A 65,137-nucleotide genomic window follows, 5' to 3' on the forward strand; every position below is an offset into this window, starting at 1 on the left:
TCAAGAAAGGAATATCTCACAAATCCTTTAAACACAGATACAATGGTCCTGGCTGTGAGTGAACAATGCATAGGCTTTACTGTACAAAACCAACATTTCTAATATGGGCCCAAATCTATCAAAAGTGGTTAGAGTTCCACAGCCAGGTTGTTCAAGATTGATGTTGAAATTGGACGTCTATCCGTGTCCTGACGACCTCGGGTAATGCCTTCCAAACCAGCCACTAGGGGCAACAGTGAGCGATATTGCTATCAAGTGGGCATGAGTTTTGCTAGGGCATTGTGGATGTGGATGTGGATGTGGGTGGTGGTGAATCAGAAGGTTGTGTGTTCAATCCCAGTCGTAAAACACTGGTTTTCATTGGAGAAATATGGAATGATACAGAGCAGGAGCAACTTCAAAATTTGACGTTTGGAGAACGTGGATGAATGTCTAATTATGCAGTAAGACTGTGAAAGCTTGTTGAAATAACCTTCTTCCCATGCTGCTCGAAAGTAAGTTGGAATAAATACGCCGGCGTAAAGTTGATTTTGTTTCATACCGGTCATACTGTTAACATTATTTTATTGATTTACACAAACCCAAGCTTGCATTCATTCTCTCAGTGCTGGAAGGATGTTGCTTTTGTCTTCCCCAGGAAACACGGTTACAGACGCCAACAACTGTTCCACTTAAAGCCGAAAATCTATGAAACCTGTATATTCTATTAAATAGGCTTATGGAAGTCAAACCCAGCCCCAACAACTGGAAATAAAGCCTGTAGCTGTTTCACTTGGTTTTCTGGCCAAATGTCTCCATGTTTCCATCAATGTGTATAAGCTGTTCCATATGGAGCGATGTAAAAGGAGGGAGTAAAAGAAGGCCAAAGCCCAGGGGGAGGTGTATGTTTTGTAGTAGTTCTTGTTACTACAAAACATTTCCTGCTCCCCAACAGAAGATCTTACATAGAGGCCAATGAATGTAATATTTATGGAGGAATTTGATGGGGTCTCTTTAATGAACAGATTGCAGGAGATTTCCCAGTTCGGTAACCTGCTGAATATATTTCCTGTGGTCGGTTGCACCAACCCATCTGAACTCCAACCAGACAATAGTATATCACCTTGGATAATGCAAGCTTGTTCTTGTGTTACTGTGAATATAAAGGTTGAACTGAAGAGGCATGTTCAGACGTTTCACCCAAAATAACTTTGCTGTCAGAGTCCCTCTTTTAGGAATTCACTATCTTTGTGGTTCACTGAATACATCATGTGGAATAGTTAAAAAGGAATCTTTCACCTTCAAAGTTCTTTGGGGAGTAAAGGAAACTGTATCAAATGTAAAACAGTCCTAAACCAACCAAGTGTTTGACCATGCTGACCATAATATTAATTATGTATTACTTCTAAAAAGAAAATAAGTAAATCAGTGAGACCTTATTACCCAACAAACAACTCTGACCTCCTACGCTGACTAATAATACACAATTACATTTTCTACTTTTCTTCAACCCCAACGACAAAATAAAATATTATCACTGAGATTAGTAGCTGCACTCCCTGACATGTTGTAATACTATTGCAGGTATTTTTTAAACAAAAAGGATCTGTGATGTCACTCACACATTGTACCCATTAAAGAGGACCTCTAGCGGCTGTGGCATAGTTGTAGGTTTCTGTCAAAGCAACAACTTCAACCTCCCGAGCTGCCACATACTGCTACTGCTGAAGGGCTCTGTACCTACACAATAGACTGTTGTCCTAGCTTTGAATGAGGGATGCCAAGCTAAACGGATCTGCACCTCTCACCCTGACATAAACACAGGCATATAAAATACTTATTTTCCACCATAATTTGCAAATAAATTCAGTAAAAATCCTACAATGTGATTTTCTGGATTTTTTTTCTCATTTTGTTTGTCATAGTTGAAGTGTACCTATGATGAAAATTACAGGCCTCTCTCATCTTTTTAAGTGGGAGAACTTGCACGATTGGTGGCTGACTAAATACTTTTTTGCCCCACTGTACACATTCCATAGCACAGTGAATTATTCATCAAGTATTACTCAACCAGGAGAACTATCCTTCAGAGGGTGAGGAGGTTATTGTAACTGGTTGGAGTGGCTTGTGTTAATAAGAGCACAGGCTGTTGAACCTTTCTATTCTCTCTTTAAGAGAACCTTTCAGAACTACCTACCAAACACAGAACAACGTGTTTAAATTGGAGCAAAGGTGAGATTAAATTACTTGAAAATACATATTTGACTGTTTCTGGCCCCCAGATGTTATATTTGGGAAACAAGTTCATTAGCCCCAAACAAGATAATCAAAAGTAAGTTGTAAGTAAAACATACAATATTGGCCTTTGTGTTCATACTTTAGGCATTTGAGTAGAATATTCTGCATTAGAAAAGTTCACTTATAGTCCACCTACTGATCTAAGGAACAATTGCAAGACCTGTGGCCTGTGTATCAAGACCAGTATACCAGTAAATAACTGCTGAACAGTTATGACAGGATCCACAATGTGAGGGAGGGAAATGCACATTATTATGAAATACACTATGTATCATGGCTGTTCACTCTAAATAATATATAACGGATAATACTCATGTATCTTGATTCCCACATTGCTGTAATGGTGGGAGAATTAATGTCCATCACATAAACCGACGATGACAGAAATAATCCCCTAGATGACGCTATGGGGTAAATTTGGGGCTCACATTTTCTCATTATTTCAACCACAAATAGCCTATTCTAAAATTGTGTCAGATTTATGAGCTTCATTCTGCAGTCCATCAAATAATATCACCTATAATAATACCCTACTTGTCAGGAATTCTATAGCAAACATTTACCAATGGCCAGAAGAGGCATTTACACAACTATACAGTTAAGAAGAAAGAACATTAATGACCAAATATTATGTTTGAAAACTATTGTTTAATCTCTTGTAACATTCTGTGAGACAGACTGCACCCTGTATCCAATAATGATAAAGTCCGTCCCACCTATTCATAACCAACCATTAGAACGTTCACTTTCCTGTTCATTCACCTCCAACCATCAACAGGGGTCATACCTATCACTTACAGCGAGGGCAACACAATCATTTCCACAATCATTTTCAGGACTCTAAATACATCTCGGATTAACTTCCATTGCGAGATCACATTTTTTGTATTTTATCATGGACATTTTATTATAACATTTGAATATTTCAAACTACTTTATTATTTTTAAAATTCGCTGCAGAGAGTTTCAAATACATCATTTTTTGATTAGCAATTTATCAATTGTGCACCTGGTAATTTAGGAGATGGTGTCTAGGTTGCAGATATTGCTCTTGTTGTGGTGTGCGGTCGCTCTCACTTGGGCACAAGATGCATTCAGCGACGTAATGGATAATGGAATAAAAGAGGAACTAGAACAGACCGACGGACCACTGCTAGATGATGAGATGGACAACCAGGAGAACGTTTTAACTCAGGTATTTACGACCTTCCTCGGTATTTGTAACAGGATTGATTAGGTAGCCTAATTTTACGCACAGCCAATACCTATCTAAAGCCAAGTGCGACAGTTAATGAGAATAACTAAGAGGAAGAATAATGTAATTTCCCCAAGCATTTTAATTTCGTTTAGTTTAGGATATTAATAATTGACACTTCATGGTCTATGAATCTTGGCCTTGGAAAAGTTTACCTTATTACGTTGAGCACTGATCATGCGTACGTACGCATGCACACCGAGCGTTGTCATTCTAGTATATAGTTACTTTAGTTTTAAAATGTTCTCCTAAATGTGAAATATGTTCGTAAGACAAACATATTTTTCATACCCATATAAAGAGTTAAAAAGCAGTATTTTTTTCTACATTTTCTACATTAGTCGATTTCAATGTGCATAAAATATTATATTATATAATATTAATATAATGTCAGTGAGATGAGATGGTAGTTTTTCCTATGTAGTGATAAATGTATACATGCTCATTAATATTCTATGTTGATCCATCCTATAAGTAACTGCACCAGAGGCTGGTGGGAGGAGCTATATGAGGACAGGCTCATTGTAGTGGCTGGATTGGAACTGGAACAAAGAGAATTGATCAAACGAACATGTTTGACTCCGTTCCATTTATTCCATTCCATTCCAAGGAAAAGGGGATACCTAGTCTGACTAGGTAACTTAATGCCTTGAATTGAAATGTGTCTTCAGCTTTAACCTCTGAATCAGAGAGGTGCAGGGGCTTCCTTAATCAACATCCACAGCGCCCAGGAAACAGTGGGTTAACTGCCTTGCTCAGAGGCAGAACAACAGATTTTGACCTTGTCAGCTCGGGGATTCGATCCAGCAACATTTCAGTTACTGACCCAACGCTCTAACCACTAGGCTGTCCTCCTACATCTCCTTCCACCAGCCTCCACTGAATTGACCCAATGCATGTGTCAATGCCTTGTGTCTGTGTGAATTGTGAAACGGTGTGCTCCTAAATTGGTGGACTACCCATGCTCTACCCATCTCTTCTCAATTATAGCTGCTGGGAGATTATGACAAAGTGAAAACTCTGTCGGAAGGCTCAGACTGTCGCTGTAAATGTGTTGTCAGACCGCTGAGCAGAAGTGCCTGCCGGCGGATAGAGGAGGGCGTCGCTAAGGCCGAAGACTTTTACACAGTGGAGACCCAATCGGGGCCCAGTTGTAAAAAGTGTGCCTGTATAGCCCCGCCCTCTGCTCTGAATCCCTGCGAGGGAGATTACAGGTTCAAGAAGCTGCAGGAGGCGGGGAAAGATGACATCAAGGTAAAAACATAAGCGCCAACCTCTTAGGACAAAAACCACTACACTGGTCCATCATAAAATAACCCATAGGCTTTGTAAAACAAGGAGTTAGCCAGGTCCCTTTGCAATGGAATATTTCCTCAAACTTTATTTGATCTGAATGAAAATGTCCACATCTGTGATTGAAAACATGTGGTTGAAAACAGCGTGAGACAGGACTAAGACATGTACATGTGCATTATCTAAAATGTACTGCAATGATTCTGATCTCTTTCTCTTACAGCTCTCAACAGTAATGGAGTTACTGGAGGGAGCGTTTTACGGGATGGATCTATTAAAGTTACACTCAGTTACAACCAAACTCCTCAACCGGGTTGACAATATAGAAAAGGTTTGTTATCTGACACTCATAAGCATTTCAGAATGGGCAGTCATAGCTTACATAGCTTACAGCAGGGTTCCCTAACTGCTGGCCCGAGGGTGATTATATTTTTGGGGGGGAGGCATAAAAGACTGTAAAAACACCAACAAATCAGCTCCAAGTGATTTTCATTTTGGAAATCTGTTCCAAATTATTCACACACATGACAGCGAGATATATTTGATCGTATACAAATGTAAGCAAGGTTTGAAATTATTATGTTTTAGTCAAATATTATAGCTGTTGGTGCTCCTTGTGGTCAATTTGCAGTCTACAAGTTATTTGTAATGATGTTCCAGCCCCCTGACCATCCGCTCAAGAAAATAATCTGCCCCCGGTTGCATCTAGTCGATGAGCCCTGCCTGAGTCTATGGTCATGGTACTGGCTTCTCACCATTTTGCTTTGTCTCTGTGGGTGTCCAGACCTTTTCTTGTAACCACACAGAGAAGGATAAAGTGAGTATGAGGAGCCCCTCTAGTGAGGAAAAGGAGAGAGAGAAGGAGAGAAGAGCCCAGCAGTGGATGGAAAAGAGAAAACGTCTGACTGAGCTGGAGCCGTCCCTGCAGAAGGATACAGCTGCAGCTTATGCTAACACAGAGGTAAGACGCACACACGTACACACACAAAGTCTATGCTAACCAAGGCAGTCAGTCTCTTTGGACTTGTAGTGGAAACATTGGCAAGACATTAAGGTAGCCAGTAGCCTGGCGCTGTCTTTAATACAGTGTGGCAGGATCAAAACCAGTCTGCTTTGTGGACTACAACAGTTTCCAGATGTCTCAGAAAACAATGAATTTTCTTCAGACTTCAGAGTATTTGACAATAAATTACTTTCTTACTTTGAACCTCGACTGCATACATTTTCAGAAAACCATATGTTCAAAACCATAGCATTTGTTTCTGTAGCCTAGTATTACAATTTAAAATCAGAAACAGAAAACTTTACTGCCATGCGACAAATGGCTGCTAAGAACTTATTGTAACTAAAAATCAACAGGTATAGTATGTAGTACAGTTGTCTCACTAAAACCTTTTTGATAACACAATGGTAACATTTGGTCCTTTGTGATTGGATCCTCCTATAGAAGAAGTATGAGGAACGCTACATTGGGGCCAAGGGCCAGGAGATCACCAGGCCCATGCTGAAGAGGAGCCAGCAGCAAAACAGGGAGGAGCCCCAGAGGCCCCTGAAAGGCAAGGTGGGACTCAACGGCATGGTCATCAGAGGAGTGACTTTCTACAAGGCCAACACGGTGGACGATGGAGCCGCTGAGGAGCTCAGTAAGTCCATTAAAATACTGGACATATACTAGAACAACTAACATAGCAGTGGTCTATCCAGTTCAGAACATACAGCACATCTTCCCAGGGATTTTAGTGTTGTCGACAGCTTCTTTTTGAGGGTCTCTATATTGGGTCTGTGCCTATAGACATGTTTTGTTCTGGGGTTTAATATGAGATTGGAGAGGCTTCTTGAGTATATTGGTGTACTGTAGATGATGCTTGTGATGCTCATTCACCAGCAGCAGACGAAGCCCTGAGCGGTGATGGTTCCATGGACCTGCTCATCGATGACCAGCTCCTGAGACCCACCCAGCCCAGACCTGTAGCAGGCACCCTGACACCAACATCGCAAGACAGGAAGTGGAACCCAGACAACCAGGCCACTCGTGCCTCCAAAACAGCCCCTAGTCCCCAAGGGAATCCCACCGCATCTGCCCCTAGAGCTACCGAGACACCATCAACCACTGTCTTCATCCCGACCACAACCATTCCAACCACAACTACGACCGCAGCAACCACCACTACTGCAAAGGTTGCGACAAGCGCAAACACCACTCAACCAGTGGCCACTAGGAAACCTGAAACCTTGTCTGTTTTGACCACGTCTCTAACCGCTGCAGTGCGACAGGTCAACAGCACCACAGCCCCACCCAGCAAGGTGACTGGTGCACCCAAACCCAAGCATCACATCAGCTGGACAGAGAGCCCCTCAGAGGTCCCCTCGGCGATCCCTAAAGTCCCTGGTAAAAAATATCTTTGGTTGATCAGATTTTTTATTTTCCAAAGTAAAATTCAAATTTGATGCTGAAAAAGACATGATTTGTATTATACACTACATTGATCTTTTTGGGAGGGAAATAGTGTTATTTGTTTGATCATTAAATACCTGAGGGGAGTACAGATTAACTTTATCTCTGTATGTTTATTTACAGGCATGTGCAAAGACACTCTGGCCTCCATCTCGGACCCAGTGACCCATAACACCTACGGCCGGAAGGAAGGGGCCTGGATGAAGGACCCAAAAGGCAACGGAAATGTCATATATGTCACCAACTACTACTACGGTAACCACCTACTGGAATTCCACGACATGGACAACTTCAAACAAGGTATTTTCACAATAGAATAGTCTCAAAGCCAAGTAACTGCTTTGGTTCTAGGTGCCATGATTACGAGACAGACATGGCAATAGATTCATGTAATGGTGTCATTGGATTTGTGCAATGTGTGCTGCTCAGTATTGAATACTTTATTATTTCTCTGGTCTGTTTCCTGTCAGGACACTTCATCAATTCCTACAAGCTACCGTACAACTGGATCGGCACAGGCCACGTGGTGTACAACGGAGCTTTCTACTACAATCGCGCCTTCTCCCGTGACATCATCAAGTTCGACCTGCATCTGCTCTACGTGGCGGCCTGGACGACGCTGCACGACGCAGTGTTAGAGGAGGAGGACGCCTCCTGGAGGTGGCGAGGACACACGGATATTGACTTTGCGGTGGATGAGAGCGGCCTGTGGTTAGTGTACCCTGCTCTGGATGAGGAGGGGTTCCATCAGGAAGTAATCATCCTAAGCCGTGTGAACCCGACCGACCTCAGCCTCCAGAGTACGTTCAGAACGGGCCTGAGGAGACACTTCTACGGAAACTCCTTTGTCATTTGTGGTGTCCTGTATGCGGTGGACAACTACGAACGCACCCACGCCAATATATCCTACGCCTTCGATACGCATACACACACCCAGATGATCCCCAGAATACCTTTCACAAACAACTACACATACACGACGCAAATCGACTACAACCCCAAGGACAAAAAGCTGTACGCATGGGACAACGGTCACCAGGTGACCTACAATGTTATATTTGCATATTAAAAAGCAGACGAGTAGTGATCCATATAATAAAGGGACGAGCACTTTTTTTGTATTAAAGATCCTAAATATATACACTACCATTCAAAAGTTTAAGAACACCTACTCATTCAAGGGTTTTTCTTCATTTGTACTATTTTCTACATTGTAGAATAATAGTGAAGACGTCAAAACTATGAAATAACACATATGAAATCATGTAGTAACCAAAAAAGTGTTAAACAAATCAAAATATGTTATATTTGAGATTCTTCAATTAGCCACCATTTGCCTGGATGACAGCTGTGCACACTCTATTTTAACCAGCTTCACCTGGAATGCTTTTCCAACAGTCTTGAAGGAGATCCCACATATGCTGAGCACTTGTTGGCTACTTTTCCTAGACTTTGCAGTCCAACTCATCGCAAACCATCTCAATTTGGTTGAGGTCGGGGGATTGTGGAGGCCAGGTCATCTGATGCAGCACTCCATCACTCTCCTTCTTGGTCAAATAGCCCTTACACAGCCTGGAGGTGTGTTGGGTCATTGTCCTGTTAAAAAAACAAATGATAGTCCCACTAACTCCAAACCAGATGGGATGGCATATCGCTGCAGAATGCTGTGTTAGCCATGCTGGTTAAGTGTGCCTTGAATTCTAAATAAATCCCAGACAGTGTCACCAGCAAAGCATCCCCACACCATAACACCTCCTCCTCCATGCTTCACGGTGGGAAATACACATGTGGAGATCATCCGTTCATCCACACCGCGTCTCACAAAGACACAGCGGTTGGAACAAAAATCTTGAATTTGGACTCCAGGCCAAATTCCAGCGATCTAATGTCCATTGCTTGTGTTTCTTGGCCCAAGCAAGTCTCTTTTATTGGTGTCCTTTAGTAGTGGTTTCTTTGCAGCAATTCAAACATGAAGGCCTGATTTACACAGTCTACTCTGAACAGTTGATGTAAAGATGTGTCTGTGCATTTATTTGGGCTGCAATTTCAGAGGCTGGTAACTCTAATGAACTTATCCTCTGCAGGCAGAGGTAACTGGTTATTCCTTTCCTGTGGTGGTCCTCGTGAGAGCCAGTTTTATCATATTGCTTGATGGTTTTTGTGACTGATTGGCTCAAACGCATTAAGAAGGAAAGAAATTCCACAAATTAACTTTTAACAAAGCACAACGGTTAATTGAAATGCATTCCAGTTGACTACCTCATGAAGCTGCTTGAGAGAATGCCAAGAGTGTGCAAAGCTGTCAAAGGCAACAGGTGGCTATTTGAAGAATCTCAAATATAAAATATATTTTGATTTGTTTGGTTACTACATGTCTTATTTTATAGTTTTGTCTTCACTATTATTCTACGATGTTGAAAAAATAAAAAAATTAAGCAACACCCTTGAATGAGTAGGTGTTCTCAAACTTTTGAACGGTGGTGTACATTTGATATCTTAGTGGATTGTAGATCAGTCTACAGGGCCATTGTATTTTGCACTTTATAATCTCTGTTGCTCTGTTTGTGTTTTATTTCTCTAAATGTCTCCCATTTTGTCCCAACACATGTTATTGTATTTTTATATTTAATGGTCACTGTTAACTGCCCAAATGGCAGCAGGCAAGATCATTCAGCGAAGTAAGACACGGTTATTTCTTACTGCTTGTTAGAAGTTTAAAAAGTGTATGTTGTGTATACTGTAATTTAAAATGAAGCTTTTAATAAAATAAATGCCTTCAAACATTAATGCTGACACACACTAGTCATCAGTATTAGAACATGTTACTGTCCATGGTTTTATTTCTGAAAAACTCTGAAAACCATGACAAACCATTTAAGCAACTCAAACAAATTCATTTTTACACCCAAAATGTACACTTTCCTGAAAATGGCCACATACCTTACATCATGTTTGTGTGATACTGCTACTGCACAAAAATAAATCATTCAACTGAACCACACTTGCACTTGACCCCCTACCCCTTTCTAGCTCTGACTTTCCTGATAACTACTTTGAGGAAAGCATACTTACTATGTCTCTGATATGTGGTTGTCCCACCTAGCTATCTTAAGATGAATGCACAAACTGTACGTTGATCTGGATAAGAACATCTACTAAATGACAAAAATGTAAATGTATTGCTTACATTGTTTGGGATTTTAGTAAGTAATTTTGTTCACTCAACATGGCTTCATAAAAAGTAAGAATCATAACTCCACCAGATATGCCTATTAACAACTTTAATATATGTGAAAAGGATCTTGTTAACGTGGCTTGGTTCCATCAATAGGGTCCAGAATCAATTACTGTTTTGTATAAAGGTATTAGGTTACATTTGGTAAAATTATGGCTCAATTAAAAGAGCACAATAGCTGTAGGGTCAAGACAGTGAAGGAATTTTTTGAAGGGGTTACACAGGGTTTAACATTAAGTCCCATATTTATTCTAACAAATGACCTAGATGCCTGCATTGGCAGCCTGTCAATTTAACATAAACCAGATGCTCTAAACCAAGCAATATGGAGGCAAACAGTTGCTGGACAACTTTATAAGTCTTGATAGATTTGTAACAGCGGAGGTACAAGGACTTGTGAAATGTGGAAGACAGAGGATGTGCGAAATTGATGCAGAACATTTCCAGAGAGGATACAGAGCTACATTTATTGTCACAGTTTATCAATATATCAAAATGTTGGCTAAATGATAGGCTTTCAGATTGGCAGGAATTCTGGTTGAAGTGAAGTTCAGGCAGAGTCTGATAGAACACCAACCGATGCTGCAGCCTGGAAGTCAGTGGTGTTGGCACGTAGGAACTCTGGGATGCTGGAGGTTTTGATGTGGAGGATCTTGGTGTCCATGACCTCACAGTCAATCTGCATCATCACCTCAAATTTGTCATCCTTGATGACAGAGTCTGTAATGAAATACAATAAGTTAAAAAATATGGTTAAAATCTAAATGATATTCAGTCATCTTGGGTCAAGACATCCAATGAGGATCTCGAGGGTATCCCCTTCTAGTGTCTCTCTGTGAGGATCCAATCCCAAAGTCCGTCCTCTTAGCGCTCTAGAGCCCAAATGCAAGTCATTATTTGGTTCACTGCCTTCTCCCAGAGACCCTGTCTGGTGTCAGGTGGCTGAGGAGCCTGCAGGATGGCTGGAGGCTGAACACCAGCTCCTGGAAGAACACTGGCTGAAGCCATCAGCCTGGCTAGAAAGGCCAGGTCCATGTGGCTTAGCCAGCGGGAGGAATGTATTGGCACATGTAGGGATCAGGCTCTGGATCTAAAGGTGATTAATGCATATGGAAATTAAATTGAAAGGGTTATGCAACCGATCACATTTTGTGAACACATGGACGTTCAAAGTATGTGTGTTTCTACTGTATGTTTGATGAAAACTAATATGATAAGCCCATAGTACCTGAATACACTACTGTAGATATACTATTCAAAAATATTACCCACTAAAGTTTTTTTTTTTGAGAGCTGAATCCGCCCGTATATCTGTGGAAGGAATCTGAGTTTTAGCTGCCAGGTGTACACCTCCATTGTCTCGAGATTACAGTTTTAAGGCTTGGAACTTGAAGGTGTTGAGTTGTTTGGCAGACACACAGCTTATTTCATAGCTAATTCCAAATGGAACACTTGTGTATTCATACAGACCATACCTTATTCCAAATGGCACAGCACTAACCTGAGCATAGCTAATTCAAAATGGTGGAAGTATTTGCGTCAGACCAACCATAAATTAAACTATGTGAACATGAGAAAATATGTTGGTCTGTCAAGACAACACAGTGAAATGGCTTATTTCAAATCATGAGAACGAAAATACTCAATTACCCTTCATTATCCTCCACATACCATGCAGCCTTCAACTGAGGCCAATTGGTTATGACAGTTACCCAAAAGGCCACTTGGCATTCTTGCACCGTATGTTGTAGCCCAGAAGAGTGATTCTGAGGACAAAACTATACTAAATCTTCCATTCAAGTAGTGAGGAATATCAAACTGATTTCTACAGATGGAAGCTATTTATGGCAAGAATATGTCTTTCTAAACAACCACACTCTGTGGCTGGGGAAAATTACAACCTACCGTTACAATCACCTGGTAATTATATGCAGCCACCACTGTGCCTCTCCAAGGATATTATCTAATGATATGTAATAAGCATAGCATATCCTTTCAACAAAGCCATAAGCACATCAAACAAATTCCGCTCTGGCATCCACTTCTGCACTGCAAAAAAAACTGAAAACAAAAGAAACCGAGACTGTGGTAACAAAAGAAACCGAGACTGTGTGAGCAAGAGAAACAGAGATAAAGAAATAAACCAAAAGCATTCCCATGACAGGACTGCATTGTATTCCACCAACGCCTCTATCCCACTCTCTCTCTCTCTTCTCCTCATAATCACTCTAAAGCTGTAATCTAGATTGTCACCCATCTATGAGATTGCATAATAGCAGATCCAAAACATGTTGGCTAATGTTGTGGGATCTAATGGCCTAGACCTTAAACAAAGAAGTTAATGATGAATCTTTCCCTACAAAAACATGCCAAACTTCAGATTTATATGTCTGGATTCAGAGAAAGCAAAACTGCTATCAACAAGCAGTCAGCATAAAGTTTGGTTTTGTAGGATGATGCATGTTTGCATAACAAACTTGATCCATAAGACTCAGGAAACAGGTCTTGGAATGTTTCAGGACCATTAACAGTGTGAGGCGGGTAAGAGCAGCCTCTGCAATGTTCTGTACTGGCGGGCCTCTGGGACCCACTAAAGTATGTTTACAGGGGCCTGGCTCAAGGCCATAATGGCGAGGCTCCTGCACTGAAGGCAGCCGATCCCCAGAGGTGTCCAGGGAGGGTGGTTTTCCTTTGGCCGGAGGCGCTTGTCTGTAAGGGCTGAGCTCTGAAAGACAGTATTGGTGTGGAATGACCGAACCATGATAATAACTCCAAAGCATGGTGGTCTCACAGCATTTAGTGCTGAGCATAGGCCTTTATGAGAAACGGTACCTCAAACACTATGCGAATCAAGTGCAGTGGTTGCTTTGTAATCTGGAATTTTCACACTTCATCTACCCTTTTTTTAAAACGGTTAAATGCTAATCAGTACATAGTATGGAAATACTTACTAGCTTAAAATACATACACTTGAAGTCGGAGGTTTACATGAACTAGTTTTAATTACTCCAACCTAAGTGTTTCAACCACTCCACACATTTCTTGTTAACAAACTATAGTTTTGGCAAGTCGGTTAGGACATCTACTTTGTGCATGACACAAGTAATTGTTCCAATAATTGTTAAGACAGATAATTTCACTGTATCACAATTGCAGTGGGTCCGAAGTTTACATACACTAAGTTGACTGTGCCTTTAGAAACAGCTTGGAGAATTCCAGAAAATGATGTCGTCATGGCTTTAGAAGCTTCTGATAGGCTAATTGACATCATTTGAGTCAATTGGAGGTTTATCTGTGGATGTATTTCAAGGCCTACCTTCACACTCAGTGCCTCTTTGCTTGAAATCATGAGAAAATCAAAAAGAAATCAGCCAAGACCTCGGGAAAAAAAATTGTAGACCTCCACAAGCCTGGTTCACCCTTGGGAGCAATTTCCAAACGCCTGAAGGTAACAGGTTCATCTGTACAAACAATAGTATGCAAGTATAAACCCCATGTGACCACACAGCCCTCATACCGCTCAGGAAGGAGACACGTTCTGTCTCCTAGAGATGAACGTACTTTGGTGCAAAAAGTGCAAATCAATCCCAGAACAGCAAAGGACCTTGTGAAGATGCTGGAGGAAACAGGTACAAAAGTATCTATATCCACAGTAAAACGAGTCCTACATCAACACAACCTGAAGGCCATTCAGCAAGGAAGAAGCCACTGCTCCAAAACCTCCATAAAAAAGCCAGACTACAGTTTTCAACTACACATGGGGACAAAGATTGTACTTTTTGGAGAAATGTCTTCTGGTCTGACGAAACAAAAATAGAACTGTTTGGCCATAATGACCATCGTTATGTTTGGAGGAAAAAGGGGGAGGCTTGCAAGCCGAAGAACACCATTCCAACCGTGAAGCACGGGGGTGGCAGCATCATGTCGTGGGGGTGCATTGCTGCAGGAGGGACTGGTGCACTTCAAAATAGATGGCATCATGAGGTAGGAAAATTGTGGATATATTGAAGCAACATCTCGAGACATCAGTCACGAAGTTAAAGCTTGGTCGCAAATGGGTCTTCCAAATGGACAATGACCCCAAGCATACTTCCAAAGTTGTGGAAAAATGGCTTAAGGACAACAAAGTCAAGGTATTGTGTGGCCATCACAAAGCCATGACCTCAATCCTATAGATTGGGCAGAACTGAAAAAGCATGTGCGAGCAAGGAGGCCTACAAACCTGACTCAGTTACACCAGCTCTGTCAGGAGGAATGGGCCAAAACTCACCCAACTTATTCTGGGAAGCTTGTGGAAGGCTACCCGAAACATTTGACCCGAGTTAAACAATTTAAAGGCAATGCTACCAAATACTAATTGAGTGTATGTAAACTTCTGACCCACTGGGAATGTGATGAAAGAAATTAGAGCTGAAATAAATAATTCTCTACTATTATTCTGACATTTCACTTTATTAAAATAAAGTGGTGATCCTAATTGACCTAAAACAGGGAGTTAACTTGGATTAAATGTCAGGAATTGTGAAAATCTGAGTTGAAATGTACTTGGCTAAGGTGTATGTAAACTCCCGACTTCCACTGTACCTGCAACTGTATTCAAGGTTTAAAAGGGCTTCTAAAATGTGTAATTTCCACTTCCAAATTTCTGATTTGATTTGCCCTAACAACAAATGTATCAACCCTACAACAATTTTCATGAATTAGAATCCACAGAATAATTCACATTTCTTGCTGCTGCAGACTAATTATCCTGCCATGAGAAACTGGTAAAATGAAGATCCTACATATGTAGTATAAGCCAACTCGTATTTTCAAACTATTTATCTGGCTCTCCCAGACAAGCTCTTCTCGAAAGCTTAACCCTCCCCTGCTACTGGAGAGACAGTAAATCACCTAAGATTAGAAAAGCAAATGTACCTACCGTACAGTACTGTTGTCTCTGAACTTCAGAAAGTGTACATTCTATCCTTGGAAAATCTGTATTCTACTTATTTTCTTCAGGGTAGAAGGGACACCAACAGACCAATACGATTGCCCTTAGCAAAATAGCCTAATTCATTGCACATGACAGAAGTAAAAAAAATAGCTTAGTTTACACCTGAAAGCTATTTCTGTCACGAATACAATAGAAAGTAAATATAGAGGAAAGCTTTCAAGACGAAAAGAAAGTGAGCATTCATCCATCACAATAACAGTCATTTGTTCAAGCTGGTTCAAGCTGTAACTAAACTGATGACTATAGTGTATAGTGAGCGTAGGTTGTCTGTTTATACACAGAAGGAAGGTGGAGATGTAAATTGGCTGTGGCTTCTGATTACGTGAAAGCTCTTCTCCAAAACGTACATCAATAAACTTCCTTAGAGTTTAAAGTCAAATGGTTATTTTTGGCTTGCTATTGCTCAGTTCCCATCAGTTACTAGTCCTTACCATTCACATTAATAGCTGGTAACAGCAAGGACATCTTTGGCCTTCTCCCTTTGCTGTGGTTGGTCGCAGGGAGCAGAAGGTGATCCTACAAGGAAAGAAAGAGTTGGCGTCAGATAACTAATGACTAACTGCATTAACTAAGTTGAACTGGTCCTTAACTCATTATAGTCTAAGCCGGAGGAGGGGGGGTGGGGGTTCTAGTAAGCTATATGGAATTGTTTTAAGAAGGTCATATCAATGGTCATTTTGCAATTCGAGTTAGAATTTTAACACCCCTTGAAGTATAAAAAAATATATAAAAATGTTATTTGGCCTAACACTGCTTTTAGCCCATACAAACATATTGAATAACAAATTCACTACATGGAAAAACAGAAGAAAAAAAAATCGAAAAGTTTGTTCTGAAGTGTCAGTTCTATATCTGAGAGATAAAAGATCAGGATTTTATTTATTTAATGTATTTTGTGGTACTAAACAGTTTCTATATACAATGTATTCAGAAAGTATTCAGACCCCCTTGACTTTCTCCACATTTTGTTTCGTTACTGCCTTATGCTAAAAAAATAAATAATTACATCCCTCATTAAGCTACACACAATACCCCATGACAAAGCAAAAACAGGTTTAGAAATGTTTCCAAATTTATTTATTTTTAAAATACAAAACTGAAATATCACAAATACAGTGCCTTGCGAAAGTATTCGGCCCCCTTGAACTTTGCGACCTTTTGCCACATTTCAGGCTTCAAACAAAGATATAAAACTGTATTTTTTTGTGAAGAATCAACAACAAGTGGGACACAATCATGAAGTGGAACGACATGTATTGGATATTTCAAACTTTTTTAACAAATCAAAAACTGAAAAATTGGGCGTGCAAAATTATTCAGCCCCCTTAAGTTAATACTTTGTAGCGCCACCTTTTGCTGCGATTACAGCTGTAAGTCGCTTGGGGTATGTCTCTATCAGTTTTGCACATCGAGAGACTGAAATTTTTTCCCATTCCTCCTTGCAAAACAGCTCGAGCTCAGTGAGGTTGGATGGAGAGCATTTGTGAACAGCAGTTTTCAGTTCTTTCCACAGATTCTCGATTGGATTCAAGTCTGGACTTTGACTTGGCCATTCTAACACCTGGATATGTTTATTTTTGAACCATTCCATTGTAGATTTTGCTTTATGTTTTGGATCATTGTCTTGTTGGAAGACAAATCTCCGTCCCAGTCTCAGGTCTTTTGCAGACTCCATCAGGTTTTCTTCCAGAATGGTCCTGTATTTGGCTCCATCCATCTTCCCATCAATTTTAACCATCTTCCCTGTCCCTGCTGAAGAAAAGCAGGCCCAAACCATGATGCTGTCACCACCATGTTTGACAGTGGGGATGGTGTGTTCAGGGTGATGAGCTGTGTTGCTTTTACGCCAAACATAACATTTTGCATTGTTGCCAAAAAGTTCAATTTTGGTTTCATCTGACCAGAGCACCTTCTTTCACATATTTGGTGTCTCTCCCAGGTGGCTTGTGGCAAACCTTAAACGACACTTTTTATGGATATCTTTAAGAAATGGCTTTCTTGCCACTCTTCCATAAAGGCCAGATTTGTGCAATATACGACTGATTGTTGTCCTATGGACAGAGTCTCCCACCTCAGCTGTAGATCTCTGCAGTTCATCCAGAGTGATCATGGGCCTCTTGGCTGCATCTCTGATCAGTCTTCTCCTTGTATGAGCTGAAAGTTTAGAGGGACGGCCAGGTCTTGGTAGATTTGCAGTGGTCTGATTCTCCTTCCATTTCAATATTATCGCTTGCACAGTGCTCCTTGGGATGTTTAAAGCTTGGGAAATCTTTTGGTATCCAAATCCGGCTTTAAACTTCTTCACAACAGTATCTCGGACCTGCCTGGTGTGTTCCTTGTTCTTCATGATGCTCTCTGCACTTTTAACGGACCTCTGAGACTATCACAGTGCAGGTGCATTTATACGGAGACTTGATTACACACAGGTGGATTGTATTTATCATCATTAGTCATGTAGGTCAACATTGGATCATTCAGAGATCCTCACTAAACTTCTGGAGAGAGTTTGCTGCACTGAAAGTAAAGGGGCTGAATAATTTTGCACGCCCAATTTTTCAGTTTTTGATTTGTTGAAAAAGTTTGAAATATCCAATAAATGTCGTTCCACTTCATGATTGTGTCCCACTTATTGTTGATTCTTCACAAAAAAATACAGTTTTATATCTTTATGTTTGAAGCCTGAAATGTGGCAAAAGGTCGCAAAGTTCAAGGGGGCCGAATACTTTCGCAAGGCACTGTACATAAGTATTCAGACCCTTTACTCAGTACTTTGTTGAAGCGATTACAGCCTCAAGTATTCTTGGGTATGACGCTACAAGCTTGGCACACTTGTATTTGGGAAGTTTCTCCCATTCTTCTCTGCAGATCCTCTCAAGCTCTGTCAGGTTGAATGGGGAGCGTCGCTGAAACAGCTATTTTGAGGTATTTCCAGAGATGTTCAATCGGGTTCAAGTCTGGGCTCTGGCTGGGCAATTTAAAGACATTCAGACTTGTCCCAAAGCTACTCCTGCGTTGTCTTGGCTGTGTGCTTAGGGTCGTTGTCCTGTTGGAAGGTGAATCGTCGCCCCCCAGTCTAAGGTCCTGAGAGCTCTGGAGCAGGTCTTCATCAAGGATCTCCCTGTTCTTTGCTCCGTTCATCTTTCCCTAACTAGTCTCCCAGTCCCTGCTGCTGAAAAATATCCCCATATTATGATGCTGCCACCACCATGCTTCACCCTCTGGAGGGTTCCAGGTTTCCTTCAGACGTGAAGCTTGGCATCCAGGCCAAAGAGTTCAGTCTTGGTTTCATCAGAATAGAGAATCTTGTTTCTCATGGTCTAATAGTCTTTTAGGTGCCTTTTGGCAAACTCCAAGCAGGGCTGTCATGTGCCTTTTACTGAGGAGTGGCTTCCGTCTGGCCAACCTACCATAAAGGCCTGATTGGTGGAATGATGCAGAGATGGGAGAACCTTCCAGAAGGACAACCATCTCCACAGAGGAAGCCTGGAGCTCTGTCAGCTTGGCCATCGAGTTCTTGGTCACCTCCCTGGCCGGTTGGCCAGCTCTAGGAAGAGTCTTAGTGGTTCCAAACTTCTTCCATTTAAGAATGATGGAGGCCACTGTGTTCTTGGAGACCTTCGATGTTGCATACATTTTTTGGTACCCTTCCCCAGATCTATGCCTTGACACAATCCCATCTCTGAGCTCTACAGACAATTCCTTTGACCTCATGGCTTGGTTTTTGCTCTGACATGTACTGTCAACTGTGGGACCTTATATAGACAGGCGTGTGCCTTTCCAAATCATGTCCAATCAATTGAATTTACCACAGGTGAACTCCAATAAAGTTGTAGAAACATCAAGGATAATCAATGGAAACAGGTTGCACCTGAGCTCAATTTGGAGTCTCATTGCAAAGGTTCTGAATACTTATGTAAACAAGGTGTGTCTTAATTTTTAATACATTTCAAAAAAAATTCTAAACCGGTTTTCACTTTGACTATTGTTTGCAGGTTGATGAGTAAATACATTAAATAGTACCCGCAAAACGTCAGTCTCAACGTCAACAGTGAAGACGCGACTCTGGGATGCTGGCCATCTCTGTCCAGTGCCTGTTCTTTTGCCCATCCTAATATTTTCTTTTTATTGGCCAGTCTGAGATATGGCTTTTTCTTTGCAACTCTGCCTAGAATGCCAGCATCCAGGAGTCAACTCTTCACTGTTGACGTTGAGACTGGTGTTTTGTGGCTACTATTTAATGAAGCTGCCAGTTGAGGACTTATGAGGCGTCTGTTTCTCAAACTAGACACTAATGTACTTGTCCTCTTGCTCAGATGTGCACCGGGGCCTCCCACTACTCTTTCTATTCTGGTAGAGCCAGTTTGCGCTGTTCTGTAAAGGGAGTAGTACACAGCATTGTATGAGATCTTCAGTTCCTTGGCAATTTCTCGTATGGAATAGCCTCATTTCTCAGAACAAGAATAGACTGACGAGTTTCAGAAGAAAGCCATTTGTTTCTGGCCATTTTAAGCCAGTAATCGAACACACAAATGCTGACGCTCCAGATACTCAACTAGTCTAAAGAAGGACAGTTTTATTGATTCTTTAATCAGAACAACAGTTTTGAGCTGTGCTAACATAATTGCAAAAGGATTTTCTAATGATCAATTAGCCTTTTAAAATGATAAACTTGGATTAGCTAGCACAACGTGCCATTGGAACAAAGGAGTGATGGTTGCTGATAATGGGCCTCTGTACACCTATGTAGATATTCAATTAAAAATCTGGCGTTTCCAGCTACTATAGTCATTTACAACATTAACAATGTCTACACTGTATTTCTGATCAACTTGAAATTTTAAAGGACAAAAACATTGCTTTTCTTTTAAAAACAAGGACATTTATAAGTGACCCCAAACTTCTGAACGGTAGCTTAGGTGTTCCTTTTGTCCAGGTCGGAAAGGGCAGTGGGGAGTGTGATTCATCATCTGTGGATCTGTTGGGGCGTTACGTGAATTGGAGTGGGTCTAGGATTTCCAGGACGATGATGTGAGCCATGACCAGCCTTTCAAAGCACTACATGGCTACCGACGTGAGTGATACAGGGCGGTAGCGATTTAGGTAGGTTACCTTAGCTTTCTTGGGCACAGGGACTATGGCGGTCTGCTTGAAACATGTAGGTATTACAGACTCGGTCAGGGAGAGGTTGAAAATGTCCATGAAGACACTTGCCAGTTGGTCCGGACATGCTCTAAGTACACGTCCTGGTAATCCGGCTGGTCCAGAGGCCTTGTGAATGTTGATCTGTTTAAAGTTCTTGCTCACATCGGCTACGGAGAGTGTGATCACTCAGTCGCCCGGAACAGCTGGTGCTGTCATGCATGCTTCAGTGTTGCTTGCCTTGAAGCGAGCATAAAGGCATTTAGCCCCGTCTGGTCGGTTCACGTCATTGGGCAGCTTGTGGTTGGGTTTCCCTTTGTAGTCTGTAACAGTTTGCAAGCCCTGCCACATCTGACGAGCGTCAGAGCCGGTGTAGTAGGATTTAATCTTAGTCATGTATTGGCACTTTGCCGTCACTGGTTCATCTGAGGGCATAGAGGGATTTCTTATAAGCGTCCGGCTTAGTGTCCCGCTCCTTGAAAGCGGCAGCTCTAGCTTTTAACTCTGTGTGGATGTTGCCTGTAATCCATAGCTTCTGGTTGGGATATGTAAGTACGGTCACAGTGGGGACGACGTTGTCGATGCCCTTATTGATGAAGCCAGTAACTGAGGTGGTATACTCCTCAATGCGCCAGCAAATTAGTCTTGTAGCGTAGCAGACACGTCATCGGACCACTTCGGCTGTAAAAACTTCAGACGAGTTCTAAGACCCGTTTAGGTGTTGTAGGGGAAAACGGAGAACAGCATCGTGTTCATGAGAGTCTCATGAACAGGGAAAACAGTTGACGCTACAGACGATTTTGTGAGAAGACCAATTTTCGGGATGTCTCATGGTCTGACAAACACTGCTCTAGCTCTGTCACATTTCACCACAGATGCGGAAGTGCAACATAGGCGGATGCGGTGGATTGAGCCAGTCGTCTAGGCCCCTTCGAAGGAGCCCTAGCCTTTATACACAGTAACTAAAAGTCTTGATAAATATTGGTGGTCTGGGAGAGGAGATCCGTGCATGGTTGAGAGACTGCTGTCACCAGCTTGACCAGACCAGACGGTTCCTCTCCCAGTTGGAATAGAGCAGCAGTAAAAGTACTTTCCATGTTTGTTTTCACCTGCCTGGGTGGTGGGTTTTTCAGTTTTGTGACTATTCTATTGGTTCCAAAGCGCCAGGCAAGCTCAATCAAGCCCAGCTAAAGTATTTGAAAATACTTCCAGGAGTATTTGAACCCAGGTCTGGTTAAAACGGAGCTGTCCCTGGGAAAAGAGAAGAAGTCATGGAAAAACTAGGAACTTAATCCCAAAGCTCACTGATGTAGCACAGATATACTATAAAGTAGGCCTATACTGTAGGCTTTGAAGGGGCTATGAGGTCCCTTCCTAAACACACCATTGAATTTAGGGCTCTCAAGGACTAGTTTTCATACCAAAAGACTCAAAAAGTCAGACGTTTACAGTGTAGAGTGACGGCACAGAGGTAAATATTTTGTTTTGAAGCCAGCTGCCACTATTGGGAGTACATGTGACTGTGCCTCAGATCGACATAGCTGGCTAAGGTAAACATTAGCGTGTGCTAAAGGTAGCGAGCAACATGATTAGTCTGCTTCCGAGTGAAATACGGAACGGTTTGGATCAGCGCAATACAGTGTGTAAATATCAGTGTAAGTAAGTGGAGATAAACATTGAGACTTCTGGCTTAAGACAGTCCTTGATAACCCCTAACATACATTTTGTTGTAGCCCCAGACAAGCACACCTGTTTCAACTAATGATCAAGCCCTCAAGGAGTTGAATCACGTGCGTTTGTCTGGGGCTACAACAAAAATGTGTGCTGTTGTGGGGTACTTAAGGAATGGAGTTGGGAAACACTGCTTTAAGACATGGAAGCCAGGGACAACTAGTCTTGAAATAGACAGAGAGACTGGTTCTGATCCAGCCCTTCAAATAACACCAGTTCTAAACATCTGATAAAACTATGGAGCTTTGATACAGTGTTAAACACATAGAAATAGATTGAATAGAACGGGCGTCCCCATTCAAATCAATGATGGCATAATGGGCGGACTGGTGGCTATTGCGAGTATAGCCATAGGAGCAAAGCAGGAAGTAAAAGCTTCAAGGGATAGTGCTAGCTGTCTATGTCAGTGGCGGTCAGTGCCATTTCAGATGGAGGAACATTTTTTTTTTTTAATTACAGCATATTGGATGACATTCATATTCCATTCACCCAGTTAAATGTAACAGCGATAGGTTTAGGCTACTACATGATACTCAAATTGTCCCTATACCCATCATGAGGTTGCTACAACCTAGCCTATGAATGAAAATTTACAACGTAGGTGCACACCGGTCGAGAGACAAAATTGATGTGACAGACAGTGACACGGACAGATAGTGACATTCAATACAGACTTGCACACGCTTGCCTGCATCTAGCTGTTAGTGGGTATAATTAGTCCAACAGTTACAAACGAGAGTTTCTCATGATGCTCCTAGGTTTTGTATTGAAGTCAATGTGCTCAGTGGAGGATGGAAGCTAGCTGTCCTACGGCTACACCATGGTGCTACCCTACAGAGTGCTGTTGATCAATTATTTAGTGATGTGATTATATTTAGTGTAGTTTTATCTAAAAGGGATACCTTTTTAAATGTTTTAAATTGAACATTTTAATGAAATTCCCTTTGGAATTCTCTTTGGCAAAGATCGTAAAAGCGGGTAGCCCTGAACTCAGAGATGGACCGTTTCCATGAGCTTCGGGGGGGGGAAAAAAATGATTGGGAAACATTTCTACCATTTTGTCCGAAAATGTCTTTGCCCTTTGCACAGTACCCCAGCGAGCCAATTATCATCATCAAAAGTGATTCAGTAAAATACTGTATGAATATATTCCCGATCATCATGTTCACCTACAAAACTTTGGGCTCAGCTTTTCTTTCTCACAGCAGCCATGGTCCAATGCATTAAGTTAGCATTCTGCTCTTTCCATCACTTGCGCCGTGGCGTGCTCTTTGAGACAGGCCACTGAGACCAGACGCTGCTCTGTTCATCCCATCAGGCCAGACAGAGAGCTTAGGTTTAGGAGAGCCGGCTGCAGCTGCACACCCTCGTCTAAAGTACATTCTCCTCTACTGAATGATAAAAAAAGGAAATTAATGAATGACATTTTATTTCCGTGTCAAATACCCAGTTGGCAACCCATCCCTTATGGTATTAATTGACACATTAACAAATATTACAATAATTTACTGTGATAATTCAGTGATAATTCTTCCTACGGTGTTCTCTGCAGTGTGCATCGCATGAAGAGTGAAAAAATGTATTTACATTTTTTTTTTAAATCGATCTACTGGTACAGGGACTCCAATCCAATGGCTGGCTGAATGACCCATTTGAGGGCTAGAAGTACAGACCGTACAGAAGCAGGCAGCCATTTCCAATGACATCACAACTCTTGTTTGAGGTTAAACCAGGTGCAATTCATGCAATTACTGTACGTGTGTGACACTCAGCAAAAGATCGTCAGAGTGTGGGATTGACACATTGACAACAGCTCTCAATGTACGGCATATGTACAGTACCTTCTGGAAAGGAGCATACTTGGTTTGCCAGCAAAGGGTTTCTATTGAGGCCATGATACAAAACAATGGCGATTGTACAAGAGCTTCATATCCGGACTGAATGATGCAGGCAGGTCTGAAGGCAGGTGGTGGGTGGGTTGATGCCTCCATCGGGGCTCAGTTAATGGGCCTTTAGGAAACAGATATCTGATCCTGGATAAAGCGCCCTCAGAGAGCAGAGCTGATGGGCACACAAAAGAGCTGAAGAGGGGCCCCTTGGAGTTGATGCTCTGAATTAATTGAGTTGAGAGATTGCAATCAGAGCTCACTTTCCTTCTCTCTGTCTGTTTCTCTTTCTCTCTCAGGTTCTCACAAAACAGACATTGGCAGGCCATCAAAGAGAATGGTCCTTGCTGACTTTCCTGACCAGTCATCAGGTTAGAAGAACGTTGAAAATCAGACCAAGACTTCAGAGGGGCTGTCTGAATAGATGGCTAAATGAATAGGGCGGTGTAAGGGGTGTAATGGTTGAGAATGAGAATAAGACAGAACTAAGAAGGGATTCAGCCGATGAGCATCATAAGACTGCTTTCACAAAGCCTCAGAACTGTATAAAACGCTCCATCAAATGTATAAAGGAATGTCTGGAGACATATCAGAGGAGACGGAATAACAGATATAAGAATCTCATAGTTTACAGTTGATGGGTCTTTTATGAAAATGGAGGTATGCATTCTCGTCATCGAAAATACTTTCCTGGCAGAGGTTGCCGATAAACAGTTGTGAATATGATTTAAATTTTCACTTTAATGTAAATGTATTGGAGATGTTTAACTACATCATTCCACTTCACCAGAGAAAAGATTAAGATGTGTGGGACGGAAGGACAATGTGCTCAATCAATACATCAAAAAGATTCAGCGGTTAGGCTACATCAAATAAAAATTGCAGTGAAATTCCAATCTGGTAGCTTAACAAGAAACGGACACCATTGGTTACCGTAAATGGTCATTTCAACCAAAACACCACACAGAATGAAAGGAATATAAGAACAGCATCAAGGATCATCTTTATTGTTCTAGATGGACACCGATTGAATTTGGACACTGATTTCATAAGGTCTACATGCCTTAGGTCTCTGAAAACCATAACATTCCTTCCGAATGTGCGCGCTCAAAATCCAAAAAGCCTACATCAAAACACACAAATGCAATTTGTGTCAAGGTCAATTAGTGAATCATTAACTGTACACTGATAAAGTTACAAATCCCATATAAATGCATTACATACGCTCATATGTGATGATTGAAACGCTAATGTTAATGTTTAATCAGCAGCACCAGCCATTTTTCTAACCCCATTCATTCATGCATTTGGGAGGTAAAATAGGAAGGAAAGAAAAACAAATATTTCCATTAGCTTCAAAAGACCATCTGCTCTTGAATTTGGGTGCCCTGGATTAGTGCTCAGTATGCTCTTCAAAAATAGTTTCACAACCACTTCATGATTCCATTTCTTCCCTACTTATCAGTTTCATCCACTGAAGACTTGCTGAAGGCAAAACTGTGTCATGAAACAGTTACAGACCAGATTTTAATTTGGCCTTGAGATCAGCACATTGTCACAACCAGAAGGATACATGGTTGCCTGCTTCTACGGAATATGCTATGGAATATGCATGGAGTGACTCACCCGGCGAAAGGACACCATATAGAAAGTATCGCCTCGTCGATTTAACTCATCGAAGAAGTCGCTGTAGCTTTGATGGTGTGAGTAGTACACCAGAACCTCACTTCCTGGTCTGCTGAAAGAGAGCGAGAGGTGGCAGTGAAATAGACTATATGATATATCAAAACTAAATCTAACATAATAGAAATCTGTGTAATTAAGGTTAGTTGACATCTTAAAGGTCTGACAATATTTATGACTGCTGTGTCAGTGAATTTAAAAGAGACCTAGAAAGATCTTGATTAAATGTAACTACATTTACTGTATCTAAAATCACCATCTCCTTCACATGAAACATTATTACAAAGTTATTACCATGCTATTACTGTGTTTAAGGGAATAAGTCATCTAGAAATAGTACTCTAAGTTCCCCTGTTGAATCTAGGAGGAACATCTTCCCACTTCTAGCTCACAGTGTAACACAAGTTGTATGTGTGGGGCATCGATGTATCATAGGTCTACCATTGACTTGGTAGCAAAGGCTACTGTTGTAGTTGGGCTGGTAAATAGCAACACAACTGTTTTGGCCTCTCATTCTCCACAGTAGTGGAGCCAAAAGGGAACACATAAAATAATTTTGAAGAGTTTGAAGTATGACACTGAAAATACTGTAGGGTCCATTTAAAATGTATTTGCACAACACATTGTTTCTGCCATTTTTTATGAATACTTACTCAGAGTAGCTGACTGTTACCACCTGGTTACTGGACTGGGTCATTTGAGGCCTCTCAGGTGACTTCTGTGAAAATGTTATAGAATGGTGGTCAGTGAGTCACTGCTATTAAACCAGACCGCTCCATTCTGAAACTTGAATCATTGAATGAAGAACACTATATAATTGTGTCTTGTTTTTGCTGATTGATGACAAAAAAATCAAGTGGAACTTAGACATTTTGTTTATATATGTGGCAATCTTTTTTCTTGTATTTGACCATTTCCTTAGCCAGTATGGATTTACCCATGCTCTGACAGCATTGCCCACTCTATTATGTGTTTGACCTGAAAAAGCACTGATCCTCATCCTGTCTCTGCTCTACACATATCCTGTGATTTACATGTGAAACAGAAGCACAGGTATATAACCTTCAAAATAAATGTAAGCTGAAAAGTTCCTTTAAAACATTTTGAAGGAAAAATCTAAATTAAAAATGTATACAACTGTTATTGTTGGATGACACATACAATATTACTGTAAAAACCAACATGGATGGGATGAAAGTAACACTTTAAAAACAATTGACTAAAGCCTATCAAAGGCAATGACAGAATCCAGGCATGCCAGTTCAAATGGTCACTGCATGAGTGGCCCACGGCTGAGAAAACATGTTTCACTGTGGATGAAGATCAGTGTGTACATTTTCGGACACCATCAGCCTCAAAACTCACCCCTCAATGAGTCAATCAACAACCCTCCTTGAGTTAATCGTCATGCCGCACGCTTCAAGGAGAGCTGACTATTGACTTAATTAAAGAGGGGTGAGGCATGAGGCTGAGGGTGTCCTAAAATGTACACCACACCCCAGTATAACGATTCCATTGAAACAGTCAAATTTTAGTTCGCACTAAATCTCCATATACAGTATTCAGACCCCTTGACTTTTTCCACATTTGTTACGTTACAGCCTTTTTCTAAAAATGGATTTAAAAAAAATCTACACACAATACCCCATAATGACAAAGCAAAAACAGGTTTTTAGAAACTTTTTCAAATGTGTTTAAAAAACTAAACTTATTTCCATAAGTATTCAGACCCTTTGCTATGACACTCGAAATGTTTCAATTGATCATGATTTGGTAAGGCATACACCTGATTACATAAGATCCCACAGTTGACAGTGCATATCAGAGCAAAAACCAAGCCATGAGGTCGAAGGTATTGTCCGTGGAGCTCCGAGACAGGATTGTGTCGAGGCACAGATCTGGGGAAGGGTACCAAAAAATGTCTGCAACATTGAAGGTCCCCAAGAACACAGTGGCCTCCATCATTCTTAAATGGAAGACGTTTGGAACCACCACAACTCTTCCTAGAGCTGGCCGCCCTGCTAAACTGAGCGATTGGGGTAGAAGGGCCTTGGTCATGGAGGTGACCAAGAACTCAATGGTCACTGACAGAGCTACAGAGTTCCTCTGTGGAGATGGGAGAACCTTCCAGAAGGACAACCATCTCTGCAGCACTCCACCAATCAGGCATTTTAGGTAGAATGGCCAGACAGAAGCCACTCCTCAGTAGAAGGCACATGACAGCCCGCTTGGAATTTGCCAAAAGGCACCTAAAGGACTCTCAGAACATGAGAAACAAGATTCTCTGGTCTGATGAAACCAAGATTGAACTCTTTGGCTGGAGGAAACCTGGCGCCATCCCGGTGGTGGCAGCATCATGCTGTGTGGATGTTTTTCAGAGGCAGGGACTGGGAGACTAGCCAGGAAGTGGGGTATCTGCTCTGTGCAAAAGGAGATAGAGAGGCAAGGGATTGTAAATCTAGAAGATGCTCGTCCAACTCTCCATAATTCAGCAAGTTAGATGCTATCGAAAACAGTTCACACAGATGTGCTATACAGAAACCGATAAAAACATAACTTTTTCTGTGCCAAGTTTCTCAATTTAGGACACGCTCCTCTTCACAGAGATAGAGGTAAGAAATCAAGATAAACCAAACGCAGGTATTGACACGCACATCAGAGAAACCAAAAATGTTACAAAAGAAATCAGCTTCTACTGCAGAATCTGAGACAGTGGCGCCACTTTAGCTTGAGTTTTGACTTCTGCCTGACTGTATCAGGTACAGTCTGTACTGTAAATTTGATTCCCTTTTCACCTGAAATATCCATCCTCCTAAAACTATGCGTGCTAGCCTTATTCCTGTGCGACTAGACGAGTGGAGCAAAGCGGTTTTCAAGAAGAGCTCTGCAACGAATCTGGCCTGACCTGGTAGGACACGGCAGTATAATATTTCAAGTGATATCACAGGAAATATGACAAAAACAAACCCCGTCTCCTCTTTGTCCCTTTTCTTTCTGCACAACAGGTTGGTGAGGATGGAGAGAGAGATTTACAGACAGGAGTTTTTCATCCAATTTGACGAGGGCTCTCCAAGTCTGTGCTTTACCGTGCATTTCATTGGGATCAGTGGGAGTTTTTCCCCATAAACTCCAAGTCTGGGGTTGAATCACACAGGGCTAAAAAATCTCACTGCATTTCATCAAATGGCAAACAAAACTGATTGGTAAGTGTACTTCAAAGTTGGAACTCAGAAAAAAGCAGAGAATGATGTCAAAGTGTGAGGATATGCCATCATTGTGCAAAGCCACAGACAACATCTCCTGGTCTGACAAATCATGAATCTCTATTGTGCCTCTTCAGTTGGTAGAGCAAATGCAGAGGGGTTTTCCCAAAGTCTGGGAGAAGTTAAACACATCGAGGGACAGTGTGCAAACTGTAAATCTCACTTATAAAAGTACTCCCTTGAGAAGAGTTTATCACTAATACTATATGCCAGGATTCCCCAACTGGTAGCCCACAGGTCAAATTTGGCCCACATGTCATTTTATTTGGCCCCCTAAGTTTTTCGAAGCAGAACAAATATATACAGTATATTTTTATTTTTATTGTTGGACATAAGACTGTAAAAACACCAGCAAATCAGCTCAAAGTTATTTTAATTTTGGAAATCTGTTTCAACGTATTCCCACGCATAGAGAGATATTTGTATATAATCACATACTGTATATCAGCCAGGTTTGAAATGATTCTGCTTTACACAAATATTATATCGGTTTGGGCTTCTTGACTTCAATTTGCAGTCTGCAAATTTGTAATTATGTTCTGGCCCCCTGATCATCCGTTTGTAGTGCACTACAGAGACAATATGGTATCATTTGAGATGGAGCTAATGAAAAGAAAGGCTGAGTCAAGGACCAGGTCTAGCCCTGAGGGTTACGTGTGTAGGAGAGCCTTGAGCATGAAACGCTGCACAACTAACATTATTAAACATTCATTTATATCCTCTTCCTCCTCTTTACTTACCACGATCATCACAGATAATTCCCTAACTTCCTGGAACTCCCTGAGGGTGTCATACACAGTGGAAACCCCCACTTCCAATTAGGCAACCCCTAAATATGTCTTACACAGGAAGCTAGAGATGCACGTGGAATCCTCCCAAAGAGAAGAAACACCATTGGTTATCATTTTCTTCCCATGTCAACTAATAACTGAGCTGATTTGCTGGTGTTTTTACAGTCTTATGTCCAACAATAAAAATAAAAATATACTGTATATATTTGTTCTGCTTCGAAAAACTTAGGGGGCCAAATAAAATGACATGTGGGCCAAATTTGACCTGTTAGTGGCACCATATCTTTGGGTGTTTTTACTAGTTTGTTTTCTTTCTAGAGTAAGTGGTGCATACAGTAACACAATGTATCAACAATAATGTCCTCAAACCATTTGTATATGTAACTGAGCCTGACACACTGCTGAGTACTGGCTGAACGTGAGAACCAAAAGACAGTGTGAGCTTCACAAAACTGTATGAAGACATTGTTACTGACAAAGTTAAAACAGCAAAACACAAAAATTCAAAGACTAAACTCTCCTTCCAGACTCATCTCAAACATCTCCAATCTAAAATCAAATCTAGAATCAGCTTTCTATTCCGCAACAAAGCCTCCTTCACTCACGCCGCCAAACTTACCCTAGTAAAACTGACTATCCTACCGATCCTTGACTTCAGCGATGTCATCTACAAAATAGCTTCCAATACTCTACTCAGCAAACTGGATGCAGTTTATCACAGTGCCATCCGTTTTGTTACTAAAGCACCTTATACCACCCACCACTGCGACCTGTATGCTCTAGTCGGCTGGCCCTCGCTACATATTCGTCGCCAGACCCACTGGCCTTATCTCAGTTCACTGGTCACGATGGCAACACCCACCCGTAGCAGGCGCTCCAGCAGGTGTATCTCACTGATCATCCCTAAAGCCAACACCTCATTTGGCCGCCTTTCGTTCCAGTTCTCTGCTGCCTGTGACTGGAACGAATTGCAAAAATCGCTGAAGTTGGAGACTTATCTCGCTCACCAACTTCAAACATCTGCTATCTGAGCAGCTAACCGATCGCTGCAGCTGTACATAGTCTATCGGTAAATAGCCCACCCAATTTTACCTACCTCATCCGCATACTGTTTATATTTATTTACTTTTCTGCTCTTTTGCACACCAATATCTCTACCTGTACATGACCATCTGATCATTTATCACTCCAGTGTTAATCTGCAAAATTGTAATTAGTCGCCTACCTCCTCATGCCTTTTGCACACAATGTATATAGACTTTTTTTTCTACTGTATTATTGACTTGTTTATTGTTTACTCCATGTGTAACTCTGTGTTGTCCGTTCACACTGCTATGCTTTATCTTGGCCAGGTCGCAGTTGCAAATGAGAACTTGTTCAACTAGCCTACCTGGTTAAATAAAGGTGAAATATATATTTTTTTTAAATGACTTTGTCTCCAAGTGGGACCAATATTTTAGGCCTGTAAAACTGATTTAATGATTTGGGCTCCTCACATTCTGACTGCAGCACAGCAGACTACAGACTTGACTCAATGGGTCTGAGTTCAAATGGAAGCCAGTTTGAAACTGTAACACTTCACCTATAGCCCCCAGCATTCTACCTCTCTATTTAAGCTGTCAAAGACAACACATTCCAGATGTCAAAAACGAAATAAAAAGTGCTATATCAAAAACAAATCAAATGCAATCAACTAATATCAGTATCTAACCTAAGGAAGGATTTATAACCCGGAGGTTAAATTTGAGTGTTAGTTTTAACACAAAAACATATTTAGCTATTTGTCACATGTGCTCCCTCTCCGGCCTCTAGGTCACCAGGCTGCTCGTTAGGGCGCACACCTGTCACCAGCGTTATTGACACTCACCTGGTCTCCATCACCTCCTTGATTACCTGCCCTATATATGTCACTCCTTTTGGTTTCTTCCCCAGTCGTCATTGTTTCTGTTCTATGTCGGTGCGTTTTGTTCTTTTATTTATTAAATGTTTTCACTCCCTGAACTTGCTTCCCGACTTTCAGCGTACATCGTTACAATATTAGCCAAATGGTGTCAGATGTCGGCAGCTGTGGCCTCATAACAAGAAAGATAAACAGTCTAGTGAGAATATGTGTATGTTGCTGTGGCAGCTCTACTTAATGGGCCATCACGGAGAGCCGTGTTGACAAGGGCCTGAAACCTCTACTGGAGTACACATTGGCCTACGTACTGACAGTTTAAATAGCCTCTGAGGTACTGCCTAACCTGTCCAAAAATCAGCAAGGACCATTACTGACGTCTGATCAGACATTAAAATGTCTTCATTATTAGGGCCATGTAACCTGCCTGACCAGGGAAAACTTAGGACCTAGTTAGTATCTTTGTAGGGAAGAAGCGTGTCTAACCTACCAGGACAGTTTTGGTTGTGTGCTGTTCAGTTGTTGTATGTCTGGATTGATCGGTGGTAGAACGTGTGGACTTGGTCCTCTCCTCTTCGTGTCGATGAACCCAGCCTCTCAGGTTCTGAGCCAGACTAGAGGGGAAGAACCAATATTCAGTTAGAAATCATACTTTATTAACTTATTTTGATTGCCTGAAAGAAAATGTGCTTTCTATTCATCTTCGGAGTGAACTTGGTAGCCATATTGTATTTTATTATGACGGAATTAAAAAAACGTTTGATTTTCAGGGATTTTTCTATGTAAAAGCTGTTGAAGGCTGCTGCTGGCTTTCATACAGTATGAACCTCATCCAACCTCATGGGTGGAGCTAAAGTGTGGGCCATCAGTTTTCATACTGAGCACCATCCATCTTGTCAGTCAACTGTGACGGCGTCAAAATGACTGGTGAAGACTTTGGTTTGATGAGTGGACCACGCGGATCACATTACAGTCTACTTAACAATGAGGAGGACAAAGTCTAGCTCTTCAGAGAGTACTGAGTGGACTCATTGATACTCAATTGCGGTAGCTATCACCGTGATTTCAATATGGAATTCAAATTCTGAAATCGATGTACCCAAGTCTTACCTAACCGGATGTTCTAATCTTGCTTTCATACTGGCACTATAGACAAGAAGGCTGGACGATTGAGGCTAAGTACAGATGTAAGATCTTAATTTGACCTATATTGTCACAGCAAAATATTCCTGCAGCAACTGGATTTGAACGTTTAGTCCATAATGTTAATTGAACGGTGGTGAGGCTATTAGCTGGCCAAAAGTAGGCTACATGAAAAGTACAATACTGATAATATAACCGTGGGTTTTCAGTGAATATGTCAATCGTGAAGCTCACACTAAAAATTCTCAGCAAAAAAAAAAGTGATCAAATTAAGATCCTACAGTTGTAGAAACAAATTATCTGCTGGTAGAAGGCTACAGATCAGATTGACTTGGTTAGTACTGACCGGAGGGACTTGGTCCTGGAGACAGGAGAGTGGGAAGCCATCTCCTCTGGAGCATAGTCCTCCCACCTAGAGCACAGATAGATGGGGGGGGGATAACAGAAACAAAGGGATAGATTGAGAGAAAGAGAGACAGGAAGCGAGGGAGACAATCAACAACACATTCCCCTCTCTGATCTCGTTGTGATTCAGCAGCAGATATGCTACAGGACCATGCTGCGGTACGTTGTGGGTTTTCCTTGTGGTCTATAGACCTTAATGCATTAACCGGAATACCAGTCACTTACTCTGGATGTCCCAGGTGTTCATCAGTTCTAAACGAGCATCTGGAACAAAAACTGTGCAGATGACTCAATAGACAAAACAACTTGATGAATGAAGTCATAAATTAAAGAACGAGTTGAGTTGATGAATGATGTTGTCACGCCTGCTCCCGCTCTCACTCCCTGGCGCTCAAGGGCGCCAGGCTGCCCAGCGTTACACACTCCTGCCACCATCATTACGCACACCTGCTTCCCTTGTCACACGCATCAGCGATTCATTGGACTCAATCACCTGCTTTCATTACCTCCCCTATATCTGTCTGTTGCCGAGGTTGTTCCCCGACTTCAGCATTATGTCATGTCGTTTGTTCCCCGTTCTGACGCTGTTTCTGTTCTGTCACTTGTCCGTTCATTAAATGTGTACTCCCTGTACCTGCTGATCATCTCCAGCATCGGTTCTTACAGATGTCATAAATTAAAAGGTGTTGAGTTTATGAACAAAGCCATAAATAAAGAAGGGGTTGAGTTGATGAATGATGTCATAAATAAAGAAGGGGTTGAGTTGATTAATGATGTCATAAACTAAACGGTTTGAGTTAATAAGTTTTACGGAGTTCTGCTCAGTCAGCTGCAACAATAACCAGCAGAGCCAGTGGGATCTTCCCACACACAGACGCAGGTAGGCACAGACACACACAGCAGGAGCAGAGAAGTTGGACTGGATTTCTCTTGGGAATAGTTAGATAAATGGTCTGTTCCTGAAATCTGTGTGGAACATCCACTTGTCCGGATGAGCCCTGGGCTCCAGATCAGAACAATAGGGTGGAGAAAGGGCATTAAAATGGCCCATAAGCCAAAAAGGAGGAGTCCACACACATTGTGCTGGTGAACATATACTTTGATGATATTCAGTATTGTGTTCTATAGCCTGGGCCCAGATGACTAAGCTATCGGTTACATAATGCTCCACTCCTTAAGTGGTCTCTCTCAGTGGGAGACTATGTCACCTTCTCCAAGCCTTCCAGTTAGACTACTGCTGTACTACCACAAGGCATTTATAGTGAAGTTATGTAGCAGAGAGCTGGACACATGGGGACAACCGGTGTTGAGCCAGGAGTTTATAAATAGTCTGTCAATCTGGATATGAATAGATTGTTTGCAGGAGTGACATACAGGAGGACTCATACACGGCACAGCGCATGCTTCCTGCAAACATGTCTGTCATCTCTTAAGGCCTCGTGTGCTTTGTATCACTCGTGCCAAAATAAATACTCAGTCAACTATATGACTTGTACACAGCAAGGTCATAATCTTTGACTGAGTGAGATAAAGATGTAGGATCTTAATTTCATCACTATTTTGTTTTTAAGAATTAAATGCAAACTTGTAGTGCATTTCTCATTTCCACGTAGAAATGTTTTTCTTGATTTGCCCTAACAAAAAATGTATTAACCCCTACAAAAATGTCCATAAATTATAATCCACATAATAATTCAGATTTCCTGTTGATGCAGGATTGTTTTTCTGCTGTTGCAAACTGTCTCAAATTAAGATCCTATAGCTGCACACACAACACGAATATAACTAGTGCTGAAATTATACACTGATGTTAAAGAGGAAACTTGCGAGACAATATTAGTTTGATTTTGCCAAATTGGTTCAAATTAAACTGGCCACTAAAAAGAGACGCCACAAGTAATACTATTATATTGTGCTCTGCTTGCAACGCTCCTATTCAACACAGTGATTTTTCACCACAGAATAATCCTGGATTACTAAATAAGGTAAATATAGGAGTCCTGTATAAGCTTTTGACTAGCCCCGGCACATTTACATGGATGTCGAATTACTGTAATATTGATGAATGTGCACTGTCCCCTATAAATAATCAAATGGATGTAAATATTATCACCAAGATAAAATGAGCAATCTTTCCATTCCAACAAAGAAAACAGGGCTGGAAATAGATGCTTAGTCAAACTGAAACGACCGGCCAATTCCTCTACAGTTCTGGTTCCCTGGACAGAATGAAGTTCTCTTGGATGGATCCGATTCTCCTCCAGAAGCCAACACTTGAGGGTACCCACTTCTCTTTAATTCAGCTTTTTTGTCCTTCTTAAAAAAAAAAATTTTTCCTGGTTTGTGAGCATTTTGCAAAGGCAAAGATGTGACTTTAAAGCTTATCAATCCAAGCCTGTGCCTAACTCTAATGTACCGATGTGTAAATAGACTTGTTAATTAGAAGTCAGTGAGAGATTTAGCAGAAACCATTGGATCTCCTTGTTACATAGCACTGCACCAAAGCAATGTGGGCCCACCCCGCCCTCTCTCCCTCCCTCCCTCCCTCCGTCCGTCCGTCCGTGTGTGCATACAGTACACAGCATTATATGTATATTGGGCCAGAAACTTTTGAGGACCCTCATGTTCTTGTTGTGGTAATTACCTGTCCTGGGATTGGTGGGATTGTGGGTACTGAGCGTCCATCGGCTCCAATGGGGACTGGGGGGCTGGTGTTTCCTCCCTACTCCTCTGTTGTTGGTCGGGGGAGAAGCTGAGCAGATGTCGGCTGCTTTGTGGCGTCCCCGTGGACAGACTGGAGCTGCTGGGCTCCGACTCCCACATACTGAGACCAGAGGGACAGGGTCTTCAGTTACACAAGCCAGGCCAAACACGGCAAGAACAACATGGACTAACACACACATGTTCAAGAACATTAGAGCATTACAGACTTTAGAGAATTTCCCTTTGAGGACCGAATCGTTCTGCAGTGAATCAGTCACACACATTCACATACAATGGTGGCTAAAGCCATTACAAAGATCAACAAAAAGTTTCCAATTTCACGGTAGTGTTTAATTTGTTATAAATCCATAAAGGCTCTTCAAATCATTTTCTCAAAAAGTTAAAATGTTTTATCAAAAAGATCAAAATGCACACAAGCTTGAAACAAGCAAGACGGGTATTGAAGACAAGAAGAGTGATCACAACAACAGGTCAGGAAGTAGAGGATTGGTCATTGTGGCCAGACTACAGACTTAAAACCACAGAGACTTCACCTGGCTTAGGAGAGGCATGACTTACATCCATTGTGTGTGTGAACAAAATCAAAGATTTTAATTTACGCTCTAAGCTAAATTTGAAATACTTGATCTGAATCCACAAATCACATTACATCAAGGAATGATTCAAACATTTCAAAGTTATTGGATACACGGGCACTTTAGGATATCAAAGTACCTTCTCCACCCAGCTAGGCTGCCCATAACTGCTGAAACAGAGCAGTAACATGCCAGTTTCTTTGCCTTAGTCTTAGACAGGCCTGCAATCTGAAGGCCACATACCGTAAGCCTACGTATACACACAGACGCACACTTGCACATGCACACACACAGAAGAGGATAATAAACTTGTGGCCTCCTACTCGAGCCAAAACAATACGAGACCCAGTAAGATTTGACAGAGGTACTCAACACAACAATGCCAAAGAGTGGTCAAAATCTTGTGCAGTAGCATCAGATGAAAACACACCCCATAAAATAAAACACACCCCTAACCAATGCCTTTTTCTAAATGCCTGGAAATGAATCCAAAACGTGTGAGTGACAAAAGATAAACCCAGCAGGACCTTAATTGAAAAAACATTTGATATCGACTTGAGCTATGACTGGAAACATTAGCGAAAGTTCAGTCCCTGGTTTATTGAATCCTCTCAAAGGAACATGTCCAATCGGAACGGAGTGATAGAATACATTTGGAGTCTATAAATAAGCACGTATGTGCAGCTGATCTCAAAGTTTCATTTCCGAACCGGCCGGCGTGAAAGGGAAGCAACGCTCCCCCATTCCTAGTTCTGAAATTCTGGGAAGCCTGAGCGTATGGAAAACTCAAGCGAGCCCTTCTCCTCTCCCGACTCTCAGCCAACTTTCCAAAGCCTTCCTCCGTGAGAAAAAAAGGCTTAGATTTGGCCCTTTTTCTGAGACATTGGGAGAAAACGCGTAATTTATACAGCATGTTAGTGAATTATCGGGCTCTGGACATGGCAAAGAGATGACTGACTGGCTGACATAAAAGCCCCCCATTGACAGACAGACAAAATGCTCACCGCAGGGGACCAGTGTTGAGCACGAAGAACACCAGGATGACCATGAGACACACAGCCCGTCTCTTTGGAGCAGTCACCTTCAGCACAGTGTTCTGTGAAGAAAAGTGCAGAAAAATTACCTGACTGGATCAGTACAAGCTCTGAACTGGCAACTGTATCAAATCATCCCAGATCAGTGATTATTGCACATCAAAACAGTGAGAAATAGAAATGGATGTGTTCTACAGATGTAGGATCTTAATTTGAACCAGCAGCAACAGAAAATGTGAATTATTATGTGGATTAAGATTAATGGAAATTTTTATAGGGGTCAATATATTTTTTTGTAAGGGAAATTGGAAATTACACACTTCAGAAGCCTTTTTAAACCTCAAATACACAAGTTTAGGAAAGTTCTCCTGCAATAGGGGGATCAAATTAAGAACTCACATCTGTATGAGTGGGTGATCTGGTGTCTGAAGTCAGTGCATATGTGAAAGCAGTGGAATGGAACCCTCACTTAAACCTATAAATTCGTGTCAGATCAGTCATTGCTTCAGGAAGCGAGGAAGCAAGGATACGTTTGGAAAGTATTCACACAGGGGCCTTGTGTGTCTATCCCGGCTCACCTCAGTGAGCAGTCCGTCCAGCTGGGTTCTGAGGGATCCGTTTTCCACGAGCAGCCTCTGGTTCTCACACAGCGCCCCCCTAAGACGGGCCTCCAGGGCCTGCAGCGCCTCCTTCCTCCTCAGCCTAGACAGCAGGGCCGACTCACGGTTCTTCACCATCCTTTGCTGCCGCCGCTCCACACACACCTGGAAAGGGAGGGATTGATCAAATAATGTGACTGACATCGTCATACAGAGATGCTTTTATAGGAAAGTTCAAAGTTCATACATATTTCAGCATGGATGTATGAGAAAATCAAACGCATACAACCATGGTGTTGCAAATACCACGCATCAGCTGACTACTCCTACTCAGAATACATTAACAATTCAAAATGGATGTCCACAACACAGGAGAGCTTGAGGATTATATAATATGAGTATATTGGCCTTGGCATGCAGATGATGTTGGCTGTAGTTTTACAAAACCATTCTGTTGACGTGTTACTGCCGGGTATGGCTGACCTTTTGGTCGCCATCTTGTCTGCCCAGACAGAGCACCTGCAGTACGCAGCTCTAGCTACTTGTTTGTCTAACAGCACATATATTTAGTCACTTACTCCCTCAGTCACACCCAATAGGTGCAGCTGCTGAAAAAGATGGAAAAACTGACGCAGAATCAATTACAAGCTGATAATGACTCCAGCATGTTTCTGCAGAATAGACTTCACACACGCACTGCCTTTTTCCATCTCTGAGTGGACTGAGAGCTGGATTAGTGGTGGGATTATTTAATGATAGCCATACATGGAAGGAGAGAGAGAGAGAGAGAGAGAGAGAGAGAGAGAGAGAGAGAGAGAGCATTATCAGAGTGAACTAAATTACCAAAAGAGGAATGTTCTTGCAATGTTTTAGGTGATAAAATAAACAACTTTATGAGTAACAATGCACATTTAAAACAGCATCAGTTCCATCTCATTTGTATAAAGGAGACAGCATTTGATTATGTCAATCCAGACCCATATATAGAGATTTATTCTATATCTAAGTCTCCACCTACTGGGCAAAAACTGGTTGAATCAATGTTGTGTCCACATCCGTTCAACCCAAAAAATCAATGTGATGATGTTGAATCAACGTAAGGGCATTGTCTTTTTTTGACCAAACTTTTAACCTAAATTCAATGACATGTTGATTATATATATATATATACACATGTCTTTTTTTAAAATTCACGTTAGTTCACAACTCAACCAAATGTATATCAAAACTAGACATTGAACATTCATAACACTGCCTAGCAGTAGCAGTTGACTAGCATACATTCTGTTGTCCTCCAATGCCCTCAGACTGGTATTTCTACCACTGAGCCATAGACCACAGGAGAACCCCACTAAAGTCTACTGCTCCAGCGCTTTCACTGCTTTCTGCTCTGCTCTCTAACATATCTGATAGCGTGACTTTTGGAGCTATGCAAATTCAGACTACACTGTTTAATTTAGTCTAGAAACAGATTCGATTCAGGGGGAGGGGGGCCTGCCAGGTCCTGAGAAATCAAAAAGAGCATGTCTGGTTACCCAATGCTGGGGGAGTGGGGGATACACATCCTGCAAGGGGAAAGTCAACCCTGCCATTAAGCAACCACTGTATAGTCAACAGAACAAACCACCCCTCCTCCACAATGGTAGACAGAGTCAGCAATCTGGCACTTCACTGGCTCTGGTGTAAACTGGGAGTACGGGGAGCCTGAATAAGAGGCTGAAAATGAGTTTGATATGAAGCTGTAGGAATCGGCATACGAGTCTCTACTCTAGAGATGTAGATTTCAGCTGTTGACTGCAGGTTTGTTGATGTTGCACTCTGATTGGGCGGTGGGGTGGAAAAGTCAACATAAGGCTTGCAGAACCATGAAATTATTGTTTTACGGTGGAGAACTTGCCGTTGCAATGTTTATACAGTGCCTTTGTTTACAAGCGCATGCACGCACACTTCTAAATCTGAGAATTGGCATCTACAGCACCTGAGAGGGATGTCTACCTGGTAGTCCGAAAGAATAGGTTTTAACAGTACCCAAAACCATTCAGGGATTTTATTTGATCACAGGAAAACGCTACTGACCCCTCAGCCTCCAGTATTTATGCTGCAGTAGTTTGTGTCGGGGGGCTAGGGTCAGTCTTATATCTGGAGTACTTCGGTCTTATCCGGTGTCCTGTGTGAATTTAAGTATGCTCTCTCTAATTCTCTGAGGACCTGAGCCCTAGGACCATGCCTCAGGACTACCTGGCATGATGACTCCTTGCTGTCCCCAGTCCACCTGGCCGTGCTGCTGCTCCAGTTTCAAACTGTTCTGCCTGCGGCTATGGAACCCTGACCTGTTCACCGGACGTGCTACCTGTCCCAGACCTGCTGTTTTCAACTCTCTAGAGACAGCAGGAGCGGTAGAGATACTCTGAATGATCGGCTATGAAAAGCCAACTGACATTTACTCCTGAGGTGCTGACTTGTTGCACCCTCAACAACTACTGTGATTATTATTATTTAACCATGCTGGTCTTTTATGAATATTTGAACTTCTTGGCCATGTTCTGTTATAATCTCCATCCGGCACAGCCAGAAGAGGACTGGCCACCCCTCGTAGCCTGGTTCCTCTAGGTTTCTTCCTAGGTTTTGGCCTTTCTAGGGAGTTTCCTAGCCACCGTGCTTCTACACCTGCATTGCTTGCCGTTTTGGGTTTTAGACTGGGTTTCTGTACAGCACTGAGATATCAGCTAATGTAAGAAGGGCTATATAAATAAATTTGACACTACATACAGTAAATACCGAGATGCGAGTTTGATTGAATTGAGCGATCAAGTCATCATACTGTACCCTGACTTACTGTACATTCGGAAAGTATTCAGACCCCTTGAATTTTTCCACATTTTGTTCAGTTAGAGCTTGTTCTTTTCTCATCAATCTACACACAATACCCCATAATGACATAGTAAAACAGTTTTTTTTTGTAAATTACAAATAAAAAACAGAAATACCTTATTTACATAAGTATTCAGAACCTTTGCTATGAGACTCAAAATTAAGGTCAGGTGAATGCTGTTTCCATTGATCAAGTTGTAGAAACATCTCAAGCATGATTGGAGTCCACTTGTGGTAAATTCAACTGATTGGACATGATTTGGAAAAGGCACACACCTGTCTATATAAGGTCCCACAGTTGACCGTGCATGTCAGAGCAAAAACCAAGCCACGAGGTCAAAGGATTGTCCGTAGAGCTCAAGGACAGGATTAGGTCAAGGCACAGATCTGGGGAAGGGTACCAAAACATTTCTGCAGCATTGAAGGTCCCCAAGAACACAGTGGCCTCCATCATTCTTAATTGGAAGAAGTTTGGAACCACTAAGACTCTTCCTAGAGCTGGCCGCCCATCCAAACTGAGTGATCGGGGGAGAAAGTCCTTGGTCATTGAGATGACAAAAGAACCCGATGGTCACTCTGACAGAGCTCCTCTGTGGAGATGGGAGAACCTTCCAGAGGGACAACCATCTCTGCAGCACTCTACCATTCAGGCCTTTATAGTAGAGTGGCCACATGGAAGCCACTCTTCAGTAAAAGGCGCATGACAGCCCTGCTTGGAGCTTGCTAAAGGACTCTCAGACTAAAGGACTCTTTGCCAAAGGACTCTTAGAAAATGAGAAACGCGATTCTCTGGTCTGATGAAATCAAGATTTAACTCTTTGGCCTGAATGCCAAGCATCACTTCTGGAGGAAACCTGGTACCATCCCTGCGGTGAAGCATGGTGGTGGCAGCATCATGCTGTGGGGATGTTTTTCAGCGGCAGGGACTGGGAGACTAGTCAGGATCGAGGGAAAGATGAACCGAGCGTCGCTGCAAAAGATCCTTGATGAAAACCTGCTCCAGAGTGCTCAGGACCTCAGAATGGGGCGAAAGTTCACCTTCAACAGGACAACAACCCTAAGCACTAAGCACACAGCCAAGACAACGCAGGAGTAGCGTCGGGACAAGTCTCTAAATGTCCTTGAGTGGCCCAGGCAGAGCCTGGACTTGAACCCAATCGACCATCTCTGGAGACACCTGAAAATAGCTGTGCAGCAACACTCCCCATCCAACCTGACAAAGCTTCAGAGGAACTACATAGAAGGGAGAACCTCCCCAAATACAAGTGTGCCAAGCTTGTAGCTTCATACCCAAGAAGACTCAAGGCTGTATTTGCTGCCAAAGTTGCTTCAAAGTACAAATCAAATCAAATTTTATTTGTCACATACACATGGTTAGCAGATGTTAATGCGAGTGTAGCGAAATGCTTGTGCTTCTAGTTCCGACAATGCAGTAATAACGAGCAAGTAATCTAACTAACAATTCCAAAAAAAAAACTATTGTCTTATACACAGTGTAAGGGGATAAAGAATATGTACATAAGGATATATGAATGAGTGATGGTACAGAGCAGCATAGGCAAGATACAGTAGATGATATCGAGTACAGTATATACATATGAGATAAGTATGTAAACCAAGTGGCATAGTTAAAGTGGCTAGTGATACATGTATTACATAAGGATGCAGTCGATGATATAGAGTACAGTATCAACGTATGCATATGAGATGAACAATGTAGGGTAAGTAACATTATATAAGGTAGCATTGTTTAAAGTGGCTAGTGATATATTTACATAATTTCCCATCAATTCCCATGATTAAAGTGGCTGGAGTAGAGTCAGTGTCATTGACAGTGTGTTGGCAGTAGCCACTCAATGTTAGTGGTGGCTGTTTAACAGTCTGATGGCCTTGAGATAGAAGCTGTTTTTCAGTCTCTCGGTCCCAGCTTTGATGCACCTGTACTGACCTCGCCTTCTGGATGACAGCGGGGTGAACAGGCAGTGGCTCGGGTGGTTGATGTCCTTGATGATCTTTATGGCCTTCCTGTAGCATCGGGTGGTGTAGGTGTCCTGGAGGGCAGGTAGTTTGCCCCCGGTGATGCGTTGTGCAGACCTCACTACCCTCTGGAGAGCCTTACGGTTGAGGGCGGTGCAGTTGCCATACCAGGCGGTGATACAGCCCGCCAGGATGCTCTCGATTGTGCATCTGTAGAAGTTTGTGAGTGCTTTTGGTGACAAGCCGAATTTCTTCAGCCTCCTGAGGTTGAAGAGGCGCTGCTGCGCCTTCCTCACGATGCTGTCTGTGTGAGTGGACCAATTCAGTTTGTCTGTGATGTGTATGCCGAGGAACTTAAAACTTGCTACCCTCTCCACTACTGTTCCATCGATGTGGATGGGGGTGTTCCCTCTGCTGTTTCCTGAAGTCCACAATCATCTCCTTAGTTTTGTTGACGTTGAGTGTGAGGTTATTTTCCTGACACCACAAAGCCCTCACCTCCTCCCATCGTTGTTGGTAATTGTTGGTAATTGGTAATTGTTGGTAATCAAGCCTACCACTGTTGTGTACATGTGATATTTCAGTGTTTTACTTTTAATAAACTTGCAAAAAAATCTAAAACCTGTTTTTGCTTTGTCATTATTGGGTATTGTGTGTAGATTTATGAGGGACATTTAATCCATTTTAGAATAATGCTGTAATGTAACCAAATGTAGAAAAAGTCAAGGGGTCTGAATACTTTCCGAATGCACTGTAAACTGTATTTTTTCAAAGACAGTGAATTATATTCCAAATCCAACAAAGGTTCTCCACCACCATGAGCCATACAAATGATCTATTCCTACTGTACTTGTCTGTTTGTTTTTCGGTGCAGCTAAGCCAGTGATACAACTACAGTACATCACAACAGGGAACATGGATTCGGTCAGTGAGAGGTGATGCCACAGGTTTGATGTGTAAGATCTGCTGAGGTAAAGGGTTTCATGGAAAACATCCAATAGACACTAGACAATTACATTTTGATAAGTTAGCAGACGCTCATATACAGAGGTTAGCATTTTTCCTAATGAATCTTGTTCGAGGCAGGTCTGTAAAGTGGTCACTAGCTAGCACAGCAACAAAATCATACCATCTGATTTTAACCCTAACCAAACTGCTAAATCTAATGCCTAACCCCAATCTTAACTTAAATATTTTTACAATAGACAAATTTTGACTTTGTAGCTGGTATATACAGTTGAAGTTGAAAGTTTACATACCCCTAGCCAAATACATTTAAACTCAGTTTCACAATTCCTGACATTTAAATTCCCTGTCTTAGGTCAGGTAGGATCACCACTTTATTTAAAGAATGTGAAATGTCAGAATAGTAGTAGAGATAATGATTTATTTCAGCTTTTATTTCTTTCATCACATTCCCAGTGGGTCAGAAGTTTACATACATTCAATTAGTATTTGGTCGCATTGTCTTTAAATTGATTAACTTGGGTCAAACGTTTTGGATAGCCTTCCACAAGCTTCCCACAATAAGTTGGGTGAATTTTGTCCCATTTCTCCTGGTGTAACGGAGTCAGGTTTGTCGGCCTCCTTGCTAGCGGAACCCCTCGACAACATTCTGCTGAAAAGGCAGAGCGCGAAATTCAAAAATATGTTTTTGAAATATTTAACTTTCATACATTCACAAGTGCAATACACCAAATTAAAGCTTCTTGTTAATCTACCCATCGTGTCCGATGGTCTTTATAGCGAAAAAACACCATATGATTATGTTAGGTCAGAGACTAGTCACAAAAACACAGCCATTTTCCAGCCAAAGAGAGGAGTCACAAAAAGCAGAAATAGAGTTAAAACTAAACACTAACCTTTGATGATCTTCATCAGATGGCACTCATAGGACTTCATGTTACACAATACATGTATGTTTTGTTCAATAAAGTTCATATTTATATCCAAAAATCTGTTTATATTGGCGCTTTATGGTCAGTAATGTTTGTGCCTCGAAAACATCCGGTGAATATTCAGAAAGCCACATCAATTCACAGAAATACTCATAATAAAGTTTGATAAAAGATACAAGTGTTATGCACAGAATTATAGATATACTTCTCCTTAATGCACCACAGTCAGATTTCAAAAAAGCTTTACGTAAAAAGCAAACCATGCAATAATCCGAGTACGACGCTTAAACACAAAAACAAGCCATGCAGATACCCGCCATGTTGTGGAGTCAGAAATAGCTTTATAAATATTCACTTACCTGTGATGATATTCATCAGAATGCACTCCCAGGAATCCCAGTTCCACAATAAATGTTTGTTTTGTTCGAAAAGGTCCATCATTTATGTCCAAATACCTCCTTTTGTTAGCGCGTTTGGTAAACAAATCCAAACTCACAAGGCTCAGGCAAGTCCAGGCGAAAGTTCAGACGAAAAGTTCAAAAAGTTATATTACAGTTCCTAGAAACATGTCAAATGATGTATAGAATCAATCTTTAGGATGTTTTAATCATAAATCTTCAATAATGTGCCAACCGGAGAATTCCTTTGTGTTTAGAATTGCAATGGAACACAGGTCGCTCTCACGTGTGCGCACGTGAAAGGCTCATGGCACTGTGGCAGGCCTCTGGTTGAATCAGCTCTCATTCGCCCCCACTTCACAGTAGAAGCCTCAAACAAGGTTCTTAAAGACTGTTGACATCTAGTGGAAACCTTAGGAAGTGCAATATGATTCCATAGACACTATATTTCGATAGGCAATGAGTTGAAAAACTACAAACCTCAGATTTCCCACTTCCTGGTTGGATTTTTCTCAGGTTCTCACCGGCCATATGAGTTCTGTTATACTCACAGACATCATTCAAACAGTTTTAGAAACTTCAGTGTTTTCTATCCAATACTACTAATAATATGCATATATTACCTTCTGGACCAGAGTAGCAAGAAGTTTACTCTGGGCACGCTTTTCATCCGAATGTGAAAATGCTGCCCTCTATCCCAAACAGGTTAAATTGTTTAACTTGGGTCAAATGTTTTGGATAGCCTTCCACAAGCTTCCCACAAAAGTTGGGTGAATTTTTGCCCATTCCTCCTGACAGAGCTGGTGTAACTGAGTCAGGTGTGTAGGCCTCCTTGCTCGCAAATGCTTTTTCAGTTCTGCCCACAAATTTTCTATGGGATTGAGGTCAGTGCTTTGTGATGTTGTCCTTAAGCCATTTTGCCACATCTTTGGAAGTATGCTTGGGGTCATTGTCCATTTGGAAGACCCATTTGCGACCAAGCTTCCTGACTGATGTCTTGAGATGTTGCTTCAATATATCCACATATTTTACCCTTTCCTCAAGAATACATCTATTTTATGAAGTGCACCAGTCCCTCCTGCAGCAATGCACCCCACAACATGATGCTGCCACCCCCGTGCTTCACGGTTGGGATGGTGTTCCATCGGCTTGCAAGCCTCCCCCTTTTTCCTCCAAAACATAACAATGGTCATTATGGCCAAACAGTTCAATTTTTGTTTCATCAGACCAGAGGACATTTATCCAAAAAGTACGATCTTTGTCCCCATGTGCAGTTGCAAACTGTAGTCTGGCTTTTTTTAATGGTGGATTTGGAGCAGTGGCTTCTTCCTTGCTGAGTGGCCTTTCAGGTTATGTCGATATGGGACTTGTTTTACTGTGGATATAGATACTTTTGTACCCGTTTCCTCGAGCATCTTCACAAGGTCCTTTGCGGTTGTTCTGGGATTGATTTCCACTTTTCGCACCAAAGTACGTTCATCTCTAGGAGACAGAATGTTTCTCCTTCCTGAGCCCTGTGATGGCTGCGTCATCCCAGGTGTTTATACTTGCGTACTATTGTTTGTACAGATGAATGTGGAACCTTCAGGCATTTGGAAATTGCTCCCAAGGATGAACCAGACTTCACCTTCAATTGACTCAAATGATGTCAATTACCCTATCAGAAGCTTCTAAAGCCATGACATCATTTTCTGGAATTTTCCAAGCTGTCTAAAGGCACAGTCAACTTAGTGTATGTAAACTTCTGACCCACTGGAATTGTGATACAGTGAATTATAAGGGAAACAATCTGTCTGTAAACAATTGTTGGAAAAATTACTTGTGTCATGCATAAAGTAGATGTCCTAACCGACTTGCCAAAACTATAGTTTGTTAACAACAAATTTGTGGAGTGGTTGAAAAACGAGTTTTAATGACTCCAACCTAAGTGCATGTAAACTTCAACTGTATCTATAGGGAAATTGCTCAATTCTTCCTCCAGGACAAGACTCATGATCCTTAACGTCAACTTACTCGACATACAGTCAGACTGCATAATGGAGTTCAAAATAATCACTGTTCAGTAGCTGTTACCAGTCTACAACAAATGATTGGTAAGAATCCACCGGAATTGAGTGTGGTAAAACTACATTGGTCCTACATAGATTTAGCATCGCTAGCTGCCTAATCTGGCAAGCAGGGGTAATCAGTCTGGTATTTACGAGGCTAAAACAGATTACTGAATAGCTCTAAAACTATGCCATGCGGTCATGTGTGATAGGATAAGTAACAGAAAAAGGCTGTGAAAGTCTATGATAGGCTGTGAATATATCAGTGCTAAGGGGTGTTATTAGGTACGAGGCAAAGCCAGAAGCCACTGTCATGTTTTACCAGTGATGTCCATGATTGTTTTATCTCCTCTTTGGTTTGACAGAAAGATAAATCACCCATCTGGGCCCATATGGGCCTCCTCCGCCCTTGGGAACAGACAGATTGGGTCTTTTGAAAGTCCTTTCAGACACTATGCCCTGCTAAGGTTCCCACAGGGGTTAAAGGTCAAACATAATTCATTACCAGTCAGACATCAGTCCCCTGGGACTGGACAAGGATCCCTGGCCTGATGGTTGGTCCGTTATCGTAAACAAACAACTTCCTCACATATGCGGATGCACACACAGGCACACGCACACACAAGCCATCCTTGTCTTCTAGAAAGGTGACAAGCCACATGACACAGCAAAATGCTTCAAAGAAACTTCCCAGCACGAAATTCTTGCCATCACACAGTAATGAAGCTTTGGAGACGGTTAATGCTTCTAACAGAGACTCAAAGAAGGTCTGGAATCAAACAGAATATTTTGGGGGGTGGTTTGCTCACAGCTCTTTTTGTGCAACTGTGAGTGAGATTGCCATTCCAGTTGATCTAATCTGTTGTGTTATGCCATCACATTCTAACCACAGTGGCCTTGTGGTTAGAATGTCTGCCCTGAGATTGGAAGGTTAGGAGTTTAATCCTCAACTGAGTCATACCAAAGACTGTAAAAATGAGACCTGGTACTATGCTTATCTTTCAACATTGGGGTACGGCCCGGCGATAGACTAGCGTCCTGTCCAGGTGGTCTACATCAAGCTGTCTCATGGTACAGAAAAATAACTCATTCCTGCTCGCACCTCGCAAGGTTACTTACTTATGGCCAGTGATTGGTATCTTGTCAATTGAGAACTGTGTAGAGAGAGCTAGCACACTTAACCATATAATATATCTGACCCAAAAAAAAATAACCCTGTATGGTTCTTCAAAAGGTTCCTTGTAGAACCTTTGACATTGATTAAATTCTCAATAAATGTTCTATAAAGAGCCATTCAAACCCTTTTTGGTGCTATATAGAACCTTTTTTTAAATAGTAATTTATAGAACCTTAGGAAAGGGTTCTTAATAGCACCACAAAGGTTCCATTTAGAACCGTATGAGCATGGTTCTTTATAGAACCTTCAAAAAAGGATTATAATCGTTACGAGCCAAAGAACCCTTATTTTGGCACTATATAGAACCATTTGTTTTTATAGTGTATAGCTCTTAGATATCGAGGTGGGAAAAAAACCACTTTCACTGCAATTAATTAGAGACTAAAGTAATAACATTTTCTGAGGTTGTCTAAGAGTTCAGCCTATTGAGAAAGTAGGAAATAATTATGAAATTATGTTGTTTTCTTTGTTGACTGTTTTGTGTCTGTTGGGCTACCATATCAATTTCATATTTTTTCAGCAAAGTTTGAAAAAGTATTTCTTCTAGAACTGATTACAAGCTGTTAACAAACTGACTGAGCCAACACAACTCAACATTTATTACTAGGGCTACTGTGTCAAATGTTTTTGCCAAGCTCTACCACAGTAAAACCCAAATAGCGTAGCATTAATTTAAAGAGATTTTATTGGTGAAACCTCTGCCTCAAAACAATAAGATAATATTTTTATTATTCTAATGTTGGCTTATCCACTCCACTCGCTTCAATTTGAGAAAAGTCCAATAATAGTATTGCACGTAACAGTGCTACATATGGTCCTAAACAGTGATTAACCGTTATAATGTTATTATTCCTTCAAGACAAGGCTAAATAAACCAGTCACTCCAGCTGTCCTTATGTCACCTTGTTGGAATGGTTAAGTAAAGTGAAGGGTCTTTCCTATGCAAACCTGAGTGCAACTATTTGAAATCTGTCAAATACTTGTACCGTTTGTGCCAGCGGGAAGAGTGGACCAAAGCGCAGTTTTGTGATACGTGTTCATGATACTTTTGTTTGAGTATTTCTTGAAAATAAGTAACAACCCCCTCCCCCCCACTAAACAGAAAATAACACCCCACAAAACCCAAACGGAAAATCACAACTTAAATATGATCCCCAATCAGAGACAACAAAAGATATCTGCCTCTGATTGGGAACCACACTCGGCAAAACAACAAAGAAATAGAAAACATAGATTTTCCCACCCGAGTCACACCCTGACCTAACCAAACAGAGAATAAATAAGGATCTCTAAGGTCAGGGCGTGACAGCCAGATGGGTGGGATTTGCAGTTTTGTATCTGTTCTATTGGTCCCATTGCACAACACAAGCTCAATCAAACCCATTTAAAGTATTTACAATTATTTTAAATACTATTTGTACCAAGTGTTTGAATGGTTAAGTAGACTTAGAGAGATTTCCTAAACTCTAACCCAGCACAGGTTAAATAGTGAACAGAACACATGCTGGGTTATTTTGACCCAGCCAGTTGAGTTGCTTGAATAATCCAAACATGGGTTACTTTAGCCAGGTATTTTTTACTCTCATGCTGGGTTCACCTAGAAGTTGGGTCTTTAAAAAAGTATGATACAATGCCTACCAGCGCAAGGTGTCCACAGTAATACTAACATGTACTCTACAATGATGACACACATGCCAACAGGCCAAATCAAAACATATGTCCACTTTAGGGACCACTTCAAGAACACACTGAAATATCTCAGTTGTTATGAGACAGCTACATGTTTTGCGTTACGAAAAAACAATGTTCTAGATGTTTCTCGTCTCTCCTCGAAAAAGAAAAGGAAAGCCTCACAATCTAGGAGCTCAGATGCAATAATTGGATACCAACGTGTGGACAGCCAAGCCGTCTCCGCCAGGCTACAATGACAGCCAAGCCGTCTCCGCCAGGCTACAATGACAGCCAAGCCGTCTCCGCCAGGCTACAATGACTAACACTAGTTTATATAGTTTGGAAGGACACACAGGTGTCTGTAGGTTATGGCTGGGTGTGCCTTGATGTCATTGGCTGATTTACAGATATAAATAGAACATGTAAAAAGCATGAATGGGTAACATATGGTCATAAATACAGTTTTGCTACAAAGGCCTACAAACATTTACAATGAATAGCAAAATCACAAGTATGGCTTCAGATCAAGTCTACGGTGGCTTGCGAAAGTATTCACATCCCTTGGCATTTTTCTTATTTTGTTGCCTTACAACCTGGAATTAAAATTGATTTTAGGGGGTTTGTATCAGTTGATTTTCACAACATGCCTACCACTATGAATATGCAAAATATGTTTTATTGTGAAACAAACAAGAAATAAGACAAAAAACTGAAGACTTGAGCATGCATAACTATCCACCTCCCCCAAAGTCAATTCTTTGTAGAGACACTTTTTGCAACAATTACAGCTGCAAGCCTCTTGGGATTTGTCACTATAAGCTTGGCACATCCATCCAATGGGATTTTTGGCCATTCTTCAAGGCAAAACAGCTCCAGCTCCTTCAAGTTGGATGGGTTCTGCTGTGTACAGCAATCTTTAAGTCATACCACAAATTCACAATTGGATTGAGGTCTGTGCTTTGACTAGGCAATTCCAAGACATTACATGTTTCCCTTTAAACCACTCGAGTGTTGCTTTAGCAGGATGCTATGTCCCAGTCTAAAATCTCTAGAAGGCTGAAACAGGTTTCCCTTAAGAATTTCTGATGATTTAGCACCATCATTCTTTCAATTCTTACCAGTTTCCCAGTCCCTGATGATGAAAAACATCCCCATAACATGATGCTGCCACTAACATGCTTCACTGTGGCGTTTTTTTTGTACCTTTATTTAACTAGGCAAGTCAGTTCAGAACAAATCCTTATTTTCAATGACGGCTTTGGAACAGTGGGTTAACTGCCTTGTTCAGAGGCAGGACGACAGATGTTTACCTTGTCAGCTCAGGGATTCGATCTTGCAACCTTTCGGTTACTAGTCCAATGCTTTCACCACTAGGCTATCTGCTGTTCTCGTGGTGATGAGAGGTGTTGTGTTTGCACCAGACATAGCATTTTCCTTGATGGCCAAAAAGCTACATTTTTGTCTCATCTGACCAGAGTACCTTGTTCCATATGTTTGGAGAGTCTCCCACATGCCTTTTGGTGAACACCAAACACATTTGCTTATGTTTTTCTGACCATTCTTCCATAAAGCCCAGCTCTGTGGAGTGTACAGCTTAAAGTGGTCCTATGGACAGATACTCCAATCTCCGCTGTGGAACTTTGCAGCTCCTTCAGGGTTATCTTTGGTCTCTTTGTTGCCTCTCTGTTTAATGCCCTCCTTTCCTGGTCTGTGAGTTTTGGTGGGCAGCTCTCTCTTGGCAGGTTTGTTGTGGTGCCATATTCTTTCCATTTTTTAATAATGGATTTAATGGTGCTCCGTGGGATGTTCAAAGTTTCTGATATTTTTTTATAACTCAACCCTGATCTGTACTTCTCCACAACTGTCACTGACCTGTTTGGAGAGCTCCTTGGTCTTCATAGTGCCGCTTGTTTGGTGGTGCCCCTTGCTTAGTGGTGTTGCAGACTCTTGGGTCTTTCAGAACAGGTGTATATATACTGAGATCATGTGACAGATCATGTGACACTTAGATTGCACACAGGTGGACTTTATTTTAACTAATTATGTGACTTCTGAAGGTAATTGTTTGCACCAGATCTTATTTAGGGGCTTCATAGCAAATGGGGTGAATACATATGCACACACCACTTTCCGTATTTCTTTTTTGTTTCTTTTTTTAAACAACTTATTTTTTAAATTTCACTTCATCAATTTGGACTATTTTGTGTATGTCCATTATATGAAATCCAAATAAAAATCAATTTAATTAAAGGTTGTAATGCAACAAAATAGAAAAATGCCAAGGGGGTGAATACTTTTGCAAGGCACTGTATGTTGAGACCGAAGGGAACAATGGTCTTTAAATTAAAGATCCAGGCAGCGTTTTGTTATAACAATAACTTGTCTCTTCTCAACACATATTATAAGCTGCAAAACATAAATCTTATAAATATTTAACTTAGCAAACACATAAGGACCGACCCCACCCCTCTACCCCCTAAATGTTCCATCCGTGAGACATACTCCCCCAGGTAAGTGTTACCACAGTAAAAAGCCAGGTGCTCAATATCTGTCTGTCTGACCACCCTCAGGGCCTATTGGTTTTAAAGTGTCCTTGCCCTTCTAACTACCAACCACCTCCACTCCTCCCACCTCTCTCCAGATGTCTGGATGGACACCACCTCTCTCCAGATGTCTGGATGGACACTGGGCAGACCCCAGCATGTCCTCTATTTTTGTGAGATTGAGCACCTAAGAAGACTGGGGTAAGATGTTACTTTAGGATAGATGTTTCCGCACTGTGTGCCTTTAATCTGAGGGAATAAATCATGGAATAAGACAGAACACAATGCTGAAGGCTCTTCTCCAAAAAGGTCAAGAGGGAAAGCAGACATGCTGTACGGAGGTCAGATGCATTTCAAACATACCTCAGTGTCCACAGCTGTGTTGTGATAGGTCATTGCCATGGGATGGGTGGGGCCAGAAACAGCAGTGGTCTCCATGGTAACATGATGGGGTACAATTGGCATGGTGAACACCTGGTTGGTGACAGCGAGAAGGGGAGGGGCTGGGGAAGCGATCTGGGGTCCAATCAACAGTCTCGGCTGGAGATGCATCGTGGGAACTGCTGCTGACAAAGACCAGATACAGTTAAGAAAGAGGTCAACCCTTCTGTCTGTTTTAGCGTTGTCCTAAACCTGGATGTTAGCCATCTCTGAATAACTCATGAGGCATAACAGAGTCAGAAGTGTTGGCTAAAGCACATCCAGGTCTGAGATCATCCTATGTCCCTCTGGGGTGTCCTTCACTCAGCGTACATCACTGTAACATAACTAATTGAATACAGTCAGTGTACATCACCGTAACATAACTGACTGAACAGTCAGAGTAGCCAGCATCCTTAGAGCTGAGGAACATGTACAATAGCTCTTCACAATGTTCATCACACTGATCAATCCTGGGCTCAGATAAAATTTGTTTTCTTTCTAATCCAGACTGTAGTCTTTTTTACTCATCCGCGATCACTAAGGATGTCAGGTCACCTGTATGGGATACTGACCCCCCATAAACAGATCCATCCCACTCCCTGCCCAGAGTCAGACTCTTGTTTAGTGCTGAGAGCCTGTCCCTCCCTCAGACACCTTCAGCAGTCCTCCAAGGATCCATTATCAAACATATAAAGCCCTGTCACGGTCCCCTTCAAAGCCCTGCCACAGTCACCTTCAAAGCCCTGCCAGTCACCTTCAAAGCCCTGGGCCTACTGAAGTCTAATAGAGTGTATTAGGGGCCTACAGAGGAAAACACTCCCATGCTAATTACACTGTAATAATACAAGTAGACCTAAGATCCTACTGAGGTTAAAGGCTTTTAGTCTGGCTACTAATGGGCCATTACCCTGCTGCCTTAGAGAGAACTCAGAGAGAATTATAGACAAAAGAGCAGATCTGATTGGTCAAAAGACCAATTAGTTGAAAAAATATCTGAATTGGGTTGCCTGTGTAAACGCAGCCTCAGATGGATGTACTGTATCTGTTTGATCATTGGTATATAAATGAGAGGTTATGACGGGTGTAGTTGATATGAGTGTGCTCTGTGCTGACGTTCATGAAATATACGTTTTAAAACAACAATATTTCTACAGTGGTTTTTAGAGTCTGTCCTCGGGGATCCTGCATGGTATGCACTGGTCATACACTGGTCATTGTGTTACATTTGAGGTAGTCTTGGCTGAGTCCATAACAACCGGATGTTCCGAATTCAGAGGAAATAGAAAGAGAGCCTGTGACATAACTTCCGCTTTTGGATGTTAAAAAGGCAAAACTCCATCTTAACTCCTCCTCTACATTTACTGGATTGGTTGAACAGTGCCGAAGATAACCTCCCCCAATGTTTTTTTTGTTCTTGTATGTAGGGGATCTAGTTTCAGGCGTTTATTTTGCTGCTACTTTAGGTTACATTTGAGGAGAAGCCAGTAGCTTTCTTTGCACAGCAGCCACTGTTTTGAGGACACCTTGTGGTCAATAACAACAGGTGCAGTCACAGGAGTTACAAATACACATTCTATTTTTCATTTTGTTCACAGAATGTTGTTTCAGCTTCTTCATTACCTTACAAATACCATTATGTACTGTAACAAGGCAACAGTAAACCCGTCAACCCCTACAAATGATTCAAAATCTAATTTGCGGCAGAGTTTATAGGTCCTTATGGGGAACCTTTCTGTCATGAAAAAAAATGCAAGTATGTGCAAAATTACATGACGGTAGCTCAAACGGGGTAAGAGATATGCTTGTTCAAAGTTTGGAATTCCACATGATTACTATAGCAAGACGCATCATTCACCCAAGTTTTGTCAAAATTGGGCCAGTGGGGTCTGAGATATTGCATGTGACTAACATAGTACCCCCCCTGAGGAAGCCATATAACCTGAATTACCTCAGTGAATAAGACCCACCAATGTAAAGGAGCATTCGTCACAACAAAACTGTGCAGAACACTATTCAAACCCCTCCAAATAATAGTAGACATACAAAATACGATTTCATTGTAAGATAACACAAGAGTAAAGTTAAAGTATGAAAGTTCAGACTCTCACCAGTAGAGGGTACAGTAGCATGCACAGTCACATGCGGTGGATCCTTGATCACTGAGACCACAGTCTGCAGGCCAACGGGCTGGATGACAATGGTCCTGGTTTTGAGAAGAGGGGCCAAGGGTTGGGTGAGGAGGACAGAGGGGGGAAGTTTGGGCTGAATGGACACCCTCTGGTTTGGGTGGGCGGGTCGCTTGGCTGGTGGGAAAAGAGTAAGAGAATAAGTAAGAGTGTTTTTGTATATATATTTTTTTAACCGTTATTTAACTAGGCAAGTCAGTTAAAAACACATTTTTATTTACAATGACAGCCTATCCCGGCCAAACCCGGACGACGCTGGGCCAATTGTGCGCCGCCCTATGGGACTCCCAATCACAGCCAGATGTGATTCAGCCTGGATTTGAACCAGGGACTGTAGTGTCGCCTCTTGCACTGAGATGCAGTGCCTTAGACCGCTGCGCCACTCGGGAGTCCCCTGGTTAATAAAGGGGTGACCTATGATACAACTAAACAGACACATTCAATTATTTTTTGGAAGATATCCACCATATTGTGACATGTACATCAAAGAGACATTTCACCTCTGGGAGGTGGGCTGACTCGCTTGTGTATTTTCTTTTCAGGAGACAACATAGTCGGTAAAGGCTGCATAGACACATCATCTTCCTGCTGGTACGCATCGGCAGGGACAAGACAGAAGTTAGTGAGAGTAGTCAGTACTTAGCCTACTATTTACACATAGGGGGAGAGTGTTGAGCAAATTGAAATCTTACTTTCAGAGATAGTGGTGACAGTGAGGAGGTATCACTAACTGCAGATCCAGATGATAGGGAGGACCCAGGCACTCCTACATCTGCCAACGAAACAATTAGAACTCAATTCAATTGACAAGCAGGGGCATCACATTGCCGATCCTCTTTTACGTCCTGTGTGATTGACCTTACAACACAGTCTGGTGGCCTAACAGGTGCAGCAATCCCACGCCCAAGGCAGCCACCTAATGTCTACTGACTAGGGCAGGGATGGGCCCTTTTGTAGGGCAGGGATGGGCCCCGCACACACAAAAAAAACTGTTGGTTGTACATTTTTCTGCTGTTATGTCAGTCACTGACAGTCACTCAAATAGCCCATGTCAGCTAACATTTTTTAGATTGCTAAATTAATCCAGCCAGGTATCTAAACTTGTAGTAATCATGGACGAATTAGCGACCGGAGACCCCAATTGATTATGTTAGTCAGATATCATATAAACAAAATGGTACAGTATGTGCGGGTAGATGCAGACAAACGCATTCCCTTAGGGGAAGGGAAACAGTACATAGCTGTTATGTCTTGTGGGTTTCATAACCACATCTTTATAACAATTCAATAACGATGAGACGGGAGACAGGAATCAGTCCAACCATTTATCTACAACGTGCAGATCTTAACACACAACCCCCATGATGCTCTGCGGCACAACCCCAATACGCCACATCTCCTCCCCTCCTACTTAAATTGTTCCCATTATGAACAACATTCCTGAGAAGATGACTGTGAGCCCCTAGGTGGCGACTACTGGGTCAGGGTGTCACGGAGTCAGAGTTCTGGACCACTCTTTACTGACTGGTGGTTCTGTCGGGGGTTCCATTACTCAACATTAACTGATGCAGGCGAAGACTTGCGTGCAATGTGTTCCTGTAGGATAGCAGGATGCTGTTCAACCATTGGTGCAGTGTCCCTTGACCTTGAGACACTTTTAAGGCATGTTTCATGGTCTGTATGAATCTCTCCGCCAGCCCATTAGTTGATGGATGTTACGGTGCGGACCTGATGAGTTCGCCATTCACCTGTGGGAACGTGGCACTTTCTTGGGACAGGAGCTGCGGTCCGTTGTCGCTAACGAGTTGGAGTGGCGATCCGAACCGTCTAAACACTTCTCCAAGCTTCTCGATTGTCTTCTCTGCCCTAGTAGATCTATATAATACTGCATCGCAGTGCTAGAGGCATCACTACAGACCCGGTTTCGATCCCAGGCTATGTAGCAGCCGGCCGCGACCGGGAGACACATGAGGCAGCTCACAATTGTTAGGGAAGAGTTGGGCCGGCCAGGATGTCCTTGTCCCATCCCCCTCTAGCGACTCCTTGTGGCAGCCCGGGTGCATGCACGCTGACTTTGGTCACCAGTTGTACTGTGTTTCCTCCGACGCATTGGTGCGGCTGGCTTCCGGGTTAAGCGAGTAGTGTGTCAAGAAGCAGTGGAGGACACATGGCTCTCGAGATTCGCCTCTCCTGAGTCTGTACGGCAGTTGCAGCGATGGGACAAGACCGTATATCATGAAATTGGGGAGAAAGTAAAAAATATAATAAAAAATAAAAAATCTCATGATGGCAACCTCTGGCCACTTGCTATGAGCATCCACGTCCACAAGAAGCATAGTCTTCGAATGAACCTGCGAATTCTATGTGTATGCATTGCCACGCCTCCTCCGGCCAATCCCACAGATGAAGAGGTGCAAGTTAAGGTACCTTGTGAACCTTCTGACATGAGGAACATATTTTCGCTTTCACCTCAATGCTTCCATCCAATCCAGGCCACCAGAAGTAGCTTGTGTGATTTCATTCATGCAAACCACAATGACCTGAGTGTAGCTGATAGAACACTGGTTTCCACAGCGATGATGGAACGATAACTCTCCTCCATCACAGCAGACAACCAGACTGTACTGACAGCTCAGTTGTCCTGGAAAGGTAAGGTTTCAGTTCCATAGCAACTCCTGCAACTTTAACTTTGATGATAATGTCCATCACTTCAGGTAACACCGGGTAATTTCTGGTGTTTCTCCGCACTTGTGTTGAAGTGACTGGTGTTTTCCACTTGTCTGAAGTAGAATATGTCCACTTGGTGTGACTCTGGCTTGACCACAGGTTGTGGTAACCTGGAAAGTACATCAGCATTCTGCATTGCAGTGCAGTTCTGCAGTGCAGACTTGCGGTACTTGATGTCCTAGGTGTGTGCTGACAACAACAAAGCCCACCTTTGCATTCTGCTTGCAGCAAGTGAACGAATCCCACTCAAGATCTGATCTATCGTTCTCTGGAACAGTGCTGGTGCACTTGGGATTCCAAACGGTAGACGACAGAACCTGGAGAGCCAACTATGTGTCACAGTGGTCAGCAGCTCCATTGACTTTCATCCACATGCATCTGCAAATAGGCTTGGCAGAGGTCAATGTCCTGAACTTTTGACCCCAGCTAAACCCACAAAAAGGTTGTTGATGTGTGGTACCGGATACTGCTCAGTGAACAACACAGGGTTAACTGTGACTTTAAAATGAACGTCTAAGTATCATATTTATTTAAGTAGTTTTCTATAATTATCTGTTGCAAGTACTGATGTTCCTGTTTAACTGCCAATATTAAATGTCTGCCAATATTAAATGTCTGCCAGTATTAAATGTCTGCCAGTGTTGAATGTTATGGTTAAAGTTTGATGCCAGACTGGATTTGAGGACACACTCATAATATACAGGTAACATAAAGTGTCTTAATAGGGCGTTGGGTCTCCACGAGCCACCAGGACAGCTTCAATGCGCCTTCGCCTAGATTCTACACGTGTCTGGAACTCTACTGGAGGGATGTGACGCCATTCTTTGGTGAGAAATTCCATAATTTGGTGTTTTGTTGATGGTGGTGGAAAACGCTGTCTCAGGTGCCGCTCCAGAATCTCCCATAAGTGTTTGATTGGGTTGAGATCTGGTGACTGATACACACACACACACACACGCACACGCACACACACACACACACCCTTTAAACCCCCTATGCTCCTTTGAGACACATCTTTCAAAGTCACTGAGATCTCTACTTCTAGTCTTGTAGCCAAAATAATGGGCAACTGTGCATCTTTATGCATGATGGGTTGTTAATTGCTTAATTACCTCAGGAACCACACCTTCCTTCAATATACTTTGTATCCCTCATTTACTCAGGTGTTTCATTTATTTAGGCAGTTACCTGCATCTGTGACACTGTGTGATTCTGTAGCAGCCTATATTGTGACTTCCTACAAGCCTCTCAGGCTGGTGTTTACAGAACATTTGGTGCAGTGTGATTAATATATAAGGGCCTTCTCAGAGACATTTTCTTTGCTTCGGCTCTGGATGTGTTCACCCTGAAATCTTACTATAAACCGGATAGATTGTTTTATTTATATTATCAACGAATGCTCTCCTTTCTATTCACCGGAAAATCCCCTTTACAGTGTGGGTGTGTGTTTCCTGTATGAGATTTGAATCTATTACCAGGAAGACACAGGGTTCTAATAGTGTTTCTGACGGTTGGCTACACTCAGCCTACTTTGCCTTGGCTTGGCTGTTATAGTTAAACTGAAAGTGATGCAATCCTGGTGATTTTTACCTGTGCAGCAACCGTCAGTATCTCCACTGGCGAAGGATCTCCATTGTAACAGATTAATGTCATTCACCTGAGAAACATGCAGTCTGTTAGCTGTCACTTTCAGTCACTAAGACTGACTGTAGGTTAGGCAGCTACTATTACCAACTATTTTAGATGTAGCCTAGTATGATAATAACACATAGCATTAAATAGCGGGGTAATGTGGTGTAATACCTCTTGTTGCAGTGTTGTTTCATTAGGTGGTGTGAACTCAAATTCTTGAAGCAGTTCTTCTGCATCACTTAGGTTTTCAAGTTCTTTAAACAGGTTGATGTCTGTAACAATGTTGCAAGCGGGAACAGATCAGTGAAATAATCCAACGTATCTATTCTAATACATTACGCCTGTAAAAATGTTGTAAGAGACAGTGAGTTTCCAAAGTATCTTCAATACATAACAAAATACAGTAAGGGGGAAAGTTGCTTATTGAAACTGAGTCAAAACAAGTACTGCTGCGCCTGAGCATTAAAACGTATGTTATATTCAATAACGTAGAGTATATTCATTATATCCAGACAGTCAATGAAGTTGCACGTTGTGTTTACAACACAGCTATTATTATATAATAAGAATCGCACTTACCCCATTCGCCATCATGATCAATGCAAATATCGGCTAAATCGCTGTCAAATAGCCCATATTGTAGATGACTGTCTAAATCCAAACGTAACTCTGCCATTTCTAATGTTAGAAATTGTCAAAAGAGTCACAACAAAGTGTTCACATTTCCTAGTTTGCCGTCAACTCTCCACTATAAATACCATAAATAAATAAATAAATACACGTCCTGCTATTAGTACGGAACCCGCGATGGGACATTTACAAAACATGACAGTTCCCAGCCGGTCACGCCTGCTAGTGATAAAGGTTATTTGAACTAGTAGCCGCACACTGAGGCAAACATCTACAGTACATGTCTGGAGATCTGCTTCTTCAAAATGCCAATGCATTATGATATGGGGGGTGGGGGGGGGCATAAAATGCTAATAATAATCATTCCAATTAATAATGTAAGCAGCAGAAATACTGGTAAGACAGACAGAAATATAGAGAAAGGTATTCTGAAAGAGAAATACTTATTTCAAATCAAATCAAATGTTATTTGTCACATAGGTGCGGTAGCAGAGAGAACAGTCTATGACTAGGGTGGCTGGAGTCTTTGACGGTCGGAGGCCAAGCAGTTGCTATACCAGGCAGTGATGCAACCCGTCAGGACGTTCTCGATGATACAGCTGTAAAATCATTTGAGGATCTGAGGACCCATGCCAAATCTTTTCAGTCTCCTGAGGGGGAATAGGTTTGTCGTGCCCTCTTCACGACTGTCTTGGTGTGCTTGGACCATGTTAGTTTCTTGGTGATGTGGACGCCAAGGAACTTGAAGCTCTCAACCCTATCCACTACAGCCCCATCGATGAGAATGGGGGCTTGCTTGGTCCTCTTTTTCCTGTAGTCCACAATCATCTCCTTTGTCTTGATCACGTTGAGGGAGAGGTTGTTGTCCTTGCACCACATGGTCAGGTCTCTGACCTCCTCCCTATAGCCTGTCTCATTGTCGTCGGTGATCAGGCCTACCACTGTTGTGTCATCAGAAAATGTAATGATGGTGTTAGAGTTGTGCCTGGCCGTGCAGTCATGAGTGAACAGGGACTGAGCACGCCCCCCTGAGGGGCCCCGTGATGTGGATCAGCACTGGCGGATGTGTTGTTACCTACCCTTACCACCTGGGGGCGGCCCGTCAGGAAGTCTAGGATCCAGCTGCAGAGGGAGGTGATTAGTCCCAGGGTCCTTAGCTTGGTGATGAGCTTTGAGGTCACTATGGTGTTGAACTCTGAGCTGTAGTCAATGAATAGCATTCTCACATATGTGTTCCTTTTGTCCAGGTGTGAAACGGCAGTGCAATAAAGATTGCATCATCTGTGGATCTGTTGGTGCAGTATGCAAATTGGAGTGGGTCTAGGGTTTCTGTGAAAATGGTGTTGATGTGAGCCATGACCAGCCTTTCAAAGCATTTCATGGCTACAGACGTGAGTGCTACAGGTCGGTAGTCATTTAGGTAGGTTACCTTAGTGTTCTTAGGCACAGGGACTATGGTGGTCTGCTTGAAACATGTTGGTATTACGGACTCAGACAGGGAGAGGTTGAAAAAGTCAGTGATGACACTTGCTAGTTGGTCAGCGCATGCTCGGAGTACACGTCCAGGTAATCTGTCTGGCCCAGCGGCCTTGTGAATGTTGACCTGTTTGAAGGTCATACTCACATCGGCTGTGGAGAGCGTGATCACACAGTCATCCGGAACAGTTGGTGCTCTTTTGCATGTTTCATCGTTACTTAACTCGAAGCGAGCATAGAAGTTATTTAGCTCGTCTGGTAGGCTTGTGTCACTGGGCAGCTCTCGGCTGTGCTTCCCTTTGTAGTCTGTAATAGTTTGCAAGCCCTGCCACATCCGACGATCGTCGGAGCCAGTGTAGTATGATTTGATCTTAGTCCTGTATTGACGCTTTGCCTGTTTGATGGTTTGTCATAGCGATATTTCTTATAAGCTTCCGGGTTAGAGTCCCGCTCCTTGAAAGCGGCAGCTCTACCCTTTACCTCAGTGTGAATGTTGCCTGTAATCCATGGGTTCTGGTTGGAGTATGTACGTACAGTCACTGTGTGGACGACATCCTTGATGCACTTATTGATAAAGCCAGTGACTGATATGGTGTACTCCTCAATGCCATCGGAAGAATCCCGGAATATATTCCAGCCTATGCTAGTAAAACAGTCCTGTTTAGCATAAACTTCATCTGACCACTTTTTTTTATAGATTGAGTCACTGGTGCCGACATGTAAGAAGTGGTTACCCTTCATGTCCAGCAGTGACTGCTAGTCATCAAGGGTAACCACTTACATGTCGATTACATGTCACTTCATTTAAGATTTTTTTAATGTCAAGCTGTCTTCTGGACTGCTTTGAGTTCAGCGACAGACACACCTCAGAGAACTTGGCAGAGAAACTGTTGAGAGTGGCCAGAGAATGGCAAGTAGATGGAAAAGTGGTCTGTTATGTTAGCGGCAATGCAGCTAACATAACCAAAGCCATGAAAATGTTCAAATGGACCCATCCTCCATGTCTTAGCCCACACAATCAACCTGATTGTAAGAGATGCTCTGAAGGTGATGAAGCCCACCGTGGACAAAGTGAAAGCAGCTGTGGAATACTTCCACACAAACACAGTAGGTGCTGAAAAACCAAAGTCTACACAATGCCAGATGGGGATGCCTGAGCTGAGGCCTAAACAAGACTGCAATACAAGGTGGAATTCAAAATTGTATTTGTTGAAGCGGTTTCTTCAGTCCAAGGATGCCATCATCTCTACCCTGGCCATTGTCAATGCACCTGTTGATGCTCTGACCCAAGAGGAATAATGGGAGGTGATGGAGGAGGTGTGCAGAGTCCTGGAACCCTTTGAGCAGGTCACTGTGGAGATCAGTGGAGAGAGGTCCAGTAAGCAGTTATTACTTCGTCATTATTTAATCCAGTATTATATATGTATATGAGCAGTAGATGAGAATGTAGGATTAGTAGACAAAACATGAACCTGAACTAATAAGTTACTTTTCTCTTTTTTCAGCTATGTGACAGCCTCGAAAATGATACTCCTGTGTCAGTGTCTGCAGCGAATCACAGCCAGCCGCCAGAGAGTTGATGGACACCCCATGTTCATCAATGGACAGAAAGTTCCACAGAATGGAATATAATCACGTGCTATCAGAAACCGCTGCACTTGACCCCAGGTTTAAGAAGTTAGCCTTCAATGATGCCAGAGAGATGGTGAGGCTCTTCAAAGAATAACCTCAGAAGCAGGGAGGGACAGCCCCAGCAGTCAGCTGGCTCAGGCACCAGGGCAACAGGAAGAAGAGGGATCAGATGGAGCAGAAGCACCAGTAGTAGTGCCACAAACGTCTGCTTTTGGATGCTGTTTGACGAGAGAGCAACTGAGGATGCAGCACGAAGGAATCCCTCAGCAGATGCCATAACGGAGGTCCGATCCTATTTAGAGGAGCTCCTCCTCCAAAGATCTGCAGATCCTCTGAGCTGATGGAAGAACAAGGCCTCTGTCTACCCACAGCTTACTAAAGTCATGACAGGGAGACTCTGCATAGTGGCCACATCCGTTCCCTCTGAGAGGGTCTTCTCGAAAACGGGACAAATAATTACTGAGAGAAGAAACCGCATCAGCCCCTCGAAAGTGAGGCAGCTTGCATTTCTGAACGCAAATCTCTCATAAAAGCAAAATATGGTCAGCATTGCTGTGTGCTGCTGGTTATAACATGGCAACAAAGAGAGAGAAAAGAGGGACCAGTTTAATGTTTTAAGTGGGATGCTGCAGTTTTGCAAATGATTTATTTTTCTTTGATATGGTGCAATATTCTATTATGCTGTTCAGATTGTATTCGTTTTGAACGGTTAGATTTATATGCACTTTGTTTATATACATTAAAAAGTTATACTTTAAATACAAATGTTTAATAGCATTCTTTTTCATAACAGACCAATGCATTTTAAATAAATTGTGGTTAAGGTAGAGTATGATTTAATTTAATTAGAATTGTTTTAACACCAATCATAGTCAAACTATCGCAAACTCTTTGACTTGAAAAACTACAAAACATATTTTTTTAAAGAGCTGTTTGGGAACCAAAAGAGCCGGCTCACTGAAAAGAGCCGGAATGCCCATGACTAATAACCTCACAAGGCACCCCAATCTTTTTCCTCGAAATCTGTTTCCTTCTCCAGCGAAACACGGGGCCGGGTGTCAGCAGTATAGCCCTTGCGTCCATCTCATTGAAGAAAAACATCAAGTTTGAGGTGAGCAAACTGTGCTGATTTGAGAAGCTCTTTTCGGTCATAGGAGACGGTAGCAGCAACATTCTGTCCAAAACAAGTTACGAGCAACGGAAAAAAAACACTCATCAACAGTTTGTGCAATCTGCTTCAGTTGCATGTAATATAGAAAAATAAATACCATCTCGTTAGGGGCAATTCCACAGTGACAGACTCAGATGTCACTTTAAATGTTGAACAAAAAACAATGATTGCCTGGTTAAATAAACCATAGAACTCCACTCACAAGGACTACTTTCAACAATTTCCGCAGAAAATCTTACAAAAATACAATTAGTCAAAGATGCAAAGTTCAGTACCATAATGATGACACAAACCGT

General features: G+C 42.1%; 2 protein-coding genes across 9 annotated transcripts; one reads left to right on the forward strand and one right to left on the reverse strand.

The window, feature by feature from the left end:
- The first annotated feature begins 3,025 nt into the window (after positions 1 to 3,025).
- On the forward strand, positions 3,026 to 8,486 carry LOC112227059 (olfactomedin-like protein 2B). Of its 2 annotated transcripts, none has more exons than XM_024391865.2 (8): positions 3,026 to 3,472; positions 4,523 to 4,786; positions 5,049 to 5,156; positions 5,610 to 5,786; positions 6,273 to 6,468; positions 6,714 to 7,214; positions 7,404 to 7,580; positions 7,751 to 8,486. In XM_024391865.2, exons 1-8 carry the CDS (start codon positions 3,302 to 3,304, stop codon positions 8,347 to 8,349), a joined length of 2,193 nt encoding a protein of 730 aa, XP_024247633.1. In that variant the 5' UTR covers positions 3,026 to 3,301; the 3' UTR covers positions 8,350 to 8,486. The 2 variants fall into 2 exon arrangements, with proteins under 2 accessions (XP_024247633.1, XP_024247632.1); XM_024391864.2 differs by having other exon boundaries at positions 6,711 to 7,214; positions 7,751 to 8,485.
- Positions 8,487 to 10,067: 1,581 nt separating this feature from the next.
- Positions 10,068 to 60,731, reverse strand: LOC112227060 (cyclic AMP-dependent transcription factor ATF-6 alpha). 7 transcript variants are annotated; one of them, XM_024391869.2, is made up of 16 exons: positions 60,512 to 60,731; positions 60,104 to 60,204; positions 59,891 to 59,957; positions 56,266 to 56,345; positions 56,074 to 56,158; positions 55,496 to 55,690; positions 53,328 to 53,530; positions 38,361 to 38,546; positions 37,753 to 37,844; positions 36,094 to 36,273; positions 33,391 to 33,456; positions 32,392 to 32,515; positions 26,604 to 26,668; positions 25,894 to 26,005; positions 15,943 to 16,027; positions 10,068 to 11,235 (listed from the first exon to the last, which is right to left on the reverse strand). In XM_024391869.2, the coding sequence occupies exons 1-16, from the start codon at positions 60,606 to 60,608 to the stop codon at positions 11,066 to 11,068; spliced, it is 1,908 nt and encodes a 635-aa protein (XP_024247637.1). In that variant the 5' UTR covers positions 60,609 to 60,731; the 3' UTR covers positions 10,068 to 11,065. The 7 variants fall into 7 exon arrangements, with proteins under 7 accessions (XP_024247637.1, XP_024247634.1, XP_024247638.1 ...); XM_024391866.2 differs by having other exon boundaries at positions 56,074 to 56,161; XM_024391870.2 differs by having other exon boundaries at positions 53,328 to 53,527; positions 60,512 to 60,730.
- Between the last annotated feature and the right edge of the window lie 4,406 nt (positions 60,732 to 65,137).

This window comes from Oncorhynchus tshawytscha, linkage group LG28 (assembly GCF_018296145.1).
Source record: "Oncorhynchus tshawytscha isolate Ot180627B linkage group LG28, Otsh_v2.0, whole genome shotgun sequence".
NCBI classification, from domain to species: Eukaryota; Metazoa; Chordata; class Actinopteri; order Salmoniformes; family Salmonidae; genus Oncorhynchus; species Oncorhynchus tshawytscha.

Bases quoted from the DNA above. Each gene is read 5' to 3' on its own strand.
- LOC112227060 (XM_024391866.2), bottom strand. From the start codon at position 60,608: ATGGCAGAGTTACGTTTGGATTTAGACAGTCATCTACAATATGGGCTA. The intron at 56,162-56,265 runs GTAAGATTTCAA...GATGCGTACCAG, and splicing joins TGTCACCACTATCTCTGAAA to CAGGAAGATGATGTGTCTAT. The intron at 26,006-26,603 runs GTAAGTATTCAT...GCTCTCTTTCAG, and splicing joins GTAACAGTCAGCTACTCTGA to CAGACCAGGAAGTGAGGTTC.
- LOC112227059 (XM_024391864.2), top strand. From the start codon at position 3,302: ATGGTGTCTAGGTTGCAGATATTGCTCTTGTTGTGGTGTGCGGTCGCT. The intron at 5,787-6,272 runs GTAAGACGCACA...ATCCTCCTATAG, and splicing joins CAGCTTATGCTAACACAGAG to AAGAAGTATGAGGAACGCTA. The intron at 7,581-7,750 runs GTATTTTCACAA...GTTTCCTGTCAG, and splicing joins CATGGACAACTTCAAACAAG to GACACTTCATCAATTCCTAC.